This window comes from Nipponia nippon, unplaced genomic scaffold (assembly GCF_047370975.1).
Source record: "Nipponia nippon isolate SJK-2023a ecotype South Korea unplaced genomic scaffold, ASM4737097v1 scaffold_3, whole genome shotgun sequence".
Classification (NCBI taxonomy): domain Eukaryota; kingdom Metazoa; phylum Chordata; class Aves; order Pelecaniformes; family Threskiornithidae; genus Nipponia; species Nipponia nippon.
Genome location: NW_028262347.1, coordinates 83,866,684 through 83,935,972, shown reverse-complemented (window position 1 = coordinate 83,935,972; position 69,289 = coordinate 83,866,684). Strand labels below are relative to the sequence as shown.

At 43.2% G+C, this 69,289-nt stretch overlaps 7 protein-coding genes across 13 annotated transcripts in view; 4 read left to right on the top strand and 3 right to left on the bottom strand.

Annotated features, from left to right (window-relative positions):
* Positions 1 to 253, bottom strand: part of LOC104008532 (olfactory receptor 2A2) — a 4,165-nt gene extending 3,912 nt beyond the window's left edge. Inside the window, exon 1 of the mRNA XM_087765550.1 lies at positions 245 to 253. Within this exon, the coding sequence (XP_087621676.1) occupies positions 245 to 253 (9 nt within the window). The remainder of the gene's footprint in view (positions 1 to 244) is intronic.
* Positions 254 to 2,522: 2,269 nt separating this feature from the next.
* LOC104014953 (olfactory receptor 10T2-like) lies at positions 2,523 to 3,449 on the top strand. The gene has a single exon (XM_009467639.1). It carries the CDS (start codon positions 2,523 to 2,525, stop codon positions 3,447 to 3,449), a length of 927 nt encoding a protein of 308 aa, XP_009465914.1.
* Positions 3,450 to 8,807: 5,358 nt separating this feature from the next.
* LOC104008558 (histone H2A) lies at positions 8,808 to 9,314 on the bottom strand. The gene has a single exon (XM_009475139.1). It carries the CDS (start codon positions 9,312 to 9,314, stop codon positions 8,808 to 8,810), a length of 507 nt encoding a protein of 168 aa, XP_009473414.1.
* A 14,567-nt stretch (positions 9,315 to 23,881) lies between these two features.
* On the top strand, positions 23,882 to 32,312 carry LOC104013242 (C-type lectin domain family 12 member B-like). Of its 4 annotated transcripts, none has more exons than XM_009465724.2 (7): positions 23,882 to 24,132; positions 27,479 to 27,577; positions 27,834 to 27,977; positions 29,153 to 29,307; positions 30,784 to 30,899; positions 31,719 to 31,913; positions 32,010 to 32,312. In XM_009465724.2, exons 1-6 carry the CDS (start codon positions 24,042 to 24,044, stop codon positions 31,882 to 31,884), a joined length of 771 nt encoding a protein of 256 aa, XP_009463999.1. In that variant the 5' UTR covers positions 23,882 to 24,041; the 3' UTR covers positions 31,885 to 31,913; positions 32,010 to 32,312. The 4 variants fall into 4 exon arrangements, with proteins under 4 accessions (XP_009463999.1, XP_087622120.1, XP_087622119.1 ...); XM_087765994.1 differs by having other exon boundaries at positions 27,443 to 27,577; positions 29,153 to 29,238; XM_087765993.1 differs by having other exon boundaries at positions 27,443 to 27,577.
* Positions 32,313 to 36,386: 4,074 nt separating this feature from the next.
* On the top strand, positions 36,387 to 44,813 carry LOC104013243 (natural killer cells antigen CD94). The gene is made up of 6 exons (XM_009465725.2): positions 36,387 to 36,732; positions 39,242 to 39,340; positions 40,602 to 40,688; positions 40,961 to 41,115; positions 43,107 to 43,219; positions 43,579 to 44,813. Exons 1-6 carry the CDS (start codon positions 36,510 to 36,512, stop codon positions 43,697 to 43,699), a joined length of 798 nt encoding a protein of 265 aa, XP_009464000.2. The 5' UTR covers positions 36,387 to 36,509; the 3' UTR covers positions 43,700 to 44,813.
* A 122-nt stretch (positions 44,814 to 44,935) lies between these two features.
* On the top strand, positions 44,936 to 56,324 carry LOC104013236 (natural killer cells antigen CD94-like). 4 transcript variants are annotated; one of them, XM_009465718.2, is made up of 7 exons: positions 44,936 to 45,268; positions 48,634 to 48,779; positions 49,920 to 50,009; positions 51,024 to 51,122; positions 51,381 to 51,535; positions 52,079 to 52,191; positions 55,523 to 56,324. In XM_009465718.2, exons 2-7 carry the CDS (start codon positions 48,668 to 48,670, stop codon positions 55,644 to 55,646), a joined length of 693 nt encoding a protein of 230 aa, XP_009463993.1. In that variant the 5' UTR covers positions 44,936 to 45,268; positions 48,634 to 48,667; the 3' UTR covers positions 55,647 to 56,324. The 4 variants fall into 4 exon arrangements, with proteins under 4 accessions (XP_009463993.1, XP_087622123.1, XP_087622124.1 ...); XM_087765997.1 differs by lacking the exon at positions 44,936 to 45,268 and having other exon boundaries at positions 48,644 to 48,779; positions 49,413 to 50,009; XM_087765998.1 differs by lacking the exon at positions 44,936 to 45,268 and having other exon boundaries at positions 48,648 to 50,009; positions 51,450 to 51,535.
* A 5,987-nt stretch (positions 56,325 to 62,311) lies between these two features.
* LOC104013245 (oxidized low-density lipoprotein receptor 1) lies at positions 62,312 to 68,068 on the bottom strand. Its single transcript, XM_087767357.1, has 6 exons — positions 67,978 to 68,068; positions 66,119 to 66,217; positions 65,640 to 65,789; positions 63,820 to 63,971; positions 62,748 to 62,866; positions 62,312 to 62,474 (listed from the first exon to the last, which is right to left on the bottom strand). The coding sequence occupies exons 1-6, from the start codon at positions 68,066 to 68,068 to the stop codon at positions 62,312 to 62,314; spliced, it is 774 nt and encodes a 257-aa protein (XP_087623483.1).
* Between the last annotated feature and the right edge of the window lie 1,221 nt (positions 68,069 to 69,289).

Genomic DNA, 69,289 nt, shown 5'->3' with positions numbered 1-69,289 from the left:
GCCAATGCACATCAAACGATTATCTTCATATCAGGAAATCTCAGCTGGTGGCGGGGGGGGGGGGGGGGGGTGTGTTACCGAATCTCATCATCCTGTTCCGTATCAAATCGCATTTTTGACTGCAGCTTTGCGTGTTGCGAATGGCACGCTACTAAGTCCTAAACCTGTCACTCCTGGGCACACTACACGTGTGGAACTTTACATCTGGTCTGTCCATACTTTTTCTCATGGCAGTGATTTTAACCCCTTGCATACCTGGTTGCAGGGCTGGAGCCCAAGTCCTGTTTCCACTAAGTTCATAGGAAACATTTGTTTTCACTTCCAGCCTCTTAGAAATACTTCATCCACTTATTATTCTGCTTGGGGTACTATAGGAGATTTAGTTTGTCTGTCGTCTTTTGCCATTCCCCATTTGCCATATGATCACCTCGGTTCAGAACAAACTTCTCAGTTGTCTCTCTTGGTGCCTTCCCGCTTTGTGCCACTAAAGCCTGTGGAATACCCCCCCCAGTTGTAGGAGCGCTGAAGTAATGCATATCCTTATATTTCTTGCTATCGGGTTATACTAACCCAGCGAACAATGCTGGATATTTTATGCTGATTTTTTTTTTTTTTTCCATTTCAGTCCATTCAGTTTTGGAATCTGGAAAGTCAGCATCTGGAAAACAAGGAAAATGTAGTTTGCTAAAAAGTTAACCAAGAAGTTACAGATGAAGCCAGGTCTAAGCTTACAGGGAGGGTCGAGATTATGAACTATCAAACAAATCTAAATTACAAGGTCTGAGAGACGGCATTTCCTTGTATTCTGAACTCTCCAATGACACTGCTGACGGAGTTAACTCACGGGTTTCCATTTTATGTCATAACGGCATATTGCGTTTGGTTGACTCATTGATTTCCTGGCCCAGAAGTCTGCCTTGTGACTCGCAACTCCAATTGCGCTAACAAGAATTTACCGTGTTAAGGTACTTTGCTATTTACAAATAATTCCAAAGAATTGTTAATGTATTCTTGAAAAATATGCATTTATTTGAGTTTGTGCGTTAGACTGTGTGGAAGGAATCTTCCCTGGCCCCCACCTGAAAATGAAACAGTCTTCCAGCCATAATATTAAAAAAGACACTTTTGATAATTTTGAACAAAACCTCCCCTCTGTTAGGGAGAAGAGCTTTGATTTGTTTTCTTCAATTTATGAATTAAAACTGTGAAGTTCACAGTGTTTTATTATGTCCCATTGATGATACTGTTACCAATTAGTCCTAGGTTTTGATTTACCACAAAGACTATGTCCCAGAGGTCTCACAGGACGTATAAAGGCGTGACTTGTTTGAATTGCAGGTATTCAGAAAACTTGTTCTATACCCTGCATTTCTAACAGCTAGTTTTTCTCCTAGTAGGAATGGAGTTACGATGCCTATCCCCCTTTTTTTCCAGTCCTTGTCAGGGAGACAGGAAAGACTGCTACTGACATCTCAGGCAAGAAATTAATGGTGAGGCTGAGCAAAAGTTGCATCACTCTGTGACTTTAGAGTTGTCATCAAAGGTGTGTTTCTTTAGGTAAGAACTTCCAGCAGCTTCTGCAAGTCGGCATTCGGTTTCTGATGTTACACATGTAAGTAAGCTGAACTGTAGGGTCCTGAGAACTACCAAGTTCCCAGCGATTTCTAGAGCAGTGCGACTAGTGTCAGTGATGAAGGATTTAGCCCTGTTTCTCTCTTTCACAGCACTATTGGTGTGAAAGAAACAGTTCCCTGGTTTTGCCTTTCCTCATATTTCACTCTGCGTTGTGGTGAAGCTGTTCGTTATAGCTAGGTTTTACTTAAAACATTAGAATGTATTTAAATGGGTTAATATACGGCACTAATGGCACTAATGCTGAAACTGAATCAATCAGCAGTTTGTTTTATCTGACATTACGTGCTGTTGAATATTGAATTATAGAAAGAAATGGCTTGCTGGTTTTTAGTTTGCAGTGCTAGATGAACAGTGAAGACTTTGTCCAAGCATAAAACCGTCTTTTCCTTCCCCTGTATTTAAACTGTCTGGTTTTGAATACTGTTGCACTTCTAGACCCTCTAGTCCCAGAATACCAGATTTTATTATGCAGTGAGATAAAAACCCCTGGGATTTCAGCCTCAAAAAAGCCTGAAGTGATTTTTGCCCTGTTAGACTAAGCTGCTACTCTGACTTCGGAGTAAGACACCGAACTTGGTTTTCTTACCCTTTTACTTCCTACTGAAGGAACAGCAAAGAAATGTTTCGTAATACTACACTGAATAATATTCCTAAACTGAAAGGAGAGTGTGCAAAGAAGCAGTGAACTTAAAAGGAAACACAGTTCTCTGGCTTACTGTTGTTACTGCTTCGCTGTAGGAATACTGTCCACGTGTGTCAGAGGACTACTCCCCACTGTTATACCATGCTTTGGGAATTACAAAGGGAAAGTGGTTTTGTTACTTTTCTCACTATTCATGTCAGATTTCTTTTTGACAGTGACCTCTTTCTAGATCAGAAACTTTACAATGAATGAAACCAAAGTGACGGAGTTTGTCTTGATTGGATTTTCAGATCTTCCAGCTCTTCAGATTCCATTATTTGTGCTTTTTTTCCTGACTTACGTGGTCACCCTCACTGGAAGTGTCCTGCTAATGACAATTATCAGGCTTCACTGTCACCTTCACATCCCCATGTATTTCTTCCTTTCCACTCTCTCTTTTTCAGAAACTTGCTATATATTTGCTGTCATTCCCAAGATGCTGGTAAATCTACTAACAGAAGAAAAGTCCATTTCTTGCACTGGATGTGCTGTTCAGATGCTTTTCTTCAGTGGAGGCACTAACTGTATGCTTCTAACAGCAATGGGGTATGACCGATGTGTGGCTATATGTAAACCTTTACATTACAACGTCCTCATGAATGACAGAGTCTGTAGCCAGCTAGTGGCCTTTGCAACGGTCACAGGCTTTACCTTGTCCCTGATAGATACCTACTTTATATTCACATTGCCTTTCTGTGGAGAGAAGGAAATCAATCACTGCTTCTGTGACATGGCTCCTGTCATTCAGGCAGCTTGCACAGAAAATAATGGAATTGAGATAGTAATTTTTATTTTTTGCATCGTGGTTGTGTTTGGCTCGTTCTTGCTGATTCTCCTCTCGTACGTTTTGATCTTCAACGCCATCCTCAAGATCCCTTCTACTGAGGGGAAACAGAAAGCCTTTTCCACTTGTGCCTCCCATCTCACTGTGGTTGTTGTGCACTTTGGGTGCGCCTCCATCATCTATTTAAGGCCCAAATCCGCCTGTTCCCTAGAGGGGGACACTCTGATTTCTGTCACTTACTTACACCGTGGTGACTCCCTTGCTGTGGTTTATAGCCTGAGGAACAAGGATGTGCGCTTGGCCCTTCGGAAAGGCCTGGGAAGAAAATCGTGCACATGGATGAGGTGAAGGGAGCTCCTTGAAGTTCTGGTGTGAATGGGCTCTCCCCTTAGGCAGATGGCTTTTTTTGTACCTTGGCACTGAAAAAGCAGGGTACGATTCAATTTGGAATAACGCTGGATGTCAACCTGGATAATCCTATGATAATCCATAATAGGAGAAACTGCATTACTAAAAGCTGACCTGCAGCCACCACTCGCTGCCAGCTACGTTGCTTCTGGTTTTGAGCTGGTAAGGGAGATGAAAACACCATCGTGAGGTACTGAAGAGTAAAGGATTAGCATGGTACCTACACCATTTGGATAACCGGGTCGGTAAGAGAGCTTCGCTGCCTTTGTTATCCGTTCTCATGCCCACGTTGGCTTTCCGTTCAGAGCCAGAGGTAATTCCTGCACACACAGACTCATAGACGTTAGTTAGACTGGAAGGGACCTCTGGGGGGCACCTGGCCCAGCATCCCATTTCGGAAGCAGGGTACCTCCTGACAAATGCTCCTTTGCACGACTGTGTCATTCTTGCCAGGCCCTGAGATCATCAATGTGGTCCTGAAGAACATTTTTCTGTTCCTCATTTCATACCACCCTGTGGAGGGAAGAACGGTCTTGTCCTTATGACCCGGGTGGGTGTAGAGCCCTTCAGTGAAGCAGGAGTCTCCTTCAGCCCAGCTGATGATGGCCTCTCCTCAGGGAACAAAGCTCCCGGACTTTCACCAGACCTATGGCACAGCATGCCCCGGGGCCCTCGAGTTGGTGGCCGTTAGCTCCATGTCCATTTATGCTCCATTCAAACTGAGACTGTCGGAGAACATAGCTGGGCTTGTGACTCTTCTCCTCTTGGCCACTTGGTGGGAGACCGAGGAATGCCTGGTTCATCTGGAGTGTACCAGTTCTCTGAACACAGGGAAACAGACTGGCTCTCTTACACCCTTCCACTCTGTGTCTGTTAGTTGCAGTCAATAAACCTGAAGCACGGCCAGAGAAAAGGACAACAGCGACTGTGACTTGGTCTTGCTATAGTGACTTGCGCCCATTGTCTTGGTGGGAGAGAGAGAAAGCTGTTGTTAAGTCCAGCCGGGGAGCTGATCTGTCTCTGGTTCTCCTCTATCAGAAAGCATCTGCCCCAGTTAGGCCACACAGCAAAACACCGTCTGACCTCATGGTTGGGCTGCCTGCACACACCCATCTTAGAGTCTGAGGGAGCAGCATATAGCTCAAGGATGGGGATCCAGCATCTTGCTTGGGGGCTGGGGCTTTTTCTGCTCATGCCCAAGGCTTACTTCCACTTCCCTCCCTCAAGTCCCTCCTCCCCAGTCAGATTCAGCAAGATCAGAAGCAAACACCAAGTCACGCGGTGCCCGTGTGAGCACCTCTTTCCCATCTGAGAACAGTGCTGTTTGAACCTCACGTTCTCCCTTCCTGCACGCACGCAATCTAAGCCCTGCTAAAATCGCCTTCTTTCTAACCACCACATCGCAAACCACGTTAGAATAACTTGCTCACAGCACGCACTTTTGCTGACTGCTTCAAGGGTGCCTCAAGATTTTCCCCGTTCCTTTCTAAAGTCTGCTGCACAACCTAAACCTGACGCATTAGGACAGGGACAGGGGTCACTACGAGGAAGTTTATCTTTAACCACATTTTGCTTTGGAAACTATCTGTGAACTTAAGCCCTCCTGAGCTTAAGGCCTTGACGATATGGCTCCCTCTGGCCAAAAAATGTGAGCCTGCGCTCCACCCCACTGTTATGGTCCCCTGGACTCCCTATGGCTGACCCAAGCCAAGCGCACAAGGTGTGGGTGCCTTTTTTCCCAGACCTTCCTTCAAATCACAGGGTATGATTGCCCCCACAGGCCAGGACTGCAGGAGCTTCACCTTTCTCAGTTCCACAAAGGCCCGGTCCACAAGGGCATCTAAGCATCTAAATTGCAGCTAATTTTTGGTATGCTGTGCAATCAGGTGCTTTTTGCCCCTCTCCACTTCCCCACAGTCAATTGCAGTTTTCTCAGCAGCCATCTCAGTTTGTTTTGGTCCTTGGGGGCCAGCCTCTGGGGTTTGGGGTTTGAGGAGGGATTTCACAGCGAGTATGCGATAGGAGTCACTTCATCCCTAAGACGGCAAGGGAAGCACAGCCGAAGAGCAGCACAGGGAAGGGAGGAGCAGGTGAAAACGGCTCTTCCAGGGAGCAGCTGTAGATGGAGAGGTGGATGGAAGCACGCATGAGGAAACGGCTGAGAAGGGAACTGAACTTGAGCTAAGTAAAGGGTGAAATCCCAACTTTTATCTGACAGCGACTGGGCAACAAATGCTACAGCAGCGGCAGCAGTGGCTGTGCCTGACCTGCCATGCAGGCAATACGCTGCCAGAGCCTGAACCGAGCACGTGGGTCACGCAGCCCTGCTCAGCACTTTGGGTAACAGAGCCTGAGGGCCGAGGCTCTGCCTGTCCAAATGGCACAGGGGAGGGTCCCATGGTGCCGGGAGAGGAGCCACGCGAGGCGTCATTAAGGTGTCAGCGTTTCAACGATAACAAGTCTGACGGGGCATCTGCAAGTGGCACGGGTGATTCCCAGTGCCGTTGTTGTGCCGCGACACAGGCCACAGTGGGGGTTGTTAAAAGTTAAGATTTCTTGTTTTGCAAAGCATTTTCATGTCTGCTTGAACACAGGCACATCAGGCGTAGTGGGGGAAGAAGGTTCCAGGCCTTAGCGGTGATTCCCACCTGCCTGCCTACCCTGGGGCACTCATCAGTCTCGTACCGCGCACAGGGGGAACACACCTCATGACTTGCCTTGCCCGCTCTTGCGTCCATAATAAATATCACCCTTCCCATGTTCGCAGGCACGTGCACAAATCCACCCACACGTTTATTTTAACAGCAGCTTGTCGGGAATAAAAGCTCAGCTCGTGCTGGTGTTACGGTGAATCCAAAACTTTGTTACTGTGGTTGGGATTGCTGAACGGTGATCAGCATGAAGAAACAAGGGTCACCCTTTCAGAAAGACCAAAACTGCCCCATTTCATTTCTTTGTGCGTGAAAGGTGTAACACAGAGGGCTCTTCCTGGTCACTGCCTCTAGCTCTTCCTCTGTCTTGCCCCAGAAAATAAGGGACTTTGTCCTCTCACACTTTCCCATGTTGGCTGTGATAATTCTCTCTATAGCTCCAGGATCCCTTTTCATCCAAAACATTGACTCTGCAGCCCTGTGCTGACCCCTTTCCCTCTCTGCACTCATTTCCTTTCTTCCTTTGCATCCGTTTTCTCTCCATTCCTGTGCCTCGAAGGCTCTGACGCGCCCCCTCTGAGTCCCTCTGCTCTGCCAAAGCTTGACTGTGACCACATCCCCCGTTCGCTGGCCAGTCCCACTGATAAGGTTTCTCCCGCAGTGCCCTGCGCAGTGGAAGCAACCGCTCTCGTTTGGAGTCGCCTGCTTCCTCCCGTCACCCCTAAGATTGAGAAAGAGTGCTGTTCTTCTCACGTCACGCAGAATGGGGACAAATTGCGGAGAGGACGGGAAGCCGCTGAGCCAACAGGACCATTAGCAGAGAGGCTGTAAGCAGTGACAAGGCCTGGACTTTGAAAGTTTCAGAGGCAGCATCCGTTCTCCCCTCCTCCACTCCAGTCTTGCCCCACAGCTAGAAAATCCCTTGCGATTAAACAAACGCAGAACATGGCTATAAAGAAAAGGAGAAAGCAAATCCTTGTTGGAAATAAGTGGCTGGAGAGATCCTCACCCTTGAAGAGTCTGAAAATTCCTTTCATAAACAGGAAATCTAGTGCAGATATTTAACACACCTCAAACTTAAGGGTCAAACTTAAGGATATGCTCTCCCGTACGCCTTTCTCGTACCGGGTTATCTTGCACCACACACCTCAACACTAGGAAAGGAGAGAGCCACAACACGGGTTATCCGTGGCTTATTTTCAGATTTCCAGGTGTGGGGTGCCTTTTTTAACCTTTGATTGCCTCTATATACCGAAAAAAATTTAAATCTCCTAGTATTGCAGTAGTATCGACTTTGTATTTGACTCCTAGTATTGACTTTGTTGCATTTGGAGCACTGATTATTAGTCAGGAACACCTGTGGATTTTATAAATTCCCCATAGTATTGGTAGTTATATCAGTATCATTTACATCAGCAACAACAAGTGTGTGGTACCACTGAGATGATTTCCCAGGTATCTTAGAGGTGTGTTTATGTGCTACCTGTTGTCTCTGAGGCTTGAAGACAATGGGAGATGGATGTGTCTCCCCTTGTCTCCACTGGAAACCACTTCTGGAACGTGTCAGTAGAGCAAGACTGAAGGAGAGCGTGTTTCAATCGCTCCTTGAGCCAAAGCGCTTCATGCCCCGAGTTTCTATAAAGTCCCGCAACGAGCTGGGTCACCTGTTTGTAGCAGTTTGGAGTGGAATGCATTTGCCTATGGAAACCAGGCAACACACTTCCCTGCGGCACGTGCGCCCTTCCTTTCTCTTCCCTCTCCTCCCATGGAGTTCCAGAGAACGCCAGCTTCAGCCTAGGATACATACTTAACATCCAGAAGACCTTGCAGTGTGGAAATAAATAGGGAAAGTGGGGGAAAATGAATACCAGTCACTGTCAGAAAGTGGCTTTTCCTGACTTCCAAGGGTCCCGAGTGGGGATACGCCCGATGGGAAGATCCCACAGGAGGGCCTGTCCTTGCGTGCCTCACCTGCAAGAAAGGCGGGCAGTGTGCTCAGGCTGCATCCAGAACCTGAGGGCCCTGCGAGAGCCATGGAAAGAACGGTGTGGAAGACACCGCCCGCCCATCGGGCTCTGCATGGGCAGGCAGCTGTGGGAATTGGGGTGATGGCTGTGATGAGCCCAAGCGCTTTCCTGCCCTCCCCACCCAGGAAGGGCAAACGCGGCTGGACTGCGGGGCACTTGCTGTCTCTCCCATATTCCCCCTTGGGATGGTGCAAGAGGAACCTCCAGGGCCCTTTGCTCTTCCAGAAACGTTCACCCTCACCACCCCTCACAGCCTGCGCCCATCCTTTGCAGGCGGCAGATCCCTTCTTCCCCTCTCAGCTGCTTTCAGACCAAGTGCAAACCTGAGCTGGAGGCAGGTGCTGCCCATCAGGGCCAGTTGCCCTCCAGGCAGGTTCCTGCCCTCTTCCTCAGCAAGGGCTGCTCCACAGCCTCCCTTTGCAGAGCTTTCTGTCTGCGTCCAGCTGCGTGCCCTTGTCCAGCCAGGAGACGCTAGTCCAACACACAGCACAAAAGGCCCCGTGTCCCGCATGGCATTGCAAAAGCTTTTATTGTACCCTTAGAACATAGTGCCTTGCACGTGTAGCAGTCCTTGCCTTGCCTTGCCTTGCTGGTGTGGGGCAAGAGCTTCTACCTTCTTCTCACTTGGCAGCAGCAGTGGTACGGGCAGGTGCAGCCCTTGGCGTGGGGCCTCTCTTCTTACTCTTGCCCATCTTCTTTTTGGAGGGTGAGGCCACGCGCTGGCTTTGGGGGACAGCCCTCCCGCGGCGCCTGGGCACGCCGCCTCGCAGGAGCTGCTTGAGCACAGAGCTCTTTTGCACCGCCATCTGCAAGTGCGATGGAGAAATGCGCTTCTGCTTGCTCTTCTTGGAAATCTTGCCAGCCATGTCCATGGTCTTGTGCGTCACCCACTGCAGCACCGCAGCCAGGTAGACGGGGGCCCTGGCTCCAAAGCGCTCAGCGAAGCGGCCTCTGCGCAGCTGCCTGTCCACGCGGCTCACAGGGAAGAGCAGCCCGGCCCGGGAGGACCGGGAGGAGCGGCTCTTCTTGGCCCTTCCTTCGCTGCCTCCGGAGGGGCCCCCAGAACATGTCGCTTCAGGCTCTCTCTCCTGCTCAGGCATTGTGCAGACCTCCTCTGCTCCAGACATGCTGCTCGCAGCTTGCTCCCGCAGATATCTCCACGCTGCGCCTTCCCGTGCCCTGCCCGCCTTGCCCGCCTGTCCTTGCTTTCCTTGCTGGCCCTCGCTGGTGGTGCCTGTCTCTGGGCTTGGGCTGCCTGCGCTTGTCCTTGCCGGCCTGGCCAAGTCTTGTCTGTGGCAGGGCAGCCGGGACAGACCCCGCTTTGACCGAGCCCCTCGGAAGAAGGGCTCCGGCTCAGGCCCTCTCCTGCACAGGCTCGGGCCCTTGGGTGGCAGGGACCAATAGGGAAGGACTTCCTCTGTGACCTCACCTCCTTGCTTGTGACATCATCCCCGCTGGCTCCGCTCTTTGCAGGTGAGCTCAGGGAGCAGCTCTGCCCCCCAGCTCTGCTCCTGTTTTCCATGGCGGAGGATTTCCCAGCGCTTGGCATGGGGGAGCCACTACAAGGCTCTCCTCTCCTCTCCTCTGCGTTCTCCTCCCTGGCCCTGCCCTGCGACAGGTCTCCCTTCAGTGCTTGCCTCTCCTCTCCGACCCAAACTTACATTGCCACTCTTGGGGATAAGTTCTCCTTCCCTGTGTCCTGGGATCCCAGAGCCACAGGCTGCCCAGACATGGGTCCTGTTGTGTCCTGCCCATCAAGGCCTACCACCGCACCAGTGTCATTAATAGAGACATATTAAGCAGTGACAAAGACTGGAGATTGAATGTTCCAGTGCCAGCATACATTCTCCCCTCCTCCATTCCAGTCTTGCTCCTTAGCTGGAAAAAATACCCTATATTTGTGTCAGGTGTGTGAGAGAAAAATGCAGGGACTCGCCATGCAAGTTAATTTTCATCAAGTCATTGACTTTGTGTCTGAGAATTTGCATTTATATGAGACAAATTTTCAAAGACCTGTGATGAAGGATGTTTAAAACCAAACCTTTGGGTAAAGGAAACAATGCCTTATCTTCCCATAAGATATCAGCCTTGGTTTTGGTCTTATTTCCTTAGATTTTCATGTAAGCTTCCTCATTTTTATCTTTGTATGTAGGCCTTCATGTCACAAGGTTATTAGGTACATCACTTAAACTCCTCTGGAGTCTTAGTTGGGCAGCAAGTAAGTAAGAACCTACGATAATTTATTATTACTATTATTACTCTTACAGTTATTGTCATGTGAAGGACTGTTTGAAAGTGTGAAATGTTTTCAGTCCTTGTAACATTTCAAGGTATAATGGTGTATATGGGAAAAGATCAGCTTTTCTAATGGATTAAGCTGTGATACTATTATTTCATTCCTTTGTCTTATGATTGTTCTTTGCAGCAGAACATTTTTCCATAAATGAGAAAAGGAAATCAAACCCTCAAAACAGAATTAATCCTGCTCGAACTTTCCAGTTTTCTGGATGTGCAGCTTGTGCTTATCCTAGTGTTTTCCATCATATACCTACTTACAATTGACAAAAATATCACCATTATGGTGATTATAAGGATTGACTGTACTCTCCCATTTATTTCTTTCTCTCTGTTCCTTCATTTTCATAGATCTGTTATTAATGAGTCATTGTCCCTACTGTGTTGGCAAATTTCTTAAAAGAAATCAAGACCATTTCATTTATTGCTTGTCTTATGCAGACATTTTTCTTCATTGGTTCTTCATGGTCAGTTTGTTTCCTTCTAGTAGCAATGGGTTATGATTACTGCTTTGCAATATATAAGCCTTCAAACTCATCCTCATGAACCCCAAAGCCTATACTCACCTGGTGGCCTTTTCAGCACTAATTGGGTTTGCGCTGTCCCTAAGTGAGACATCTTCCGTATTTAACTTAAGTTTCCATGGCCATAAGATTAATCTCTTCTTTTGTGACATGGCACTTGTGATTATATGGCTTACATGGACAGCAAAGGAACTGAATTTTTCTTGTTTGGTCTTAGCATGTTGGTTATATTTGCCTCATTCCTATTGATGCTGCTTTCCTATGGCTTCATCATTGTTGTGGTTTAACCCTAGCCAGTAACTAAGCAACCACACAGCCGCTCGCTCACTCCATCCCACTGGTGGGATGGGGGAGAGTATCAGAAGAGTAAAAGTGAGAAAACTTGTGGGTTGAGATAAGAACAGTTTAATAATTGAAATAAAATAAAGTAAAGTAGTAGTGGTGGTGGTGGTAGTAGTAGTAGTAGTAGTAGTAGTAGCAGTAGTAATGGTAATGGTAATGGTAATAGTAATAGTAATAGTAATAGTAATAGTAATAGTAATAGTAATAGTAATAGCAACAGTAATAATATACAAAGCAAGTGATGCAGGAGGCAATTGCTCACCACCTGCCAACCGATGCCCAGCCAGTCCCCGAGCAGCGGTCCCCCCCTCCTGGCCAATTCCCCCCAGCTTGTATACTGAGCATGACGTCATATGGTATGGAGTAGCCCTTTGGCCAGTCTGGGTCAGCTGTCCTGGCTGTGCCCCCTCCCAGCTTCTTGTGCACCTGGCAGAGCATGGGAAGCTGAAAAGTCCTTGACTGGTGTAAGCACTACTTAGCAACAACTAAAACATCCATGTGTTATCAACATTATTCTCATACTAAAAGCAAAACACAGCACTATACCAGCTCCTAGGAAGAAAATTAATTCTATCCCAGATGAAACCAGGACAATCATAAAGAAAATGCCCTCTACTGAAGAGAAACAAAAAGCTTTTCCTAAGTGCTTTTCTCATCTTGTTGTGGTTGCTGCGCACTTTGAATGTGTTTCCATGATATATTTGAGGCCCAAATACAGATCTATCTTGGATGAAGACACTTTTCTTTCTGTTACTTATGCTGTAATGACTTCCTTGTTAAACTCTGTAGATTATAACCTGAACAAACAAGAACATGCAGCTGGCCCTTAGGAAGACCCTTGGTAGAAAATAGTTTACTGAGAGCACATTCAGGGCTCAGTTAGAAAGCTAGTTTAATCCCTTGAGAACTCCTCACCCAATCCAGCAGCTGACAGCTTCATGGAAAGAAAAGGCTGTGATATCAGCTGCATCATGGGGGAATCTTGCCTATTCAGTGTGTTCTGTGAATTAAGTGCTCCTCGGGAATCATTCTCATGCAAGAAAACCTTCAGTGAACAGAGGCTGGTAGAAACATGACTTCAGAAACCTATACAGGACAGCAGCATTTGCAACTCTCCTTCCTAGGCATCTGCTTGAACACACTCTTAGTTTTCTTTCCACTGGGCCATTTTTGTCCCATCTAGAATGTAGTCTTTCTAGGCTGTCCACCTCCTTATGGTTGTTTTTAGGAAGTGATTAGGAGAATGCTGATACCATCAGGCCTGCAACAGGCATCAGTATGGTGATACCAGTATGCTTTATCCGTCTGTCTCAGATGTTCCCCTGCTAACCACTGAAAGCATCCTGCTCTCCCCAAATCTTGACTGAAGAAGTTGTTTTCACATGTGTTCTATGGTCAGAACAACATGTTTGCTTTATGGTCCTGATTAGGTTGTGGTAATCAAAGGCAGGGATGCCCAGCAGGTACTCTTGGACAGCCCAAATCATTATCTGCATACTTTATTATCCCATTCCTTGTCCCTCGCATTCTCCACCCCAATCTTCTCCCCTACAAACAACCTGCCTGCTTTTGCTACTACATCTGTTACCTAATTTGAGATTTATGATACTGTTACCTAGGCAATTTTGGCCCTATATTGTATCACTCATATAACCTAACTATGGTTGGCCTTGAAAAATTCTTGCCACCAATACCTCCCTCCAATTATCTGCGAAGTGCAATGATTTCTCACATAAACTGCCCCTTAACCACCTGAGAAATCCAGCCATTCTTCACGGTGCTGTCTGTAACTTTTGTCAACCTCTCGCACTGTTACTTGCCATGTTGGACAATTTCTCATGCCATGGCCAGTAGTTTTCTATGCCTTAGTTGGTTAGTTTAACCTGAGGGCAGGGCATAGTCAGAAGCCTACATGTGCCTGCAGCCTTAGCAGTTGCCATGGGGGTATTTCAAACACAAATGCAGCCCCAAAGAACCACTCTTAGAAGAGGGAGCACAGCTCCTGGGCTGAGAGTTCACCACGTCTGCAACCTGAGGAGGCAGCAGAAGGAAGGGTTTCTTAGCCTCCTCCCAAACTAATGTCACAGACTTCTTCCTGATTTCTTCCTGAAAACTGGATTTCCCTGTTTCTCCATTGCACAAATTCTTCTGGCTTTGGTGTTCTCCTTCATGTGCTTGTCTGCTCTCGCTGGCAATATCTGTATAGTGGTGATAATAAGGGTTGATTGTTCTCTCCATTTCTCCATGTACTTCCTTTCTACTCTCTCCTTCTCAGAGACATAGTATACCTTTGTTGTTGTCCCCAGTATGGTAGTAAATTTGGTAAGAAAGCAAAAGGTCCTTTCCTTCATGGGACATGCTATCCAGATGTGGTTTTTTCCTTGGCTTTTGATGCATCAATTGCCTGCTCCTAGCAACAATGAAATATGATTGCTATGCCTCAGTCTGCAGACCCTTGCAATTACCATGTCATCATAAGCCGCATGTTCTGCCTGCTGCTGGCACCTTTTTCAGCGTGGACTGGATTTCTGTTCTCAGTAACAGAGACATGCATTATTTATCTTTCTGCAAGCAGAATAAAACTATCAGCTTCCTCTATGATCTGGCACCACTTCTTAAGCTTGTGTGTGCCAGGAATTGTCTAGATGAAATGGTCATTTTTATGCAGCTGTTTTGGCTGCATTTTGCTCCTTCTGCTTGATTCTGCTCTCTTCCCTTCTAATTCTCAACACCATCCTGAAGATACCTTCCACTAAGAGAAGGTGGAAAACCTTCTCCATTTGTACATCCCACTTTACTGTGGTTATTATGCACTTTGGATGTGCCTCCATCATCTACTTGCAGCTCAAATCCAGAGTACATCCTGAATGAGGATGTTCTGATTTCCATCACCTACACAGTGTAACTCCCCTGTTGAAACCATTGGTGTACATCCTGTGGAACAAAGATGTGGAAGTAGCTCTCAGAAAAAGCTTTCTTGTGAAAAACAAATCTTTGAGGTCCATGAAATTTATCAGGGATGGAGTTGAAAAACCTGTAGAGATGGAAAACAAGTATTTCAGCTACCTGAGAGGTGTGATAAAGTCTTTTTCCTGACCAAAAGGCTTGAGACAAACAAAGGAAGAAGTTGCATGGGGACAGTAGAGAAGCAGTGTAGTCGAAATGGGCAGCACAGACCCACTACTGCTGTGTCCCCTAGGTTGAAATATAAGGCATAGCCTCCTAGAAATAGTTAATTTGTGTGATTAAAGGCTCATCCCCACAAACCCAAAGGAACAGAATTAAGCAGAAGGAACAAGGGCAGGCAGGGAAACCCCAATAACCTGAGCAGAGCCACAGGAGCACCCTGACCCGGCTCCTCCCAGGGCTGCCACAGGGCAGGGACCAGCCCCATTGTGGGGAAGTGAGACCCACCAGGTGAGTCAATGGGAGGGACTCACTTACAGACTGCCTAGGGGTATGGGACTCATTACGGGATCATGGGAAGCACATTTTGAGATTGTGTGAGACATTTTATGGGATATTTAAGGGAAGAGCCAAAGGTGGAAAGGGAGGGATCAAGGTGCTTTAGGGAGGAAGAATGATGGGAAAAGAGAGGGAAAATGGGATAAAAGGGGCTGGTCCCGTGTAAACAGGTTGCTGGTCAGTATGCTTGTCTGGCCATGCCCTGCACCTGGTCAACACAGTCTCTCCTGTCTCCTTGTTAAACTCTTTTTCCTGACTGTTTTCATGGGTGAGGGGCTCTCTATTCTGTGTGCACCTGTGCGTATGGAGGTCTGCATGCCAGCCACTGGTGAGCGGCCCCTGGGTCAAAAGGGGCCATGATTCTGAGGTACCAGCAACTGGGGACACTGGAGAGTGCACCTGTTATGTGGGTGTGGGTGTGTGCATGTCAGTGTGTAGTCACTAGCAAATATCAAGTAGGGTAAGAGGTTTGACAGCCAGGTATTGGAGTGGCTGTAAGTCTGGATTGGATACTGGAGAGGCCAGAGTGTCTGAGAGTCAGATACTGGAGGGACCAAGAGGTCCAAGCCAGCTACTGGAGAGACTGGTCAGCTACTGGCAAAGCCAGTAGATCTGGACCAGCTAATGGAGAGACCTGTTGTTTGTGTGTGTGTATGTGTGAAACCAGGAGACAAGGCGATCCAGGAGCCAGTTACTGAACAGATTAAGCATCTAAGGCCAGAGGGATCCATAGGGTGTCTGTGCATGTATGTGTGTAGGTCTGAGTACCAGCAACTGAAGTGGGACTGCAGCTTATGGGCTTTTGTCTGTCTAGGTACCAGAAACTGGGCAGACCAGGGGATCCCAGGGGCAGCTACTAATTAGACTGGCTAAGATCAGCTACTGAAGGGATCCGTATTTTCATATATATATGAAAAGATGTAAATATTATAAATATTAATATTTTACACACACACACACATCCATATATATATATTTCGACTAACCTGTTTTCCTCCTGATCAGCTGGAGAGGGGAATAGGATGAGGCCATAGGTGCTGCTTATGTTTATGTGAGTGTTGTTTTCTGTTTGTGGTAATCTGTGGCCATCTGTGCATACAGATATGTATGTATCATGTGTATGTGTGCATGTGTTCCTACTGATAATCCATGCTCAGCTTCTCCACTGCCTGGACCTGGGGACATGGAGCTGCAGCAGCCTAGCCTTTATTGGGCTGCCAGAGTCAGCAACCCCAGTGTTGAAACCACACTTGATTCTGACTTCAGCTGGTGCAAGTTGTCAGGGAGCAGCAAGGGCCAGCTGCTCTGCAAGGGACAGGGTGCTGGGAGCCAAGAGCAGTAACAGGGCTGGCAGAGGCAATGACCGTGCCAGCGAGGGCTCAGTCTTGCAGTACCCAAGCAAGGTAAGCAGGGCAGGTCCAGAGGCAGTAACTAGGTTCAGACACTGTCCAGTGATCATCAGGCAAGTCCACAGTGATGAGGCAGGTCTGAGGTCAGGCTGGGAAGGCAGTTTGTGGGTCAGTATCCTGGCTTGGATCAATGGGCCTCATGGCCAGGCTGAGATGGTGCAAAAGGCTGCCATGTAAATGAGAAGCCATATCATCTCCTGTTATCCATGTGAAAGTGATGTGCTCAGCTGGCCAGACACCCTCACCAAACTGCAGAGTAGCAAAATGTGAGGTTTCTATCAAGAGTTTGGCAGAAAACAAGGGACTTTCAAAGGTATCTACCAGTGAGGCAGATGAAGTGGGGTTCTCCTCACGGCTCTGAAGTGGTGCCTCCCTTCTCCTTTCTGTGTTCCTCAGGTCCCCCACCACTGCTTCTTGCTACTTCTGGTTTGCTCAAGGAAAGCATAAAGTCTGAAAAGGTTCTTGAGACCCTGCTTTGAGCTAACTCCAAGGTGCTCCCACTTGTGTTCCCCTTATTGTAATACCCGTATGGTAATGGCTGCCAGGGCCTGCAGCATCAACATAACATTAGAAAATCTAATTTTCTTTCAGATATGGTCTCGTATTCCCCCTTGGGATGGTGCAAGAAGGACATGAAGGTCCCTTTGCTCTTCCAGAAACATTCATCCTCACCACCCCTCACAGCCTGCGCCCATCCTTTGCAGGCGGCAGATCCCTTCTTCCCCTCTCAGCTGCTTTCAGACCAAGTGCAAACCTGAGCTGGAGGCAGGTGCTGCCCATCAGGGCCAGTTGCCCTCCAGGCAGGTTCCTGCCCTCTTCCTCAGCAAGGGCTGCTCCACAGCCTCCCTTTGCAGAGCTTTCTGTCTGCGTCCAGCTGCGTGCCCTTGTCCAGCCAGGAGACACTAGTCTAACACACAGCACAAAAGGCCCCGTGTCCTGGCCACAGCAATAAGATGTCATTGACTCGTTATAGCACTCTCTAGCCACGGTCCAGGGAGGGCTGGCAAGCTTTACTGCCCGGAGAGGAGGACATCCATCTTTGGTCTGGCAGGATGTTTCCTGCCCACAAGTCCTGTCCTGCCTTCCCTCCTCCTGCCTATCCCCCAAAGTCCAGGGAAGCTGCTTGCTACAGGGTGCAGCTGGGCTGCAACTTGCAGGAGCCCAGAGAGGACCTTCCAGCTGGCAGAACAGGCTTCAGGAGTCCAAGAGCAAAAGAAGTTTGCTTCTGCTCTGGGACTCAAGTGTTCAAATGCCAAAACACAGCCAGGGACCCTGAAAAATCCCTCTACAGACGCTTCCCTGCCAGGGCAGTGCTGGGTGTCACTATTTAAACAAAATGCTCCACTGACACGGTGCTCTCTCCCACTACGCAAGAGGCAGTTGCTTTTCATGCTTTGCTGCTGAAAACCTGCAAAGTGTGCCCCAGGTACAGCTGGAATTGCAAGGGCTTTTATTGTACCCTTAGACCATAGCACTGGATTTGGCAAGAGCCTTGCAAACAGGACAGCCTTTGCCTTGCCTTGCCAGTGTGGGGCAAGAGTTTCTTCTTTCTTTGCACTTCAAGGTGACACTCCTATGTGCAATCCTTCTTATGGATGATTGTTTAATATTCCTCTTCTTGAGAGGTGAGGCAACTGACTTCTTTCTTTGGTGTGCCCCTGCCTTGCAGATGGTGATGCCTGCCAGGAGTTTCTTAAGTTCAGAGTATCTTTTGACAGTCTGGAGAACATGCCATGAAGAAATGTACTGTTTTGCTTTGCTCTGAAATTTCCTTGTCCATGTCTACAGTCTCGTATGGCAAGTACCGGAGTACAGAAGCCAGACACACAGGGGCTCCAGCCCCAGTACAAGCTTCCTGTTCCCCTTTGCGCAGCTGCCTGTCTGTGGCTCACAGAGCCGGCCAGCCCAGTCCTGGAGGAGCAGCTCATTTTGGTATTCACTTCTTTTTCTTCCAAATGGCCTGCAAAAGGTAGTTTCATGTCCTGTCTCCTTCTCAGGCATTTTGCAAGATAATGCTCTGTAATCATACTTTCTTTAGCTTGTATTGGTATTTCTTTCTGGTTTTTGTCTTTCATGACTTTCTTTTCTGGCGTGACTGATTTGCTTAAGCATTTTTCTTTTTAGAGAGTAGCTCAGTTCTCTCTACCTGGCATTCTTACCTACCTGTGAATTGCTTTCCTTGCTTACTTTCTGTCCCAGCCTTGTAAAATAGATGTAAGCAACTTGGGCACTGGAGACTTCTTTTGTGATTGAGTCTGTCTTTAAATCAGGGAATAAATGTCCCTTTTGACTGGGTGGATAGGAACCAATGGGAAGCTGTAGCCTTCATTACTCAAGCACAGAAGGCAGCTCATCCTTTTATAGCGTCACTTGCTCTGCTTATGGTGTCGCACCCTCTGCTGTGTACTGATTCACATGGTTCAGGGAAGTAAAATTCTCTTATAGGTTTACTAAGAATGTTACTAAGTAACCCACACTATTCTTGCATAATAAAATTTTTAATTTAAAGAGTGGTGAAGAATAAAGCAAGAGACACAAATTCAGTGCATGGCTGTAAGTGGCCTTTTGTGGGAGTTTTTATGAATGGATGCTATAGGTACTGGTTGTTGTTGATGGAGAAAAAGCTACCAGAAAACAAGACAAGGAGAAGCAAAGTATGTGCTGAGAGGTACTATGCAAAAACCTCCCAAGGTCTGATAAACTCTGGAGCGCAGGGGTTCTGCTGCAGCTGCAAGACCTGGTCAACCCAGAATGCCAAGAGCCTGCCAAATCTATACCACCAGCACACACCAGCACTTACAACACACACAGTAACTGAGACTGCTGCCGGGCAGTGGCTGCTGTTTGCAACAAAGGCTACAGTGTTGTGCACACATCTGATGAAACTTGGGGCCCCCGAGGGACTTTCCGAACACCTGCCTAGAAGCCACCAGTGTGTCGATATGCCCTTTTGCTGCTGAGTGTCATGCTGCACTTGGCCTCGCTGCTGCTGCTCCGACCTATGAACGAGTGTGTGAACTGCATGAGGGGAGCAAGAGAATGTGCTGTGTGAATAGCCATCTGCTTCTAGTAATAACTGCTTGGCTTTACCAATAATAACTGTTAATTAATAAAAGGTGTTCTAAATAATGTTGGCTGTGATCTTTGGCTCCCCCAAATCTTTTTTTTTTTTTTTTTTTTTGAGGGAAAAGGGAATTTACAACAGAAAAACTCAGTTCCCAAAGGAGAACTGTTAGGGGCTGCAGAAACTCATTGTTCCTCTGAAAAGTATAACATCCTGAGCCCATTTCTTGACTTAAATGAATCAGTGCTCAAACAACCAGAAATTTGTCCTATGCTGTTGCTCTGAAACATGCATCAAATACCACTTCTGTAGTTATTTTGTTCTTTGAACTGAATAACATAGAAGAGGTTTCTAAGAAAATACGACACATCATAAATACTTGTACACTAGGAGGTGTGGTAACATGTTTGGAGAAGAGAAGAGAAGATGTACAAGAGAAAATATCAACTTAACTGGTTAATTAACAGGTTGATCATCAGAGCTGGAAGCCCTCAGACTTTCCAACCATTAAGACCGAGCTTTGATCGTTAGTGTTGGTTTCTCAGGCTCAGGCCTCATTAGAGCTGTAGCTTCAAGCTTTTCGGCCCTTAGAAAGTCATAATGCTATTCAATAATTTGCAACAGCGTTACTTAGAACTGCACCATGGTCTGATGCCAGCTGAACTGTCTGCTTGAACTGAAGAGAAGCGGAAGCATTTCTTTCTATTCAGCTGTGTTCAGAAATACAGTGCCAGCCTTAGCAGAAAGGACTGAAACTCTCTCTTTCTACCATTGGTTCTCTTCCATGTGATAGAATAAGCCAGAAATAATGGTGGTTCTATTTAGTCTGATAAACTGCCCGTGTTGCATTGTGGTGCCCTTAAGGGGAAAGGGAAGCAGAAGAGCTGAGGGCATCGTCTCCTGCTCCTCCAGCTGCAGTCACTGCCTTTGTAGAAGATGTCAGATCACACAGATCTAAAGACTCATTCCCCACTGATGTTTAGCCCCTCTTTATCTGTAAGAGGCCAACCATTTCCCTTTCCAGACAGCATTCCGCCAAACTAAATGAGACAAGATTTTCAGTCTTTCTCCTGTAAGAGAGACCTCACATTCCTGTCATCAGCACAGCCTTTTTCTGCATGCTAGTTTTTGTTTGTCTTTTCTGACCAGAAATGCTTTAACCATAAGCGAATTCCAGATGAAGCAGAGCCTGAGCATGAGCTTGTCTCTGTTGCTGTTAGGAACATATTTCCCAAAGTTTATCATGCTCACAGGATGCAAATGGTCCATATACATCCTGTGACCAGCTTTCACAGTCATTTCCAGCAGATGCACTTACCGTTCCAAGCAGTCCTTTTATTTATTAGTCTTCCAAGCTCATGGCCTTCTATTTTGTGCTATCAAATTTTTCTGTTCTGTTGAGTTTTAGGAGAACTCCTTATGTACCAACAGCTAGTTGATCTTGCTTGCTGGCCTGAGTATATTCCAGCAGGTCTGACTGATACATTTATTTCACTTCCCAACTCTTCTGAAGGCACATGTTGCCTCAGTTGTGGTATATTACATGCCTAGATGAGCAGCTGTGAGATTTAGGGATGCAGCTAATTCTGGTATAGGTTTTTCAGGTTTGAGGATTCTTTTGATTCCCTTGTTTGCTTGTTTTTACTTTTGTAATATTGGGTTTGTGGTTTAGTTTAAAAAAAAAGTGCCTTATAATTGAACGGATCCTTCCCATGATACCTGACTTTGCATGGGTTTTTATGAGTACAATAGAAATTCGTGAACCTTATGTATGACTATCAACCTGTATTTTGGGAAAGGCCTATTTTTCCAAAAGGGAAAATGAAAGTGTAAGATCAGCTTACATGGAGGGCTGAATTATAATGGATGCTCCCATCTGAAAGCTATTACAGAATTTCACTTAACCTGTGTAAGAAATTTTTGTTCTAACTTACACCTTTGAAATATTCATAAACTGGGTTATAATCCTTTACTCCTGGGCAGACATTCTTCAGCACACTCCTACAATAATCTTACTTGTCTTTAACTGGCAAGGATAAACAATCCAAGATCCTTTAGTTTCCTGAAGTGTGACAGAAACTATATCCAACTGTTTTTACAGGTAGCCCTTCTCTACACCTATTCCAAACAGATCATATCCTTCTTAAAGTTTGGTGATCAGAACAATGAAGCAGAGTATTCTGTATGTGGTGTCACTACTGCTTTATGTATCAGCACTTAAATTTCACTACCTTTGCTCCAGACACTTCTTCTGATGTAACTGGTATGAGATCTTAATAGGCACAGTATATTCCTAATTCCTACTCAAACTCACAGGAAACATTATTATACCCAGGTCCTTCTCTTTTTGAGCCCTTTCTGATTTGGAAGGTTCTAGCTACCAATTCCCATATATGTGGCCTTGCCATTTGCGTTATTGAATTTCACCCTGCTTTGATTTTTCCCGTCCTTAAGACTTTCAGGAAAATGATCTGTAGCTGTATTTGCTTACAACAGATTAGAAACACTCTATGTTTTAGATTCAGTCAAGAAATCTTTCTCCAATTTACCTTCAGCACTGCTAACTGGCAAACGATCTTCAAAACGCATATTGAGATGCAGCACAACAAATTGTGTATTGACTAAATAAACAGCAAGGGCTTCTTCCTGTAACCTTAAATGTTTATAATTTTTTATTATCTGGAGCAATAGTCAAATATTAAATTATAACAGGCAATAAATAAATAAAAAGGATATTATTATACAAATGCTTATTTTTCTTAATGCCTACCTGAAAACGTTATAGCTTTCAGAGGTGCTGGGTGCTGGCTTGCCTCCTTTAAGTCAGTGAATAGCCTCTGAAACTTGAAATCCTTTAATCTGGTGCCTAAGAGAGGATGTAGGGTGGAACTTCCAAAAGCTCCAGAACTATCTTGGTGCACAAAGCTGATGGATCATTTTAGGTATTTACAAATAAACATCTTTTACCAATGACACTTCCCTAAACAAGCACACTTGTGGAAAACAAACAAACAAACAAAACCCCCCCCCAAAACAAGAATGCCCCCCCAAAACAAGAATGCCCCCCCAAAACAGGTCAAGTTGATTTTGAATAGAGTTCGGTTTCTGGAAACCTTGGATGTTTTTTTGATATTTTGTATTAAATGTATTTTTTTTATGTTCCATTTACATGGCTGATCCAGTATTTTAACAATATTTTAATATGATTTATTCATTTTTAGAACACTTTACACTCCTAATATGGGGTAGAATAGTGTCCGTAAGCCTCACACTAATCACTCAGGTGGTAATGTGCATGCATAATCTTTTTCTGTTCCATTCATCATGTTTGCTAAATTGCAAAAATTGTACCGGAAACTCCAGACATCCTGTTTTTGTCATGCACATTTAAGGTTTCACAACTGTGGAAGTGCTAAAAAACATTATGAAGAAGGGCTTAAAACTCCTCAGATGATCTATTCTCCTGCTCCTCTTTCCATTAAGGAGTATGTCTGCCTGCCTTTCTACTCCAGGTAGAATCACTGACATTTTGGCATCAACTGAATATTTTGCTCTTGCTCTAGAAGATCCTGCTTCATGGTCTCAGTAATGCCAGCTGTTACAAAATTTGCCCTAGTCAATTCTTTGGATAATAGCAATAGTCCAGCAAAGCACTGGCCTACCAGGATAACAAAGAATTGCCGTTATCCAGAGAAATGCAGTGACCAATAGACTTATGGGAGGCACACCGCAATAGAGCAGGTGGCCAATTTCTCGTGCAATGAAACATGTACTCCTTCCTTGGCTAACCAGGACTCCCTGTCATTTCTTTTCCTCTGTAGGATTGTTTGTTCACCTCAGGGAAAGGTAGTTTCTACAGCTGTGTCCATCTCTGTGAGGGAGATATATGAAATGTATTTTCTTGAAGACTCAATTTACTGTGCAGTCGCAAAATCTGCATGTGTGCTTTTCCACATGCCATAGATCTGGAGAAGAAACAAAGAATAAAGAAAGTTATTACAGAAATGGAAATAAAACATTAATGCCAGAAAACTGAGCAGAAGAAAATACCTTCTGAGATGTAGCCTTTGTCAAGAGGTCCTTCTAGTTTGGTGACTTAGAGCTCCCAGACCAAATGATCACTCTGGGATGTTGGCATGGAAGGTAAGAGCCAACACCCTGACATATCCTAGCTGACGTGCCAACCTCAAGCACAAGTGTTTACTTCTTTCAGATGAGAGAGCAATTTGCCAGCTTTAAGATGCAAGTCCACCTTCTGGTTTGCTTTCAGCACATTCCAGTAGGAAACAGAAGCTAAAGTGTGATCACATATCTGCTGCTGAAAACAGCTGTCCAAACTAAAGGATAACCTCAAAGCTGTAAAACATTTTATTCAGTTCTCTGTTTCAAGCCTGAACCTGATGTAATCAGGAATTAAATATTGTCTTTCCAAAAGAAGAGTTCTAATGAAAAGAGTTCTACAAAAGTCGCTGCGTTTTCTTCAATAATAGCAGAAAGAAATATATATCTGTCAGGGAGGGCAGAAGTGAGGTAAAGAGGAAGAAAGAGAATATAGCGGCGAGTGTGAGAGGAACATTTTCTTGGCAGTATTGTGATTGAGGAAGCTCAGATGTACCCGGATATCTTTGTTGCTTCATTTGTGCATGCCAATATAAGGAAACCCCGCAAAGGGGCAGATTTTCTTCCTAGCTTACTAGCTGCAAATGCTAGATCTTTTTCTACCTTTTTGTTCTGACACTTTTCTTTTTACCAACTATGACAGAAGAAGTAACATATGCCAATCTGAAATTTGAAAACAGCCACGAGCTGGATAATATCACAGAGCCTGAAGACACTAAGGAAAAAGGTGTGGTATCTATGAAGCTTTTATGATTTATTCTTGCTAAAGTAGATGGGATGGGAAATACTTTTAATTATATGCCCAAGGGACTTTTGTTAGCTTTGTTACTATCAGAAAAGTTATACTAGTTATAAATGTATCCTGGTTTTTGTTGCTGTCGTTTCTGCCTGAACTTTTTAGAGTTTGGAAGGTATACCTGAAATAGTGATCTTATTATTTCACAGAAAAGCATAGTACTGAGAATTATAGTAAACTCCACAAATAGTCCTAATTGTCTAAACCTCAAAAGAGTTAACTTGAACTGATTTTTAAAGTGAGTCAGTTCCATTTGATTTCTCCATGCATTTGCATTCAAACTTAGAACTGAATTAGCTTTAACTGACTCACTTTGTTTAACTTCTGAAGTTCTAGCCTGAATTAAGGCACTGGTCTTTGAAATGGCTGTATTTGTCAAAGATCTGAATACATTTTAAATACTATATTTTAAATACTAATTTTAAATTAATTTTGCTTAATTTGTGTTAAATTGCTTAAGAGTACCTGTGAAGATGAGCTCTAGATTTGAGTGGTGCAACTCATGGGAACAAAGAACATAGAAAGTGTGGGGTCAGCCTCTGGAGCAGAGGTTTACAAACAAGAGGACAATTTCCTTGTGATTCAGAAGGAATTCTCTGGGGAATTCTGTATCAAAGAGCAGTGGTTTTGAATGCTTTTATGTTTTTTGAACATATGTTATGTTTTTTGAGCATATGTTTTTTGAGCATATGTTTTTTGAACATTGTTACATTAAGCTATGGTTTTAAGCATTGCCAAAGTATAATTCAGGGGCTAAAAAAAAAAGTAAAAATCTGAACTGTCTTTGTGTTAAGCTCTGGTCTTCTTTTCCTTTAACGTCCAATGACATCAGTATCCTCATATGACTCCAGATGTCCTGCTTCTGTGTCCCAGGGTAGACAACACATATTTCATGATGAGAAAGCAACATTCTGAGAGGGCAAAGCACAGTCTGTGCATTATTTCACAAACTTCAAATTGAAACAACCACAATGAATAAATATATCCATTCTAGGACTATGGGAGTACTGTACAGGAAGGAGGACCCATCCCAAGGCCCCTTCAGCTATACTAGATGTAGAAGAAGCAGTGTGAGGTTACAAAGTACAGTACAGGAACCATTACCTAAAGAAACTCTTGAGGCAATACTTTAATTAAAATGGTCAAAGCTAAAACTACTGCTTGGTCTTGGTTCATATTACTGCCCAGAAAATATTTTGTATTTCTTTACGATATCCCACTTTCAAACTACAAAATCTTTCTCTCTTCTCATCTAAAAGCTCCAGGAAGCGTGGACTATAATGCTTTCAATCTTCAGCTTGGGGCTGTGACTTTGTAGAGGTAGGAGCAATTTTTTTTCGCCCTTTAGCTCCAATTCATATGAGTCTATTTAGCAGCCTGCCTTAGGGAGTCAAATTTCTATTACTGGCATCTAATATTCAGCTTCAGAGCATGTACAAAAGCACTTTGACCTTAAAAATATCTGTATGTCCTAGCAGTCAATGTGTCCTTAAGTCTTGTTAGGATCTGTAAGGTATGTGATTTTCCTATGCAGGCTTATACTCTGAGTGTATATCTATTGTATGCCTGTGAGATCAGACTTTGGAAAACAATGTAGAAGGGAGGTGTTCTTTCTCTTCATGAAGGGCCTGAGTATTTCTCTTTTATGCAATACCAAGCAGTTAGAGCACTTCCTTAGATTGGGGCTGCATTGTGTGATGAAATGCAGGTGCAGGGAGAGTGGCAGATGTGACATACATAGCAAGGCTTTTGTCAGTACCTCTTACAGTATTGTCATTCTAAAGCTGAGGAAGTATGGGCTGGATGGTGGACTGTTAGGTGGGTTGAAAACTGGCTGGACTACTAAGCTCAAAGGGGAGTAATTAATGGCTCAACATCTGTTTCATGGCGGAGTCCCTCAGGGGTCCCTCAGGGGTAAATACTGAGCCTATATTGTTTAATATCCTCATCAACGACCTGAACAATGACACAGAGTGTGTCTTCAGCAAATTTATAATGATACTAAACTAGGGGTGGTGGCTGACGCTACCAAGTGTTAGATCTTCACTACAGAGGAACCTTGAGAAACTTGAGGAGGGGGTGAGCAGAAACCCCATGAAGCTCCACAAGTTGTTGTGCACCAAGGCTGGACTAATCCCAGGTGGTGGTACAGACTGGAAGCAGGCTCACTGCAGAGGCCTCTGCTGGAAAGGACCTGGAGTTTATAGTGAATGGGAGGTTGAATATAAGCCAGCAGTGATCTGTGCCCCAGTTCAAGACAGCATCCATTGCTCAATCTTCTTTCACCTGTTATAATTCATCAACTTGAGTTTCTATACAGTGAGGCCTGGTACAACATTCTGCCCAGGATTGCTTCACCACAGAAGCTGACCACAGGTTATTTGTAGGAGAGGCACACTGCGTAGTTTCCATTCCTGTTCCTTCAGCTTGACTACCTAAATTTCAGTTCCTACTCCTTCAGCCCCAATTCAGTCCCCAATTTTAAATACCACTTTCCCTTTTCTAGACTAGCAATTTCCTCTCCACATTCCCATTCTACTGCCTTTATTGGATTAAGTCAAGCTCATTGCAGCTCTCCACACAGTCCATATAGTGGCAACTTTAATATCTGCCTTAGATTTAGTGCTTCCCTGACAAACTGAATGTTTTTTCTCCCTCCTTCAGTGCATCTTAACCCATGAAATCTTCCAGTTCCTATAAACAAGGTCTCTTTTGGATGGCCCACATGCTTAAAATTTCTTTTCCTCAGGAAAAGGTTTTTCCTTTTTCTCCTCACTGAATGCTTATTTCTGTATCTAGGCTGTAACCCTTGTTACAGAAAAATTCTCTGTGAATTCCTAGCTAGAAATCTCAAACTACCATAAAGTACCAGAGGAGTTTACTATAGTGCTCAAATTAACCAGATTACCCACAGATATATGCTGCATATCACAAATTACCACAACCATGCAGTACATATTTGTTTTCAGCTTTCAGCAATCAACTTGCTAGATTTTGCAATATCTTCCTTTCTCAGTATCTTTCTTGCCACAGTCTATGGCCTTTGAAAGGACCAAGGCTGTCCACATTCTCCACTGAGCTGTTGTGATCTCTCATTCTCTTACTTTGGGCATCTTTTGCTGTGTTCAGAGACTCTGCAGCAGGAATATACAACTGTAAAGTAAAAGCAGTTATTTATTGACCAAGGCACCATGAAGATGTCTGCGATTTAATGAGGCTAATGTGTTCACCATTCTTTTAGTATTGTGCCTCCATTTCATGACTGAATTCCTCCCAGGGCCTCCCACTTCATCCCGCTCTTGCTGGCCAGCAGTCCTCATTTTGTTCACACTGTGCCTGGCATTGCTGATGGCGCTGGTGACCATGGCAGTTTTACGTAAGTACTAGTGCATTTCTGTTTGCTGGGGGGCTCAAGCTACTGAATAACATCAGACTGACATCTCCTTCAGGTGCAATTTCTGGTTCAGCTGAGAACAGGCAACGAGGCAAACCAGATATTTTCACTTGCTGCAACATCTTTGTCCTCTTCTCGGTGTGATGAGGCTAGAAATGAGCAACATGGAAGGAAGCTGGAAAGGGGTGGAGTAGGATGTTCACTGCTTGCTGTGAAAATGTCTTATCGTGAATTTCAGTTTTCCAGATTCCCAAGGACTACAGGACACAACTTAGAGACCTCAACATGACAAAGAATGAGCTGCATGCAAATTTCTCAAATACGCTGCAAGCAATAGGAAATCAGTTGTGCTTGGAAGGCGAAAAAAACCTTAAAAATAATGGTAAATCAACAAGTTTTGATGAGGGTTTATCTTTCAGTGTGGCAGGGAAGGAAATGAGATGTGTCTTCTGTGTCTACTCAGGTCTGTCTCCACAGGTGAGCCTGGGTCTTCTCAGATGTGACCACCTAGAAAGTAGGCAATGATCATGTCTGCCTCATGCAGTGCCTGGAGAGAGGCGCCCAGCGTGGCCATATACGTGCATTGGTGTGGCACCTGGCAGTGGTACCAGGGCTTCAGGATTTAGTTTCCGTAAGAAAAGGGTCCTGTGGGATACCTACTGGACATGCCAGTTGCCATCAGCTCGAGTTCAGGGATCTCAACAACATGCTCATCTGCATCTAATAGACAATTTTACAGTGGTGCCTGAGAATTAAACAACTTACTGCACTCTATGTGAACAGTAGTCCACACACAAGACAGTGTGCTAGTACTGACCCCAGGTAAGACAGGAATATCCTAAAGTCAGAAGTGATGTGCGGTGAAGGATAGCTAAACCAACCTGGGAGTTCACTGCCTGTCTCCTGACTGTGTCCAGTGTAGGGCTGTTTCTGAATTCAGTTTGCAACAGCTTGGTTATTTAAGTAGCATCTGACAATGAGCCAGCCAGGGAATTAATTCTCTTCAGAAAGAGAATTCTCTTTATACTCTGAGGAGTAGGGGCATCAGGCAAAGGGATCCTATTGTGACTGTCGGGAAAGGGGATTTCATTTGTCCAGATATCGTTTCACAGACAAGCTAACTGTCTAGGTCTCCCTTTTAGTCAATGAAGAGAAATTGGAGAAATTGGTAGTGCAATGATACAGTCTGTTTCCTCCCAAGAAAGACACCTGAAATGAAAGAAAAAGCATGCGTGAGACACACCTACTTCTGTCCATTGACTAAAATCCAGATGACTCATGTCACCTTTGTAGACTCCTAAAATTAGGCAAAATAAATCCCATTTGCAACACCTGCACCTCCTCCCAGTGTTAAAGGAATGGAACAGATAGCAGGGTGATTCAGTTTTCATCTCTTTCATTACCTGAACCTTCTGGGATCACAGTGGGATTTTGACTGAATGAGGACTGTCTCAAACATCCTTAGTCCCTAATGGATCTTGTCATCACAGGCCAACAGCGATGTTCTGTGAGGGACAGCCTGGGAACAGAAACAGGGTGATGTTTTTCCTTTTCCAGGCCAGAACTGTGTACTCTGCCCTGCAAACTGGAAGTGGGAAGGTGGCGATACGTGTTACTATCACTCCAACGAAGAGAAGTCATGGGTACAGAGTTATACGTTTTGTTCCTCACAAAACTCTACTATTCTTCTGATAAAAGAGGCAGCGAAGATGGTATGGACTGCTTTTGCTCTCTGTTTGTCATGGAGGAAGTTCATGCACCCTATCAGCTACTCAATTCACATGTAATTTTCTTAAACGGCACTGTGAGCACGAGTTTTTCAACAGTGATCAGGTTGTCCTGGGCAGTGCTAAGGCATAGGACTGGTTATCACCACACAAAGTGCTGCCCTTAGAGCAGCTGGTGTTTGGAGACAACCCATCTTGCCAGGGCTTGCTGTGGCTGGCTACTTACTGGTATGACTGGTGAAAGCAGGTTCATGGCTGTTTTGTCACCGGCAGTGATTTCACTGATTTAACAAGTATTACAGATCCATACAAGGATTTGGTAAGATATTAGTGTGAAAGCCTCTTTTAACCTGGTCTCCCCACAGGCAAACCATAGTACTCCCCATTTTGTGGAAATTCTTTCCACAAAAGATGATCTCATCTTTTAAATCAAAATTAAAATACTTGGCAGTGAGTTGCTGAAATCTGTCTTAATCTTTTAGTAAATGAAAACAAACTGAGGTGGGAAGCAAAAATGTCAAGTGTAGAGTGAAATAGAGCTTTTGCCTCTGGATGCCAGCAGACATATTGGAAGACTGAAGGCAGAAAAGATGTCCCAAGAGCTAGCAGTCAGGGCTGCCTGTCTGCTCTCCAGCACTTGACAAATGCTAGTTCCCCTCTCACTGAGCTGCAGGCCATAAGGTTTGTCCCAGAAGGAAAGGGAAGCAGTTTTTTTCTCACTCTCCCAAATTGGTGACAGCAAAGATTGTGAGGTGCGTCTATTCTAGCTGTCTTAATCACATCATTGAGAGGTATGAGGAAAAAGAGAAAATGGAGAAGCGCACTGTGAGTGACAATAAGTGAAGGAAGGATGAAAACAACAGAAAAAAAATAATTCAAATCTTTAGAGAATTCCCTCAAGCAGCAGTGAGAAAGGCAGCATTACTTAAGTTTACATTCTTACCTGTTCTGCTCAGAGCATTTTTTAAGAACAGAATATCGCTAAATGCTTAACTTTAAGACCTCCTCTACTCGTCATGGTCCAGCTTTTGGGAATAGGTAAATGATAGTAGAGCCAAGTGTGAAGGTTCAACAAAACAAACTCAACAGCTCCCTGCAGAGGCTTCCTTTTTGCTGTTGACAAATGCTAAGGACAGAGTAAAGGGGGAGGAATGATTCATGACTAAAGGGGGCAGAACGATCCAGTGTTTCACCCAGAGGGTTTAAATCAGGTTGATGAGGGTGACATTGCTCTTCAGAACTACAAATGTATCTTCTCTCCGATTATAAACAGCTCTACTATCATTTCTCCTTTAATACTAGGCTTTTCCTCTAAGAGCAGAACTTGTCCTGACAGGTTAACAATTTGTGGTATTTATGTTCTTTAAGCAATTTCCATCAATGCTTTCAGCTTCTGAGCCTAAATATTTATTTTTCATATCTTCCTGAATATCTGTTTTGAATTGTGCTCACTCTGCATAGGAACTGGTAAAAAAATTTCCTAGAAAAACATACTGGCTTGGATTAAGATATAGAACTCAACTGAGAAGCTGGTATTGGACAGACAACACAGTTCTTAATGAAGAACACAAGTCTTGGTAAGTGGGCAGCTTTCCCACAGTACATGAAGTTGGTCCTCACGCATATGCAACTCCCAGTTTCTCTGACACAAAGGGAACATTGAAAACCCAATTTTTATGCAGCTTTTTCTGTATTCTGGGTCTCACTTTTCCGTTTCAGATTTTTCTTGGCCTCACCCAGGACTGCTTGGAGGGTAATCTAGGCACTATTACTGGGCAAAAAAAGTACCTTGAAAGTTTATTTCCACAATTTTGTTTCAGATTGACCATCAATGTCATATGTTTCTCTTGTATTTGACATCTTATTTCAGTGAGGACACACAGAAAAAACTACAGTGGAAAGGTGTTTAATTTCATGCTTTTGGTTTTATACTTTTTTATTTTTATATAAGACACTAATCATTCTCTAGAATCATTTCACTGCACTTTAACCTGCTATTTCAGAAATACAATATATTTTTCTTCTTGCTTTCAAACCTGTTTTGCCAATTTTCCTTTTCATTATGGGAGAGTCTCCTCTTAACATTTCTGTTGAAACAGCCACTGGCACCCTCCAGCTGGTACCCAGGAGTTATTGTTTCTTACTGTCAGGTACAAGAAATGGTTTAGGATCCACCCTTAGAGTCTGCTGGGTGTGCTTGTTGGCATGTTCAGGACAGGGTCAGCCTCCTAGGAGCTAGTGCATGATATCACTAAACGCTTTATTTCTTTGTTGGGCGTATATGTTCTTTGTGAAAGCCACATAAGTAATTCTTGCAAAGACGTCTCTTTTTGGAAGGGCAAGGATGCACCATTTGAATGAGGTGAGATGTAACAATAAAGATTTCTCTTTCCTAGGACAAAGTATCTAAACCCCCTCCAAAGCTGCGGATATGTTTATTATGGTACCATATATAGCAAACCATGTACGGAAGAGTTTTACTATATCTGTGAAAAGCCTGCCATCCGATTACAGCGAGGTAAAAACCATTGGCAGGAGGACTGGTTCGTCAGACCAAAATGATTATGAGAAGCTAGCAGACATTCTGCAAGGTTGGAATTTATTATTGTGTTTTTCAGAACTATCACATGAGAATTTAAATATGTTGAACAGACCTATTACCTTTCCCTGTTTTCATTCTCTTTTAGACATATGTAATAATATCTTCATACTAAGGAAACAGGCATAGTGACCGGCTCCAGGAGCGACCCACGTCTGTCATTCCAGATCCAAAATTGTCATATGATTACTCAGTTTTAACCAACACAAGTCATGGACAAAATGGCCAAAAGTGATGGCCAGGAAGAAAAGCACAGTGACAAGGCAAGCACATAAAGATATTGCTCCTCTCCCAGCATCCACTGATACAGTCCTAAATACCACTTGTCAGTTCATAACTGTACAGCTGTAACATAACACAAGTGATGAGGATTAAACATTTCCATTCAGGAGACGCTTCTGATGTCTTGTTGATCTGACTGCTTTAATACACTAGTAGGCTGGAGTATATGGCACAAACAGTGTTATCCTCAGAAGGTGGGCCAACGTGTTCCCAAACTGTATTTATAATTGTATTTACTCTGGAGCACAGGGATTCATAGTCCTCACAAGGACTTGTGCATGTGTAACAGGGTAAGATAACCTTCAGCTATGAATGTCTAGCTCTCTTCCATGCTCTATAATTCTTTGTCGTGGTTTAACGCCAGTTGGCAACTAAGCACCACACAGCTGCTCGCTCACCCTCCCCCCCACAGTGGGATGGGGGAGAGAATCAGAAAAAAAAAAGTAAAACCCATGGGTTGAGATAAAGACAGTTTAATAGGACAGCAGAGGAAGAAAATGATGATGATGATGATGATGATGATGATGATGATGATGATGATGATGATGATGATGATGATGATGATGATAAGAATAAAAATAAGAATAAGAATACACAAAACAAGTGATGCACAATGCAATTGATCACCACCCACTGCCTGATGCCCAGCCCATCCCGGAGCAGCGATCACTGCCCCCCGGCCAGCTCCCTGCAATTTCTATACTGAGCATGACGCCATATGGTATGGCATAGCCCTTTGGCCAGTCTGGGTCAGCTGTCCTGGCTGTGCCCCCTCCCAGCTTCTTGTGCACCTGGCAGAGCATGGGAAGCTGAAAAGTCCTTGACCAGTGTAAGCACTACTTAGCAACAACTAAAACATCCGTGTGTTATCAACATTATTCTCATATTAAATCCAAAACACAGCACTAGCCAGCTTCTAGGAAGAAAATTAACTCTATCCCAGCCAAAACCAGGACATTCTTCCTGGCACTGTTCTCTTTTTTCTTGATTTTTTTCTTTTTTTTTTCCTAATAATAATTCTGCTCTTCTTTTCTACTTTTCTACTTTTTTAATCTATTGCAAGAGTTACAGTAGGGTTCAGTCAGAGGCATGAACAGAACCTCCTTTTATGTATTTTTAGGATATTTCCTGGAATGCCATACTACTGACTTAATGTGCTGAGCAAGAGTCTACAAACCCAACCATAATGAAAATACCCCAAGCTAACACTGCTGAATGAACAAAATGTCTCCCTCCACATCTCTGTAGAACAATGACAGTCAGGCTGAAATACGAAATCTCAGTCCCATAACAGTGTTTTCATTTGAGCGAAAAGTCCACAAATTCCTAGCTTGGTACCTCTGGAGACTTGTGTATTCCTTGTGGATTGCATCCTAGATTATTTATAGTGGATCATTTACCACCGGTGTAGCAGCTGGGCTGCTAAAGCATTAGTCATTCCCTTCAAGGGGCTGTTCCAGTGTCTCACTGATCTCAGCACTACACAGCAGTTTCTGATCACCAACATGAACATTTTGGGTGTTATTTTCAAATACCAATTTCACACTCCAGAAACCTTAGTGGATTTTTCTTCCTCACTGCTGTTTACACTCATCACTCGCATCTCTAATGTAACCTCTCCTAGCTGCTCCTCTCAGTTTCTCTCCTAGCTGTTCCTATCTATCTTTGGGGGTGAAAATGGAGAGTGCTTCTGTCCTGCAGTGCAGACACAGCCCTGGTGACTTCTCAGAGTGTCTCTCAGTGTTCATACCAGCTACACTGAAATAAGAAATCTCATGTGGAAGGTATTCTGAACTGTATTCATGGCACATCCTTTCTTGATAATGAAGGGCTTCGCTGTAGTTTACCAGAAAAATTAAAGAAGAAAAAAAAACAACTCTGATCTTGTTTTTTCTTACATTAGAGTGACTGTGAGGAAATAGGAAAGATATTTCCAGGATGTTTTGTCATTAATGAGGCATGCCTAAGAGCAGAGGGGCGAATCCTAGGTGTTTCTGCAGTTTGTTGAAGACAAATGTGAGCTGAGATTGACAGCTCCCCATGCTGACATGCAGACACAAGGCTACACCATATCTTGCTGTGGCCTTGATCTTTTGGGTCAATTTACTGTCAGTCCAAAAGCAGTCTCTGGTGCAGCAACTGTATTTGTAACTGTAAAGGCAGGTGGGGTTAAAGTACGGTTTCACAGTGTGCCATGCTACTGAAACAGAAGGAGCTAGCTGCTTCTCCTCAAAAAACAATGACTGAAACATAAAAAAAAAATAAAAGAAAGAAAAAAATCACTGCAGAGAAGAAAGAGAGGAGGCAGGCAGTGTCCTACCATTCACTGCAGGCATTCAGAGTGCTGCAACAGCCTTGTCCAGCAAGGTTGAAACTGGCAAAGGACATACCCTGGTGGTGGCGTAAGCAGGTAGGGCTTCAGGATGCGCTGTCTGACTGTATCCCCTTTTCCATTGAAAGGAGCTCTTCCTTATAGGGGAAGAAACATAGAAATGTACTGTTTGTGTATTGGCGGAGATGGCATTTTTGAATCACAGTTCCATACAACAGTGTGTTTCCCATGTCTAAAATCCTCTCTTCCTCCCCATCATAAACTCTAGCTAATGCAATTTTCAAGGTCACACTCTAGTTAATAAACAGAGCTGTTTTGTCCAGCCTGCTGACAACATTTATACATGGGCTGTGTTCAAATGCAGACCCAAACTTCCTGCCTTAGCTTACCTTTCTTTTCATTTTGGTCTGAAAAAACAAGAAATTTTGCCTGCCCTGGATACTTCGAAGAACAGAGAGTGTGATGGTGAAGCTCCATCTAAACACTTCTGTTACTTCCGTTCTTGCAGCAGGATCTGTTTTAAAAGGTGACTAAAAAACCCAAAAGTTATATAATTAAGATAGATTGCTTATTAGATTGCTTGAATTACTAGATTGCTTGAATTATTAGATTGCTTGAATTCAGAGCTAGAAAAATAACACAAGAAAATTATTTTACCTCTTGTTTTCTCTCCAGAAGTAAAATCAGGTTGGAGAAAAGTTTCCCCAAAGGAGACTCATTACATGCTCGCGAAGTTATTGCTAAGACTGAAGAGGTTACTGTCATGAAAACCTGCAATCAAATTCAGTAGCACAGACACACTTGACTCCCAGTTCTCTACTGAAAAGCCCTTTTTACACTAAGGTGTCAACATACAGTTTTCAGGCCTGATAAACAAGGATTTTTGCACCATATTTAGCATGAGATTTTTATGAGGATATTACGGATACACTATGAATACACAGTGAATGCTACTCCTTGTGTGCCTGTCTGTGTAACAAAACTGACCGTAAACACCCTTTACTCCCAACTTTTTCCTCACGCCTTCTCTTTGCATATGGGTAAAATATAATGCAAGAAATACACGCACCCAGAGGTATTTCTGCTCTAGAAAAATCTATCAATCATCTGCACAGCAAGGCAGGAAGAATAGCACAGTCATGGCAGTGTATTTCCAGTCTGTTGGTATTATTTTGCAAATGGGAGACTGAACTTTACACACAAGAGCAGGAACAGCTACCACAGAAATTCCTGTCTTGCAATTTCCTTCTGACTCACCCTATCACCATGATGTGACTCATCATGTCTGGGCAAGTGCTCTGTTAAGGAGAGTTGGTGAATGAAGATGTTTAAGAACTACAGTTCAGCACTGGAGCAAGGCACTGCAAAGAGCTACAGATGGAGGGTAAGGATGGAGAAGCCACTTCTGCACAGTGACTTCTGCATACAGTGCAACAGCAGAGAGGTCCTCACTGTAGTCTGGTCTTTCTCTGACACAGGCTGAGCAGTAACGTGAATGCTGACAGGCTCCTGGCCTCGCCACCCTTTCAGCTCAGCTTTTGCCCTTCTAGCATTTATTTCAGTGATTTTTTTGGTAAATAATTTCATTTTTCATTTATTTCATAACAGTGTATGGAAATCCAGCCTATTGCTCTCAGTGCAGCTGATGTGTTGTATTTGTGCCCTGATACATGATATCTTTCATACCTTAACTCAAAATAGCAACTATTTCTAGAGCATCTTATTTTAAGGAGATAGAATATCCTGATGTTTGCTGTATTTACAGGGTCACATCAGGTGGATAGTTAAATGAAACAGTCTTAGCTTCCAGCCAGCAACCAAGACTCTCCATCTTCACATTCAGGAAGAAAACACCCATCCTTGACAGTACCGCTTTAACTCCTTAACATGCTTTCAACATCCTACACTTTTACTATGACACAGTAATCAGAACAGAGCCAGCTTCCTCCGTGGTTTCACTGGAAATGCTGAAACATGAACCATTCCCATCACTTTAGCATTGGTCTTGCTGCACTGTGCCCCTACTCCCAAAGTACTGCTATTGCAGGAAAGAAGTGTGACGAGCTGGAGATGGAGGATGAGGAAGGCTACACTGCTTTAAATTTACGACCCTCAGCTTCAGTTATTGCTCCTGGATATTCGAGCAGCAACAAATATTCCGCATTTAAGGCTCCAGCCAGTTGTGTTATAGTAGACAGTAAGTACAGATGGAAATTACCTTTTTTATCTAAATCAGGGCATAATTTAAATTTGCATGTTCATGTTGATTGCTTTAGAATCTTTCTAAACTTTGCAGTATATTCTTAGATAAATGTTCATAGAAACAGCAGAAAGAATAATCATAATGGAGTCTTGTGTGCTATTGTTTATGATCACAGATGATATTTTTTCTGAAGCCTATCTTTATTCCAATTATATTTTCCATTTACTTCAACACAGAAGACAAATTCCACCTTTCTATGGATTTTTTTTTTCCATTTTCATAGGACTCATTTATTAGAGCAGGGCACTACAGGAGAGGAAGGCACTATAGTTTTATCAGATAATGCAGGCCTTGGAAATGGAAGCAATTTCCTCAGCTATGAGGAGTAGAAAGATGCCCTGTTTATCAGTGAATGTAAGCTCTGATAGGAGTATATATTTTTATTTGTTTATACTCAAAGTTTTTCTATAAACAAGCTGAGTGTTAACTAAGGTAGTGAATTGTGCCTGTGGAATGCCTGAGACCATAAAATGATGACTCGAGTACTGTTGCTGCTGCTCATAAATTCACCACGTTGCTTATGTGTGAAATAAATATCATTGTTGCTATTTGCAGGTTGGGTAGAGTAGGTAAACACTAAATTAACGTCACTCTGGTGCTGTCTGGAAAAGATCTCGGGCTATCCATTGAAAATGACCACTTGACAAGGAGGATGGAGGAGAAGCTGTTGAGAAGCAGCAGTCAGAAAACCAAGGACAAAATATTAGGGAGTGTGATCTAGGGACAGAGCTTTCCAGAATGAAACACGTTGGCAAGCTCAGAAAGCTTTGGCCTTTGGATACACACAACAAACATGTAAAGTAGATTGACTTATGACCAAATTAGGTTGGGAGAGACTGCTATAGTTCATCTTTTCCGATCTTTTACTCAAAAGGACTAGCTCTAAAGTCTGATCAAGTTGCTGAGGGCCTTGCCCTCTTGAGTTTTGGAAACCTCCAGGGATGGAGATCTCACAGCCTCTCTGGGCACTTGCTCCAGTGCTGAAGGGGTAGAATTCATTTTCCTCACATCTAATTGGAAGTTTCCCTGATGCAGCTTGTGACTGTTGTATTGTGTCCATTCACTGTGCGTCTCTGAGAAGAGTCTGGCTCCCTTTTAGGTAGTGGAGGACCGAAATTAGGTCCTCCCTTAGTCTCCTCTTCTCCAGGCTAAACAAGCCTAGGTTCTTCAGTCTCTCTGTAGGTCCCTCACCAACTCAGTGTTCCTCTGCTGGACTCTCTGCAGTTAGCTTGACTATCTTGAACTGGGAAGGTCAGCACTGGACACAGTACCGCGACATGGCTTCATGACTGTCAAGTAGAGTGGAATAATCACTTCTCTTGACCTGCTGGTTGCAGTCTTGGCAATGCCACCCAGTGATGGCCAGCTTTCACTGTCACAAGGGCACACTTGAGGACACATGTTCAATTTGTCCACCAGAACCCTGAAGCATGGCTGCTTTCTAGCCAGTCAGTCCCCTACCTGTACTGGTGCATAGAATTGTACTATTACAGGTGCCAGACTTCACACTTGCCTTTGTTGAGCTGTTGCACTTACAGCTCATTCCTAGGATTTTTAGGTCCTTTAAAAGGAAGCCTTACCCTCCGGCATATCAGTCACCACCCCAATGTGGTGTCATCTGCAGTCTCTTCAAATTACCTTAACTGGTGAGGGTTAGGGTCATCTCCCTTAACTTTGACTATGTAAGTTTTAGTTGCCAAGTCTATCTGGACTTCTGGGCACCTCTGGAGGGTGACTCTTCTCACCTAAAAAAGGTTAGTTCCCTGGAGATGCTTGCTCTGATGCACTGGACTCAAGTGAAATACTTGATATGTGTAATAATTTTCAATTAACCTGAACATTCTAAATAAATATGAAAGAGTATTACAGAAAATTGCAGAGCACTGCTTCCCAAAAGGGAAAAATGCATATATATATATATATATATATATATATATATACAAATATTTTAATCAGGGGATAGTCGGCTATAAAATTCTGGAGAACTATATTCCTGATTAGACATTGAACCACAAAGAAAGATGCAGTTTAATGTTCAAATATTGCAATAATTTAGAAATCCCAATCACAGGTTCCAGAATTAATTATTCAAAACTAGATAGTAATTCCCTTTCAAGGTGGAGAAGTCTTAGAGATTTTTTTATTATTTCTGGGACTGTGGGAACTGCAAAATCTAATCTGTTTACCTGTTTCATGAGACGTAAATGAGGCATAAAACACTAGAGCCTAAGTTAATAAACATTCTCAGTGGATAAATAGATATTTCCCAAAATGACTGCAGGAAATTCAGAACAGTGATAAAAAAAAACTGCAGTAAGAAAAAAAGAGGCTCTGCAGATGGGATAAAGGTGACCTTGTGATGTCAGAGAGGAGGTAATACCACTGCGTGGTGAGGAGAGCTGCTATTTTTGTTGCTTAATGGTTTGGGTTTTTTTTGTCCCAGGAGCCTCCGCCTCATCTTCCGTATGGCGGCCAGTGGCCTTTGTTTTCCTCGCTTTGTGCCTGGTGCTGCTGACGGGGCTGCTAGCCATGCTGGCCCTGTGTAAGTATTGCGGTGTCCCGCAGGGGAGTGAATTCCAGCTGTACGAGACTGCTTCTTCTCCCCCTGCAGACTGTCCCTGATGTCCCAAAGGATATAATACAAGAAGAAGGGCAACAGTACATCTATCCTGCAGAAGCCCTCCCGCAACTGAATGTCAGCACTGGTCACTCAGGAACACTAATATCTGCACTTATACTTGCCTTAAAACTAAGGGTTACACTTAGCCTAATGCAAGACCTAATCCTAAATAACACTAACTCAAAAATTAACCCCGAAGTTTAACCCTAACCCTAAACCCCTAACATAATGGCCCTAATCCTAACACCAAAGCTAATCCCTAACCCTATCCCTAACCCTAAGCATAAATCTAACCCCTAAACCTAACCCCAACCCTAATCCTAAACCATAACCTTAACCCTAACACCTAATGCCTAACCCTAACCCATTATGAACCTAACCCTAATCCTAACCCCAACCTTAACCCTAACCCCAACCCTAACCTATACCCCCTAAGCCTAACCCTAACCCTTACCCTAAAACCCAACCGTAACCACTGACTAGCCCTAACTCTGAACCCTGACCCTAACCCATTTCTGAAATGCTTAGTTTTCACAGCTAGAAGCTCAACTCGTTATCCGCACTATCTGGATAATGGTGCCCCCCTGTGACTGTTACCGGAATATTTCACAGTTACAGTTCCCTCTTTTTCTTGGATTGCAATCCCGGCATCAACGCGTTGAGACTGGTGTATTTGCCCAACGATTACAGCAGATTTGCCATAGAAACATTTCAATTAACCACAAAAGATGATGCTGCGTTACATTTAGAAGCAGGGACAGAGAGTCCCCGGCTTCTTTTTGGCAGGAGGGAAGCGGTTGCAACTGCCCAGAACAAACACTCTGGGTGGTCTATGGCATCAGAGAAATGTTAGCTCAGAGGCAATTCTTCAGGTTTCTAGTCTAGACATCCACCCTTTCCTCCCCAGTATTTGAAGCTGGAGTATCATGAACCCAGATAAACTCATCTGTAGCTTTGTCCAGATGACTTTGAGGGCGGAGATGCCCCCACCTTCCCAGGTGACCTTTTCCAGTGCTGCACAACCCTCCTGGTAAAGAAAATGCGGATGTTGTACACACAACGATGGACATAAAAATGAAGTAGATAAAAAAAAAAAAGAATGCCAAAAGCTACAAATTAAAGCTAAAATTAAAGCTACACATTTTTGAAAACAATCTTTGATAAGCACTTTCATACCCTTCAGTTTTTCAGATTTCCAAGGATCCTGAGGAAGGAAAGAAGCTGCAGGAAATGAGGGAAGCATTGTGTTTTGAAGGGAAGGAGAAAAATGGTAAATGTGGTTGTTATGTAAATAAACACAAATCACCCGCTTTTTGGAGCCCATTGACTGAGAGACTATAAAATCACAGGGAAAAGATCTCATCAGTTAGTGTCTGTCTTTAACTGTGGTAGTATTTGAGATGTGGATACGTGTACACTAACATGCAAAACAACTTGTCCCTCGCTGCTCAAGAGCTCAGCTGATTCATGGCTACCCTTAAGCTTTTCTCAGTCAAGTCAGTAGCTAAAGCCCTCCTGCATAATACTCTCTCTGATTTCTAGAAACAAAATGTGCTCTCTGTCCAGCAAGCTGGCAAAACAGTGGAGCTGACAACTGCTTCTACATTTCAAAGGAGAAGAAAACATGGAAGCAAAGCCAGGACTTCTGTTCCTCAAGAAACTCCACTCTTGTTGTGCTAAAGGACAAAGCAAAGATGGTACAGTCTCAACCTCATGCATTCCTTTATGTCACATGTTTTAACTTCCAGCAATCTTGCAGGCAGAAAATACTTTGGTCATTTACAGTGCAGGTGTTTAATTTTCTCTGGGTCAAGTAGCCTTCCTGCAAGCCACAAGAGTGTCACAACTTGCAACACTTTCTAAATTGTGTGCTGTGAGAAATAGTGAAATTATGTATTTTGAGAAATAGAATAAGCCATTGTATAAAATACCTTAATTAGCTAATACTTAGGTTTTCAGAGAGAAAACAAGTTACTAGCATGGAGGACAGACCCAGCACACAGAATGCATGTTTTCATTATCGCTTTCCACAAGTTTTATTACTGAGGGCTCCCGGTATCAAACCCACATCTACGTGAAAACTAGAGAGCGGTTGATGCTCCATGGTACTGTCATTTGCATGCTGCAGTGCAAAATGGCTATAAAAGGTTGTTTTCTGACCTTGTGTTATACCCTCATGGAGTGGTGTTAATGATGGCACAAAGGCTAGGCAGCAGAGGATTATATTATGATGACTGAAAAAGGTTTAGGGAATTAATAATTTTAAGTAGTCTTACTAATCTGGGGGTGCTTTGCTGACTAATGAAAAATCTGTAACTTGCTGTCAAGACCTTATTTTCCCTTTTTGTACACACATATCTGGGAACCTCTTTTTCAACAGCTGTTAATCTTACACAAAGCCCAAATATCCTTATTTTCTTTTTGTTACATAAAACTTTTAAAAGGAAACCAACTTCCCTGGAAAACACTCTCCTTTTTCCAGATGGAGTTATTTTCAGATGGGGGTTCTCAACTCTTATTTTAAGGCATAAAGGCTGGCTTTTGGGATTTTTTTTGTTAAGTGAAAATCAGATGGGTAGAGACAAAATAGAAAGTGGAGAAATGGTTTATTATTGAGTTTAGTGGAATCCTGAGATCAGAAGTGTGGTTCACACTGTTGGGAGACACCTGAACACCACACCTTCAATGCTGAATTCAAGAGACAATTCTGGTATGCTATATAAATCCCTGGATTTATGGGATTTATGGATTCCCTGGATAGCTTGATTCCAGATGTTCTGGTGCTTGCTTTTTCTTCCATGTTTGGTATATGCAGCTGCAGCCAGACTGAGGCCAGACCAGTTTAAGCCAGCTGTGGATTTTAGATTTTGGATGAGTCCCTAAACGTGCTACTAAGCAGCAGTAGAGTATCTGGAGGACCTGAACAGGCTAAGATGCTGAGGAACCTCTTAGGTAGCACTTAGACACTGAGAGAACGATTCAGGTGCCTAAGCACAGGTTGCTAGGGCAATCTGAGATGCCTGGGGGTATTCTCTTTGACCTCCAAATAATGCTTCAGCAAGGCACAGTTCTTCCATAGGTTTTGGGTCTTGTCCGTCAGCCATATGTGAAGACCTCGGACAGGTTGGAGAATCTCAAAATGTGCTAGAGGCTTGTATTTAGGCAACAGGCTCTGCCCTCTAGGCTGGGATTCATCTCACCTAACTTCAGGCATCTACAGTGTAAGCGGTCTGCAACTTCAGAGCTATGTCCTCAGGCAGTCAGTGGGAGATTTGGCCAATACCTCACTATTCAGTAGCACTCCCACTGGGTGAGAAGGATCACTTCTCAGGATCCATTGTATCTCTTGGCCAGATCCCTGCTGACTCTAATTGGGGCTTAAATATCTAAAGACAGTGTAGATACTTAAAGGCAGACCAGATAAAGCTGCATTTTTTGTTTGTTTTTTTCTTTAAGAAAGCAGTGTTTTTACAGATCCAGGGTACATTTGTCTTGTGGCAATTCAATAAGCAACAGTATTTGAATGATCCTATAATCAGAGCAGTCAGCACTGTCTCATGGACAACAGGTGACTCTCCTATTGAGTCAGAGTTACCTCCTTTGGTTGCAGAACCTTCACAGCTGGATGATACAGGAACTTAGGTCTTATTTTTTAAATACTCTTGTGATGATTTTCTCATACCTACAGGTTTCTCTGCCACAGGATTCACAGTTTTACTGGGTTGGATTATCATACATACCTGAAAGGAGCGGCTGGTACTGGGAGGATGGAACAGCTTTTTCAAAAGAAGCAACAAATTGGTAAGCCTTCATAACTTAGGACCAGTGTGGTTCTATCTGACGGGCCTCAGTAAATTATGAGACTTGTGCTTCCTCTTACTTTCCCATGTTTGTCACATGTGCGACGACGAAGCAACATGGAGACCATAGTATCTGCTATGGAGCTCCAAATACATGTCATGTATAAGGAACAATAGGTGGCAAAGTACAGCTCAATCACGTGCACCAGACCCCAAAAGACCACCTAGCACAAATAAAATAGCTCCAACAAGGAAATAACTCTACATTCCAATGGCAAATCAGTATGATTACAAATGGTCCAAATATAGATCACATGATGTCACTGGGACATCATTAAGCCATAACTTTTAATTTCCTAGGGTTATGTTATATGACCACATCTTCTGTGCCTCCTTATATGGACGGATGATTTATGCCACCCACTCCTGTTCGACAAAGCAATTCTGGATCTGTGAGAAAGTGTCTGTTTATTTCACCTGAAGAAGCATTGCAAGAAAGGATGTGGGATCTGCCACTGCGAGATGTCAACTTAGGGAACTGAAAGTTTTAAATATATTTGTTTGTTTGTTTGTTTGTTTGTTTATCAAGCAGTTTTCTCAGGATGGTGAATCAAATGAACAGGTCATTAGAGACTAAATCTTCCTCTTAGTCTACATTTTGTCTCTCAGGCTCACAAGTGAGAAAGAGAAAAAAAGACCTACAAAGTTAAAAACTACAAGCCTAGGAAGCAACTTGGAAGAATTAGCTATAGTTAAGCAAAGATTCTTCCATGACTCTCTAGGCTGACAACCACACAGTCTCACAGATCTATATTCCTTGAGCTTCAGTCAGCATTTTACACTAACACCTGCCAGTCATAAACCAGTCCAACTACATCCTTGATGATTTTACTCACTGAAGTACTTACTGTACACACTAACTACCATCCACCTACAATCCTTTTCTAGAGAAGTTTGCCTAAGCATGCCTTCTTTCCTAAATCTGTTCTTCCAACTGTTCCCCTGTTTGAAGTACAGGGATACAGAAAGAGCACAAGGCTCTATTTATCCTCAAAATTCTTTTCATATATGCATTAACATTTATAGAAACAAAAGGACATTTGTGAGAAGACTACAGGGAACACCTGGAAGCAATTTCTGTGAAAAATAGAGTCAAATGTCATGGTTGGATTAAAACATTACCTGAATAATTTCAGTGTTATCATAACATTAATTGCTATGCAAATAGCAGTGAGGATAATAATTATGTGCTCCATTCAGAGCTACACACAAGCAGTACTCAAACTGATGCAGAATCCATTGCCACAGATCTTACTTGAGCTCTTGTATTACATCCACACTGTTTGGGATCTCTGGAGCCCAAGGTACACACTATGCATCATGTGTTATTAAAGCACTTGTCATAGTTATTGAAGGAAAATGATGCCTTCACTTTTCTGGGTGGAGTTTCATTGCATGAGTTCTTTGAAGTTTTGCATGTCATCATCTGTTTTGTATTACATATGCATATATTCCTTGTATATACATATCTTATATCTATGTGTACATGCCTTAGTATTTGGAGACTTTTCTTAAAATAAATGAAAAAATAATGATATGTCTTCAATAGTCAATATTTCCTTGGAAAATATTCTCAAAGACTGAAGCAGTTCCTTGGTAAAAAAATGAACCCATCTTCCTAATGTGCTGAAAGATGTTTGTGAACTGAATAAATTCACTATACTCAGTACAGCCAAGTCGTAATTCATGGGCACAACCAGTTGAACTATCTAGAATTCCTTACCGTTGCAGTCAGAAGTGCAAAGTACAATGCAAGTAAGGTATGATATTTCACCTGTTTCAACCCATTCCACTTGAAAAAATAATCCACAGCAGTCATCCAAGCTGCCACATTTTACCCGTTTTACTTCCCATAAACTAACACTTGATTTTTTTCCTAGCAATCTGCTATATGCCTTTGATGGCTGCATTGTGAAGACAAATGTTAGCCTCTGCTGACTGCTTGCTGTGACTTTTTAGGGAGCGTTCACTATTACTGCAGGAAGGTCAGGTCAGTGGTGATAACTTGCAGGGTACATTTCTTTCGTTTCTATGGCTGGATGATCTTTATAAACTATTTCCATATCTTCATATCAAAAACTCCATTTGGTCTCAGCCCAAGTCTTGGCCCCAGCAGCATGAGAAAGGCTTTTCCCCTGTTAACAGTGGCATATTTCAGAGGGAAGAATTTATAGTATCTAGTATTTTAAATTCAAGCAAATTTATTATTTCATCCCGTCTGCCTTCTATCTCAGAGGCTGTCAAAGTTCTCCTGACTATACATGTATGGAGCCCAAGACACAAGCTGCTTAGGGAGGTCCACAATCCTTCCATGGCACTGGGAAGTTCAGAGAAGCTGTTCATTTGAAGCACATTTTGTATGGAAAATAAAACCTAGTATTGTACACTAAGTGTGAGACATCATAAATCTTGAAAGGTTTGGGAACTAAATAGAAGTTGTTGGCTTCAACATCCCTTCAAACAGGACATGGACAGTGAAGAAGATAGGGGTTAAGTGAATAAAGGGGTGCATTGGAGGAATGAGCCCTGCAGTGCCGTTCTGAAGTGGAAGGAGCATGACAGCTTCACATTTGCCCATCTACAATGAGATAACCAAGACAGTGAAATGGGAGGAGCCTAAATGTAAGCTGCTAGATAGGAAAAAACAAAGTTCATGGATGTCAGGAAGACAGGTTCACAAATAAAAGAGTTGAACCAAACACCCCAGCTGCACAGTGCCTCTTCACAGCCTCCACTACACTCTCTGCTCCAGGCCCTGCACCGAGTGCATGCTCTCTCATTCCCAATGGCCTCCATCATCCTTGTTATGAGCACATTCACTGTGCTGGAGGGGGTTCAGACTTGCCAGTAGATGCCAGTGCTCACATGCTGAAATGCTCTGTCAGCAAGATGCTAAATGATATGGTGCCAATCTATGTTCAGAGACTCTGTCTGTAGGAAGCAACAAAGAAAAATACCCCTTTCCCGTGAAGGTCAGTCAATTTACTAAAGAATTTGATGCTCATCTGTCCCTAGATCTTCCTTCTCTGTTTGTTCTATCTATTTCAAATCAGAATCTTAAAATATTTAACCATTATAACATCTTTCACTGATATGCTTTTAAATCAGTAAAAGGTGACTAAAAGACTACAAGAAGGTGCCCAGCAGCACAGATACAATGAGAGACATGGGACCATCTCTTTATCAGCAAGTGCTCCTTTGGAGCCCTCTATCTTGTCTCCATATTCATACTTACGCTCTGCCAGGGCTGATTAGAGCATTACCAGAGGCAACTACCAGAAACTGTAGTAAGGGAAATCCCATTTAGACACAAGGAGAACATTCTTCACAGTGGGGGTGGCCAAAAACAGGAACAGGTATCCAGAGAGGCTGGGATATCTCCGTCCTTGGAGACTGCATGAACTTGACTGGAGAAGTCCTTGAGCAACTTCATCAGAGTTCAAAGCTTCCCCAGCTTTGAAGAGGAGGTTGAACCACATGACTTCCAGAGGTTCCTTTCAAACAATGGCACTTAAGACATAAGTCTTAAGGCACCATGGTTCTGCCACGCATCTTTTCTTGGGGGTGCCTGGACTCCTTGACACAGGTCTCAGCTTTGGCTCATGCATCTCTAATGACAGGTTTCCACTTACACAATCTCACTATCACCTTACAGATTTTCATCGCCCTAAGCCTGCCTGGTCTTTCCCACAGTATCTTCTGTTCTTAACAGGATCTTTCAACTGGTATCATTTTGTCCATGGAGCATGGTCTTTCACTCTGTCCCTGCTTTCACTCGGTCAGTTTTTGTATTTGTTTTGTGTTAAATTAAATAAATGTCTACTCATCTGAAACATCTGAGGCAGCAGGTGAGGTGCCAACCTTTCAGAACCTTCTCTCTTGGAATCATTACTTTAATACATCCTATGTTCTCCTGGTAGGGGAACTTCCAGAGGAAAAAGGGAAGAGTGCACAGCACTGTGCAGAAGGGACAGCAAGCTGTGAGCCAAGCTTTGCAAAAAGAAAAATAGGCTCCTACTGTACTTGGGTGGTGCAGAGAATTTGAGTTACTAAAGAAAGTAGTATCCAGTCTGTTTCCCACTTTCTAAATTTTTCTCTCCAGGTTACAAGAAAGGGGAAGATATGCTATTTCAGGTGGTCTACTGTTGTTCCCTTGGGCATTCTCATAGTGAGTCTTGCCTTCATACTCATAGATCACAGAGTCATGGAAAGATTTAATTTGGAAGGGACGTCTGAAGTCCTGCTGGTCCAAATTCCTGCTCAGCAGGTCTAATTTCAAAGCTAGATCAGATAAGCCCAGTCCCTGTCAAGTCAAGCTCAGAAAATCTCCAAGGATGGAGATGACGCACCCTCTCTGGGCATCTCTTTCAATATATGACCACCTTACCTGTAACTTATGACCATTGCCTCTTGTCCTTTCACTGTATACCTCTGAGAGTCTGCCTCCGTCTTCTCCATAGCCCCTTTATGCAGTGAGAGACTGCAACTGGATTTTCCTTAGCTTTCTCTTCTCCAGGCTGAACAAATACAGTTGTCAGTCTGTTCCTGTAAATCAAGTGCTTCAGCTCCCAAGCATCTTTGTGTCTCTCCCTTTGACCAGTTTTAGTATTTATGTGGTTTATGGGATTTTTTTTTTTTTTTACTGGGGAGCCCAAAGCTGGACATAGTACTCCAGTTGCATACTCACAAGTGATGGAACGAAGAGAATCATCACCTCTGCCCTATTAGCTACACTCTTGCTAGGTCGGTCCAGTATGTGGTTAGCCTTTGCCACAAGGTCTCACTTCTCTTATTTGTTAAATCCTGCCTGTGTCTTTTTCCCACACTCTGATTTCCCTTTTCTCCCTCTGAGAAGATGACACTAGACTCTGGACAGCACTTCCTACCTCTTCTGTGTGCTCAAACAGCTTCAGCAGCTATTTGCAGCTGCAAACTTTGCTCTCAACTGAATACAGACACCTAGATTTTTAGTCCTTAACACTGAATAATGACAAGGGCACAGAGCTGAAGTTAGTCTGCCTCTGAGATGAATCAAAGATGTTTGTTCTGTTTTAAAATGTGGAAAACGAGATGAAAGTCATGGGGAGGCTAAATGGAAAAGAGGGGAACTACCAGGCCATACATTTACTGGGACTCATGTCAACCCTATGTGTCTCCTGACCTGAGGATGCAGACCCAGGCTGAGATGTGATGGGTGGGAAGAGAGGGGATCGTCCCCTGAGGGAGGAAAAGGAGGAGTCACACATAACACTTGAATACAAATATCTTGCCGTAGGGCATTTGAAGTGTGACTCATTTCTCTATCCCCTCCCTCTTTCTGCTTTTCTTTTTGCTTCTCCTTCACAAATCATTCAGGTTGTCTTTTAAGAGGATCGTTATTGAACCACGAATGAGTTCTGAGATAATGCAGACGAATACAGCAGAAGAGGATGGATACTCTAATTTAAATCACCTGCCACAGCATCCAGCCAGACACTACATGTCCCTGAACATCAACAAAGGTATGACTGACACTTGCTCTTTGAACTTTCTGCGCTATGGTAGACAATGACAATAGGAACAGTATCTTTTGTCCAGATCAGTAAATAAGAAAAATATGTACTTGTAGGTTTAATGTTATAGGTTTAATGCACTATTTGTATTGTTTTGTCTGATAAAAATGAGCATGCATGAATATCAAAATGCATAGAGTGGAACTACTGCCATTACTTGCTCTACATTTCTGTAGGAAAAGACAGTGGCTTCAGGATCAAACTATGGAATGTAGGAATCAGCTTAAATGTTGTTAGTTTTATTTATTGTTTATGTATTATTATCAGAAATTACTATAGAGACAGGACAATCTGACTTTAATAGGAAAAAAATTTTCACATTTTGCCTTCTGGACCTCAGTTTTTCAGAAGATGCTTAAGATTCGTAGCCTTCAAGGCCAGACGGGATGAGGCAGCACTGGGCCTGAATGCATAGGTCATGTCATTTCCCTTCTTCAAGTCCCATAGCTCTAGCTGGGCTAAACCATGTACTTCAAGAGGGTATCCAGTCTTGAGTTAAATATTTCTTCATCTGAAAGGTCCATCGTATTGCATTGCCATGACTGTTTGGTGATGGTAACTCTCAGGAACTTTTGAATCCAGGGAAACCTCAGTGGATCTTTTGGACTTCAGAATTTTCCTGAACTGGGCTTCAGCCTGGAGCTGGCAAGTAGCCTGAGCACTGTGTGCCCTGAGAGCAGGAAGGATTTGTGCAAAGTGTAAGATGGTATGCAAACACTTCCTTACTCTGTTCTGACAGAGCGGAGTACTACAGTACTGCCAAAGGAAAACAGGAGCATCACCTACTTCTAAATCAAAGGATCACTACAATGTTTCATAGCTTCATCATTTCTCAAAGGCATGGAATCCCCCACCTGTTCAGTTTAAACCTTGTCCAGTGTCTCCTTTCAAACAGACCTCTTTAAGAGGCACCACAGCTTTTTCTCAACTTGCATTTGAGTTGATCCTTAAAATATAATACAATCTGGATGGGGAACTCTTCACCAGATGTCACCAGAGTCACCAGATGGCTCTTCATGGAGGGGTGGAGGGTTGGGAGTGCTGCTGAACTGGGTGCTTGCCCTCAGATAAATTGTTGGTTTCTCCCAGGACGCTCTCTTCCCTTTGCTGTATGGTGGCCAGCTATCTTCACTTTGTTTGCACTGTGCCTGGCCCTCACCATGGGAATGATAGTCCTAGGTAAGTTCTGAAATATACTGTGTTCCTTTATTCATATTAGCACCTTAGGAATAACTGCATTGAAGAAAGGTGGCGGACTGACTGCAACAAGGGCAGTCATAGCTCATCCTCCCCACATATACTGCCCTTTCCTCTCCTCCTAATTGCCTGCGATGAATACTCTGCAGCTTGGTGTACATAAGGCTGTGACAGAAGCAATTTTTTTAAGTCTGGACCTGTGCCCAGAGCAAGGATACAGAAGTCAAGATGATATATTTTGGAAAGAGCGGGAGGAATGGATTCTGTACTCATCCATCTATTACTCATTTATTTGCTAATTCAAATTCAATTATAAAATTCTAATGTTGACTTTCATAAATCAGTTTGTTGTTTCCCTTTTCCTCTTCTCCTGTTGTTCAAGTCTCTCTGTTCTACTGAAATAGCAGTTCTTGTCTCATTCGTTTGATAAACCTTTCATGTTTGTAGACTACTGTCTTAACTTAGTTCATACGAGTATGCTAAAAATGGACATACTTCTAGTACTGATATTCATGAGGAAATCTCACTTTTTCTGTCTGTTTCACTCAGTCATCCCTGTTTACCTGAGATGTGCAAGAGAACTGAAGACTCTCATATTTATATTAGCTTTTATCATTGTGTGACATGACTGTACCTATACTTTCTATCACAGAGCCTGGACATAGTCATTCTGAGCTGTTGCTACCAAAAGCCAGTATCTAAATACTGTTGAGGAAGATATATAAAAAACCCCTCCCCACTTTCTTCAGAGAAGTTTTACCAGCCTTTAAGAATAAAACGGTTTTGTGATTAAACTGCATTTAAAATTTGGAAATCTCCTTATCCATCATTTTCTCATCTTCTAATCTCCTCACAGTATGTGACACTGTAGCATCAGAGTTGCATGTGAGCACGATATTGCAAAAAGTGAATTTGCAATATATGATGAAGCATGTATCATGCAGTAGCATCATCACAGGTTTTTTGTCTCATGAAGAATATCTTTATAAACTCCAGGTCTCAGAGGTTCTAAGGCACCCGCGGAACATAATGAAAACTTGCAAGGACTAAAGGAGAGATTGTGCTTGATGGGTGATGCAAACAGTAAGAATGATAGTAAGTAGAACTACTGTTCACACAGCCTGAAATCTGTGTGTTAGGCCTTATACCAAATTAAACAAAGGTGTTACATGCTATATCACATTAAATAATGAGTTTAAAAAAAAAAAAAAAAGAATGAATGTAGATGTGACCCATAAAGTGCCATATACATTTCAGCTCTGCATAACTTTGACTTTCCAGGCCTATGGGTATAGACTCCTCTACTCTTCCTTTGGCTGTTTGCAAGGGACTGATGGTTTCTTTCTGTTCTAGGATCCATATGTTCACTCTGCCCTGTAAACTGGAAATGGGTTGGAGGTGATACCTGTTTCTACTTTTCAGAAAAGGAGGCCACATGGCAGGAAAGTGAAGACTTCTGCTTCTCCCAGAATGCCACCCTTCTTACGCTGAAAAGGAAAAGCAAGTTGGTATGGTTCCAATCATACTGGTATTTCTTTGCATTGGTATCAACTATTCAAAACTCCTCACCAGTCAGCAAGTACCTCTTGATGTTACATAGTAATAGAGGTACTGTCCCCAAGGTCTGAGGCAATGCAGATTGCAGAGCGTTTAACCACAAATGTGTAATGATGAGGTAGCTAGCAACACAGGATATTATTCATCCAAACAGTGGACATGAGTGTCATAGATCCTGTGAAGGTTACAAGCAGTGAGTCTTTCATTCAGGAAATCTCTTTGAATACTCTGAGAGATAGGGCTCTAAAAAGAATTGTTACCCCAGTCTTACATTTAGTAGAGATGCCAGACACAAAATATTCCTGTTTGCATGCCAAATAGAGATGCTGTCTCTTGGAAAATTATGAGGGCCTGATGAGGAGTTCAGAGAGTCATTGTCAAATTACCTCCTTTGGTTCTTTCTTGATCATCTCCTCTCTCAACAGCAGTTGTTCAGGTACAGCAAAAAAAATACCCACAAGCTCCTTGGTGACAAAAGTTTTGCATTTTTATAGATTAGCATATCTCAAATATCACAAAAACGATCCTATTGGATTGGATTATCATATGGAGTTGATGGCTGGTCTTGGATAGATGATACGAAACTTTCTACAAAGAGAATGGACTGGTAAGTTTTCTGAACTTAAACAGTTGGTGGTTTTTAATCTTTTCTTGCACAATACCCTCCCTGTGTGCTGAAGGAGGAGGGAACCAAAATCCTATTAATGGCAAAGCTTCAAGGTAGAATAGAGCCGCAGATATATTTGGAGTCAAAATACCCTTTTAGGTGTGGAGTCCCTGAAATAGAGAAAGGGTCTCAGAAACCTGGAAGCATGAGCAGAATGAGTCAACAAACCAGTGCAACCAGTGACTGCTCTCACTATTTAAACCCATTCACTTTGTGAAACATGCCATGACTCTATAGGAAACAATGCACACTTCCTTCAAGACAGCTTACCTTCTGCAAAGCATTACTGCACCTGCCTCTTCTACTCAGCCACAATTATCCCAAATTCAATTCTCTCTTCCATCAACATTTTGAAACCTTTATTACACAAAAATAGTCAACATTAGGTGGAGAGAACCTGTTTACTTTTTCTGTAAAATCTCATCAGCTTACTCAGTGTGTTTCTCCTTTACTAACTGTGGGGAAAAAATCAAATTCCCATTCTGTTTTGTGTGAAGTGATCACTGTATGCAGTAATATGAGAGTCCTCTTCAGGGTCTGGAGAACCTTCTTCGAGTGAAGATTCTCCAGTGCCTCCTTGGTAACACATGCTCATTTTGTCTTGCAAACTCTTAGACTTCCTGTTGCTAGTAGACATGAGGCAGAATGATCTGGCTTCTTGATCAGTAGGACCACTGCCTTTCAGTTTCCAGACCCAAACTACCACTACATAAAGCAATGGTTGGAGTGACATAACCACTGGTGAGGAACTAGTGGTATTTTCTGCTTTGATGATGCTCCATATGCAGGCTTTCTTTTTTACATCTTCGAGCTGAAAGCAGGTGGCAGAATAATTATAGAATTATAGAATCATAGAATAGTTTGGGTTGGAAGGCACCTGTAAAGGTCGTCTAGTCCAACCCCACTGCCATGAGCAGGGTCATCTTCAACTCAATCAGGTTGCTCAGAGCCCCACCCAACCTGACCTTGAATGTTTCCAGGGATGGGGCATCTGCCACCTCCCTGGGCAAACTGTTCCAGTGTTTCACCACCCTCAGCGTAAAAAATTTCTTCCTTATATCTAGTCTAAATCTACCCTCTTTTAGTTTAAAACAATTAGCACTTGTCCTATCACCACAATAAGGTCTCCCTGGGGCCTTCTCTTCTCCAGGCTGAACAACCCCAGCTCTCTCAGCATTTCCTCATAGCAGAGGTGTTCCATCCCTCTGATCAGTTTTGTGGCCCTCCTCTGGACCCGCTTCAACAGGTCCATGTGTTTCCTGTACTGAGGACCCCAGAGCTGGATGCAGTACCCCAGATGGGGTCTCACCAGAGCAGAGCAGAGGGGCAGAATCACCTCCCTCGACCTGCTGACCACGCTGCTTTTGATGCAGCCCAGGATATGGTTGGCCTTCCAGGCTGCAAGCTCACATTGTTGGCTCATGTCCAGCTTTTCATCCACCAGTACACCCCCAAGTCCTTCTCCTCAGGCCTGCACTCAATCCCTTCATCCTCCAGCCTGTATTGATACTGGGGGTTGCCCTGAGCCAGGTGCGGGACCCTGCCCTGGGCCTTGTTGAATCTCATCAGGTTCACACGGGCCCACTTCTTGAGCTTGTCCAGGTCCCTCTGGATGGCATCCTGTCCCTTGGGCGTGTCAACCGCACTACTCAGCTTGGTGTTGTCTGCAAACTTGAGGAGGATGCACTCGATCCCTCTATGTCATTGATGAAGACATTAAACTGTACTGGTCCCAATACAGACGCCTGAAGGACACCACTTGTCACTGATCTCCATCTGGACATTGAGCTGTTGACCACCACCCTCTGGATGCCACCATCCAGCCAATTACTTATCCACCGAAGAGTCCACCCATCAAACCCGTATCTCTCCAATTTAGAGGGAAGGATGCTGTGGGGGACTGTATCAAAGGTCTTACAGAAGTCCAGATAGACAACATCCGTAGCTCTTCCCTCGTCCACTGATGCAGTCACTCCATCATAGAAGGCCACTAGGTTGGTCAGGCAGGACTTGCCCTTGGTGAAGCCATGCTGGCTGTCTCAAATCACCTCCCTGTCCTCCATGTGCCTTACCAGAGCTTCTAGGAGGATCTGCTCCATGATCTTCCCAGGCACAGAGGTGAGGCTGACAGGAAGGTAGTTTCCAGGGTCCTCCTTTCTACCTTTCTTAAAAATGGGTGCAATGTTTCCCTTTTTCCAGTCCCCAGGGACTTCACCTGACTGCCATGACTTTTAAAATATCATGGCAAGTGGATTGGCAACTCTCCCAATGCCCGTTTCCCAATTCCCTCAGGACTCTGGGACGCATCTCGTCAGGGCCTATAGACTTATGTACGTTCAGGTTCCTCAGGTGGTCATGAACCTGATCTTCTCTTACAGTGGGAGGGACTTTGCTCCCCCAGTCCCTATACTGTGGTCAATCCACTTGAGAGGTGTAGAAAGGGAGGTTGCCAGTGAAGACTGAGGCAAAAAAGTTGTTGAGTACCTCAGCCTTCTCCTTGTCCATTGTTACCAGCTTGCCAGTCTTGCTCATCGCAGGGGGTATGCTTTCTTTGACCTTCCTTTTCTGGCTGACATACCTGTAGAAGCCCTTCTTATTAGTATTTGCATCCCTTGCCAAGTTCAGCTCCAGCTGCGCCTTGGCCTCCTGACCCCATCCCTACACAACCACACAGTGTCCATATATTCTTCCCAGGATACCTGTCCCTGTTTTCACTGCCTGTGCATTTCTTTCTTGCCCTTTAGTTTGACCAGCAGGTCTTGACTCATCCATGCTGGTCCCCTGCCTTCCTTTCCTGATTTCTTACACCTGGGGACAGAGACCCCTTGCGCTCTATGGAAAGCATCCTTAAAGATCTGACAGCTCTGTTCTGCTCCCTTGTCCCTGAGGGTAGTTTCCCAGGGGGTCCTATTGACTAATTCCTTGAAGAGCTGGAATTTTGCTTTCCTAAAATTCAGGGTCCTGACTTTACTCTTCACCTGACCCATATCCCTCAGGACTGCACACTCCAGCAGTGCACAACCACTGCAGCCCAGGCTGCCTCCAATCTTGACATCACCGATTAGCTCATTTGCGTTGTTGAGCAACATGATCCTTCGGACTTGAATTATATGAGCTGTTATGTTCTTCAATATTTTGTATAAATCTTTATAAACCTTAAAATGACTAAGCAACTTTTGCAATAAAGTATGATTGTCCAAAAGGGCCTTATGGGGTTTTTTTAAATTTGTACATGAGAATTTTTAACAAGATGGTGTGGTTTTTTTTCTAGGATTGATTTGTCCTCTAAGCAAAACTGTGCATACCTGTTTTATCGTAAGCCAAGAGTTTACAGTGAGAATTGTTATGAGAAATACCCCTGGATCTGTGAGAAGGCAGCAGTCCAGCTGATCTAAAAAGATCATCAGCAGAAAAAGAACTGGAAGAGCATGAAGAAGATTTTGATGTTCAGATTTTTCAAAGAAGGGGTGTAAAACAATGGTTAATACAAATTCAGAGCAGAGTCTGTCCTTTCTTCCTAGTGTATTCACACAAACACAAAAAGAAAAAGAGACGGAAAGCCTTTGCAGATAAAAAGAACCAGCAGTAACAAATATCTACATATCAGAGATGAGATATTAATCTCATTGTTCTAGTTCAGAAACTACTACCTTAGCGATGCTGACAATCTTAAGCATTACTTACAGCCAAAGAAATTAGAAGTGTAAAGGCCTGTCGGACCACTTCTTGTCACTCTGATTGAATTTCATGTGTATCCATTTCTACCAAGGCACTCTCTTTAGTCCATTTGACCTTACCCAGATGATGAGTCTTCTCTCTTCTGTTTGTAAAGGTATTAATTCTTAACTATTTCCAGCCCTCTCTTCAGCACACTCACTTTCAGTTATTCTGTATTCCTCTAAAACTCCAAGGCAAGCTCTCCTCTCCTTTACTACTCAGAGACATGTGGCTCCCTTGTTCACTGCTTGGCAGTGAAGCATCATTTGCCATCCTCATCCTCTTCTTCACTGGGTATAGTATATGAATTTTAGATATGTTCAAATTTTACTTCCAGATAACGATGCTTTTCCTTTACAGGCAATATGATTTTTAAAGAATGCCCAGAAGTCAGTGTTAAATGAGTTTTAATAAACAGTATGCTATTACCATAATCACCTTTGCAGTTATGCAGGGAGAATGGGAATAATGATTGAATTTTTCCAAGAATGCCATCTGAGGGCCATTAGTCTTCAGCTAACATAGAATATGCCCATCCCTTTACCTAATGCATCTCATCATATGAAATGATGGATATATGGCATGAATGGCTGAACATTGAATGAATGTGGCATGAATGACTGCACTGATAGCTGGAATGCTGTGACAATATTCAGAAAAGTATTAATTGCTGAATGGGGAACTGAATTTTACAATGTATTGGAAACCACATATTTTTGGTATTATATATTAATTGTCTTTTGGAATGGATGATTTTCTAAATCTAAGTAACTGTATCTGGTCAGGATCCTGATGGAAGGGAGGTGGGTAAAAAGCAAGCTCACAGCCCTGGACTTCAGGAGAGTAGACTTTGGCCTCTTCAAAGATCTGTTCAGAAGAGTCCCATGGGATAAGGCCCTGGAGGGAAGAGGGGCCTTAAGAAAGTTGGTTAATATTCAAGGATTACCTACTCCAAGCTCAAGAGCGGTCTGTCCCAATGAGTAGGAAATCACACAGGAATGCCAGGAGGCCTATGTGGATGAACAAACTGATCTTGGCAAAACTTAAACACAAATAGGAAGCATACAGAGGGTGGAAGCAGGGACAGATAACCTGGAAGGAACACAGAGACACTGTCTGCGCATGCAGGTATGAAAGCAAAGCCCAAAAGGAATTGAATCTGGTGAGAGGTGTCAAAGGCAACAAGGAGGGCTTCTACTAGTACATAGGTGACAAAAGGAAGACTACGGAAAATGTGGGCCCACTGCTGAATGAGACCAGAGACCTGGTGACATAGGACCTGGAAAAGGCTGAGGTACTGAATGCCTTCTTTGCCTCAGTCTTTACTAGCAAGACCGGCCTTCAGGTATCCCAGGTCCTAAAGACCAGGGAAAAGTCTGGAGCAAGGAAGTTGTATCCATGGTGGAAGAGGACCAGGTCAGGGAATACTTAAGCAAGCTGGACATGCAAAAGTCCATGGGCCCTGATGGGATGCACCCACGAGTGCTGAGGGAGCTGGCAGATGTCACTGCAAGGCCACTCTCGATAGTCTTTGATTAATCATGGCAACTGGGAGAAGTGCCTGAGGACTTGGAGGAAAGCAAATGTCACTCCTAGCTTCAATAAGGGCAGGAAGGAGGACCCAGGAAACTACAGGCTGGTCAGCCTCACCTCAATACCTAAGAAGCTGATGGAGCAACTAATCTTGGAAACCATTTCCAGACACAAGAAGCACAAGAAGGTGATTTGGAATAGCCAGCGTGGATTCACCAAGGGGAAGAGATGATTGGCTTGGTAGACAGGGAGAGAACAGTAAATATTGTCTACCTAGACTTCAGTAAGGCTTTCAACACTTTCTCCCATAAGATCCTTATAGAGAAGCTATTGATGTAGAGGCTGGATAAGCAGATGGTGAGGTGGATTGAAAACTGGCTAAATGGATGGACCCAGAGCGTGGTAATCAGTGGCATGAAGTCTACAGCTGGAGGCCAGTCACTAGTGGTGTACCCCAGAGGTCAACATTGGATCTTCTATGCTAAGAGTGAGCATTTCTCACTCTAAGAGTGAGCATTTCTTCTTGCTCCGTTTCCTGGTGGGCATCCAGAATGGTGAGGAGCAGGGAGGGTAGGTAAGTTTTCAGGGTAGCAGGCATATGTGTGACTGCAAACCACTGACTCTGAATTTCTGAAACAGAAATAGAAATAGACTTCTCTGGAAGCATTTAGACAAGCTCTGCATTTTAGTTTTCAAATGTAAAATCACAAGTTTCTTTTTTCTAAATTTACAGGATAGGAATCTTAATTTAGCAAAAGGAGAAATCCCCATGTGACTCTAACCAGAGAACTGGAGGATGAGTAACATTTCCTTTTTTACTTCTTTTTTTAAGCATTAAAAATAGTGCTTTTATCCAAGAGGGTTAGGGATGAGATGGTGGTGGAAAGAGAATCAAAGACTAGAGAGAGGGCAAAGATTAGACTAAACAAGCTTGAATGTATAGGTTTAAATGCAGGTTCCCAAAATCCTGACTCTGTCTGCAGAATTCCAAGTGCACAGGAAAAAACTCTCTTGACTATCATCTCTCATGGCTTTGATTTTGATTTTAGGTCTAGGACATGAACACTCATTTTAAACAAAACTGAAAACCTCAGAAAACTTAAATATTTCACTCAGAGCACCCAATATGCAGCTGCATTTACTGTGATATATTCAGTAAATCACTGTGCTTCTTTCCTTGCTTCCTTGTTCTCTCAGCAGTCCTTAGCAGAGGTGATTTAGCAGCATTTTCCATATATCATGTGGCTGTGCAACTTGAAAAATGACAGTATATTTTTCAAGGCCTGCTGTTTAAAGACAGCAGCTTCTGTCTCCACATGAAATCATAGATGCATCTATTTTCTCTGCTATTTATGAGTATTGGGATCTTGCTGCAAGAACATTCTTCCCCATTTGGATTTGTTTGTTTTTATGACACAGGTGGTTTACTGACTGTTTGCCAACAAGGGTAAAGAGCATGACAATGCAGAGAAGAAAACTCATTAAAAAGTAAAGCTGTGACACTCCATTCAAGGTTGCATCTCTGAGCTTTGCCAAGAAATGAGCTACCTGTGCAGCTATATGTCAATATGAAGCAACTGAAAGCAATATAAGAAAACTAACTGAGCAGAACAATTTGTCTTTAAAACACATAGGTGTTATGAAGAAAAACATTCATGAGTTTGGTAGTTCTATTGAGACGAATACTCATTCTTGGAACAGTAGGGAAATTATTTGCCAAGAAGCACTGAGAGTGGTTTGTGAGCTGAAAGCTTGTTTTGTAACAATGTGGCATGGGTACAATGCTTATACTCTGATTTTAATGGACGTTGTATTGAACTGAAAAGGGTAATTATAGACTCAAGATTTTTTTTTATCACTGTGAACAACATAACATCAAGAATACAGAACTGGCTGTGCTAATAAAACCTTATGGCAACAACAGACAGAAACTAATTACTAATCTAGTAGTGGCTATCAAAAAAAAAATTTCACTCTTTGCCTTTTTCGGTGTGCAACAAAACCTAAAGGTTTGCCTCTGAGCATTATATGACTTGAAATGACTCAGTTCATTCAATTAAAGGTATGATTGCATGCTGCCTTTTGAACTTTGTCAGTTTTAAATGCTTTCTGCAGCCAAATGACAGCAGAGATGGCATCGCTCTTAAGACAAATTAACATTGAAGTTGTGGTAATTTTGAAGGACCAGACTTCAAGGGTAGCTGTGCAGAATGCAATGGTTAGCATGACTTGGAAAGCTAAGCGGAAAGACTGTTTCTCTAACTCATTGCTTACCGAGAATATTCCCTTTACTCAGCAGCACAGAACAGACTCCCGTGAGCCAACTAATTAACTCCTGTGACCCTGGGCAATCTGAGAAAGATTTCTAAAGAGGACATTTCACAGAGAGTTAAGAAGAATTGCATGAAGAACGCATAGAGTGATTTAGAAGATGGCCTGATGTGTGTAGGTGGCTATGGGAAAGGGTAAAGTGCAGAAGATATGTGCATGAAATTGCTTAGTTCTGAATTGCTTTAAAGTTCTGAACATTTTAACCTCATATAGGAAAAGATATGACAGTTGTTAAAATGATTATTGTATTGTGACTTCAGTGATTATCTTACATATAAGGCTAAATTTTTCCCTCCTGGTTTAAGCTGAAATACAAGAACTGGTTTACTACATATCAAGGAAATTCAGGGTTAAGTATTACTCAAACACACACAGTAACAGGTTGTACACTACACATCTCAGGGCAATTACTGGATGCCATGTGCTCTTCTATTCTGTGCAACTTGGCTTGTCATGTAGCGGTTATAATTATGAGTCATTGAGGCAGGAAGATGTGGTATAAAATGAAAAAATCCAGACAACAATGAGGACCAGGAACTTACCCCTTGTTTTATAAGTTCCTGAGCTTATGAATATTCAGCAGCCAGGCATGGGGACCAATGCTTCATGCCCTGGACAGGGGGACAAGACAGGCTAGTGGATTCTCCTCCCAAAGGCAGTACAGAACAGCAGACTTTCATTCAACATTTCCTTCCTTCATTTTCTGCAGCATTTCACTCCCAGCAACAGTCCATAATGCCAGTGCTTTTCACATGCAACACTTTTCCCTCAGCCAGGCCCTTACAATCAACCATTGCTCCCCTCACTGGTCCACTGACCCCATGCCCATCACACCAGTTCCCTCGCATCAGTTTCACTCACTGCTTCACCTCTTCAGCAGCTCCTCCTCATACCAGCCCCCTCAGTGAGGGCTCTCCTTGTGGTGTGATCTTTAAAACCTTCTTGTATTACCAAGGGTTACAAGATAGGGCCTCCCATCTGCCCTGCATGTGTTAGAACAACAGCCCTGTATGGGTTACCCCTCCTGTCATTCACATGGTACCTGCATCCCCTGTAGACCAGTCAGTGCTGGGATCCCAGGTAGTATATCTGCAGCTGCTGAGGCCTCATGGTTAGACTTAGAAAATGCAGCATTTCCGGACTATGAGATAGCTGTGTGGCAAGACACCCTCTGTTGTCTCTGCTCTTCTAAATTGCTTCTTCATATCCATAATTAAGATAATTGCCATATTGCTAAACACTCATTTAGGAGGGATACAGCACACTTGTTGGCTGTTGCTACTGCAGACTTCTGATGCACAGCTTTATGTCTGAAATAATAAACATAATTAGAGGCTTTCCTGAATACCTCCACCTTCCCTGACTTACAGTTCAATTTTCATTGAATGACTCAAATTAGTGCACAATACACACAGGAACAAAAGTCCTAAAGATAAACCTGACTGTTCCTGAGAGATTTCAAAGATCTCTATTGTTTGATAGTGTTGTAGAAGAGAGACACTCTCTCTGATGCAGTCTTCTCTTTGAACAGCCTCCTAAACAGCAGCGAAGCAGCAGGAGGCTTTGCATCATTAAAGGCCCTGTATTTGATGGTTGTTGAGCCTACTGTGCACTGTGACTTACTAAAAAGACACACTACAGGAAAGGTCAGTAGCAGCAATATTTATTCCAGTTGTGAAATTCTGCAACAGAATGGAAAATGGATTTGAGAAATCAAAGAACTGGATCAGATGTGACATGGATAATTATCAAGACAGATGTCTTAGAGGAATGCACCTTCCCCCCAACACCCAAAGCAGCAGAACAATCCACTAGCAGCTGGACTCGCATTCCTGGGCATTAAATATTGCTGACTTTCCTCAATAAAGATGTGTTCTGTATTTGCCTTCTGTTTTTTGAGCCCATAGGGCATACAATCCCATTTGACAGTTTTTCTCTCTAACCAGGAGAACTATAAATACTTTCATTTATCTTTTAATGCAGACTCTGATTCTGTTGCACTTTCTAGTTATCAGTAGTTGGGGGGTGAAATTAAATAAAATATTTGGGAATTTATTGTAAATTGGGAGCTCACATCTGTGAATACCCAATGGATGGATTTTGAAAACATGATGTGTTGTTCTTACAAACCGCCATTGATTCCTGTTTCTGGGAGATAGGTATGAATCTTTAAAACAGAGTTCTGGGAATCACATACTTAATTTTGTTTCAATTAGAAAGGAATTTATGAGAAGTGGATAGAAGTGGTTACACAAGAGTGCAAGGGCTGAAAGAAGAAAGAGGGAATTAAGTTGTTGTTAAAGAAAAAGCCCAAGGAGTCTGGCTGATGTGCAACACCAGACAGCAAGTTAAGCTTAGATTATCACTGATGTTACATTAACCTGAGCTCAGACTCATTTTCCCTATTGCAAACCCTGGGGCAGAACTCGCCCCCATGACGGTGTATCCCAGGACAGGGCTCTCTGCAGAGCTCTGCACACTAGTGCCTGTCCGAGTAGCTCAGTTGCTCAACCACTGCAGGATTCACCACTTTCTCACAAATGTAAAATTTGTACTCGCCACACCGTGCAGTGTCTATGTTTGCACCTTGAAGCCACACACAATCTAGGAAAGGACTTGAGCTGGCTCGTTGGATCTGAAACCTGTGAAAAAATAGCAGAGATATTCATCATCCCATGGAAAAAGTCACAGGCTGATACAATAATTCCCAGCTGGTGCTACCCATTTGACCCACAAAAGCATACAAGCACTCTGATGGGGGCTTGCCTAGGTTGATAAGCGAGTGATGGGTAACCTGTCTGCTGGCAAGCAGGTGGGGGCACAGGCAATTACTGAGTGGTGGTTAAAGGTTGCTGCTTCTGGCTCATAACAAATACACCTGGACGTGGTCTGTTCCTATCTGTGCAGTGACTTACAGATCAGGGGAGAAAGCTGATCCATCCTCCCACAGCCAGGGCCCCTCAGCTCCATCGCGAGATAGCCCAATCCAGAAAGAGTAAGAACTGTAAGACTGTGCTGATCGCATTGCGAAGTCCTGTACGGAAAAAAATGTAAAGCCTGTGAATCACATCCCTGCTTCAGTCATAACGGCCTATGATTTGGAAAACGAGAGAGGCAAATGAAAGCAAGCTGCTCACAACTGTGCGTAACAGACTTTGTTTTGCAAGTGAATCTGGGCAGTGACTCCTACTCCTGGCCGTCAGTACTGTTTTGGAGATAAGGAAAATGAACCTGCTGAGAGCTTTCAGTAGCTCTCAGCTAAAAGGACAATCTTCAGTTGAGATAACCAAAGCCTGCACATTAGCTGGGTAATGGGTATAGGATAATGACTTCCTTCCAACACCCTGGTTGCATAAGTCAGGCAGGAAAAGGCCTTTGCATCATTTGCTATCATTGTACGCAGGAAATTCAAAACACAGACGATAAAACCACAGAGTTCAAGACAATCCCATTGCCATTAAGGGTCTGGGTAGAAGTTCCTTCACAGTGAAGAGCTCTTCTGGCTGTGCTTTATCTGCTGCTTCATCTACAACTTAGACATCGGAAAAAGATATGGATCCTCTTCTGCTCATGTGGGAAAAGAGGCCAGGGATCAGGCCAGGCTGGTGAGCTTTCTAGTTGTGGACAGCAACAAGCTGAAGGCCAGGCTTCTGATGTTTGCTAAATAGTTTGCTCCAGCAAGACAACAAAAGAGTTGCCAACCAGTACTAGCTAAGTTATATTTGCCCTGAGGTGGGATGAGGATCTAGATGTAGAATCAAGCTGGTGTGTCTCAGTTAACTCCCTTGAAGTCAGCAGAGATGCACCAGGGAGGGTGCAGCCACAGTACAGCTAGAGGGGCTCCGAAGAAGCATGGACAGTTTTTGCCACTAGGTCCAGCACACACAAGCCATAGCATACTGCACCAGTGGAAGGATGGCATGGCTGTTCAGGCCACAGTAAAATGTAGAGTGTATAATTAGAGAGAGAGAAAAAAATAATCTTTACCAGCTCTTCCTTACTCTCTATCTTAAGAAGTCTGGAATCCAGAGCAGAGCATTGAGCCTTGCTTTCTTGCCAAGTTTTCCATTCCTTTGAAAAGTGGTAGCAGTTCTCCCCATACTGTAGCCAGTTCTCAGGACAAGGAATACATTTATGTCCTTGAAAACAAAAGAGCACCTGATCAAGTTTGTCAGTGACAACAGTCTCTTGTGGTCTAGTGGATCCCTGCAGGATCACTAGAGCAGTGCACAGCCTCTCTATCACAGAGGAGCAACAATTCCTCCTCCATTCTGCAGCTAAATTCATGTCTTCATTGGAGACTTAATAAACCCAGTTGCCAAAAGACCAGGAAAAACATTTCTAAATGAAACTCAGAAAAACAAATAATAAAGATTTTTTCAATCTGACCAGCAAACCTGGAGAGTGCTAGTAAAACGCAAATAGAAGAAATTTTGGAAGGTTGAGCCATGTTCACAAAGACATGGGTCTAGGTGGACGTAAAGGGAAACATAGACTTTCAGTCATATGGGTACATCTCTATTCATGTGAACTTACTTTTAGCTCCTTGTTAACAACATCAGGGCTAGCTCTTCCCTGCTATATGCTTTACCAGGTAATTTATACTTAAACTTCTCTGGTAGCATTTCATACTTGCTGTGGATGCAGTGTGCAGGAGTCAGATAGTGATGGCCAGCCAAAGTGAAAGATAACGAGCCCATTGCTCTTAAAGAAATACCTTTCTGGCAGCTGCAGTTTGACTCTTTCTGCCACATTATTCTGTTAGATACCTCTTGGGACCCTGAGTAATACTGAAGCAAGAAAGAACTCAAAATGTTGGATTTTTCTTTCATTTTTACACCTTTTGGGAAACTCCATTTCTAGGTGGAAACTGAAATAATCGCAAGCACCAAAAAGACCTGCCAGACAAAATATTTTGGAGATCTCTGGGAACCGGGTCCCAACTATAGAGTGAATCATGTTTGTTGCTCTACAGTTCACAGCACCATTTTATATTATAACAAGCCAGTGCCAGCTGGGAATGACAGCACTTGATGCTGGATGGCAATAGATAGCACAGCACGGTGCCCTTGACTCTTACGAGGAGCTTCTGGTTTGTGCTAAATTCAAATGCAGACATTTACATAGATAACAACCTTGCCACTCTCTCATAAGATTTTAGTTTATTATGATTCTCTTCCCTCTGCCATATGATAATCTAGCATATTCAACTCACCCATCATTAAAGTTTCACACCATTATTTTGCACAAGGAGAAAAAATACTCTCAGCATATTGTCTGTAAACTGTTAAAGCCAGTGATTACAGTCCCATTTGGTAGAGAGCAGCAGTATTTACACTTCTGCATTCACTCCTGCATAACAGAATGAAGCCATCTTGAGGAGTCAAAGCATTCCAGACAATTAAAGCCAGTAGGAATTTTCCATCAAAATTTTTTTATTATAATTCACTGAAACTGACTATAAAAGAAGGAATGGTAGCATCAATGAATTTACCTATTAGAAACATTTTTTTTTTAAGTGTCATCATCATGGTATTTTCTGAATTAAAATGTTTGTTATAGGGTATAAACCAGCTCCATCACAAAAATTCAATAAAGATACTTCAGAAAGACTGATACTTAAAAAATGATCAAAATGGAAATGTAGCCTTTTGATTGACTCAGTCAAAATTCATTTTTAAATTAAATAATTGAGGGTAATTTTAGAGATCTTGATTTTTTTACTTCCAATACAGATAACAGAAAAAAAAAATCCATCTGTGGCTACCACAATGCGATGGAACCACAATCTTCCCATCACTATGTACCTCTGGAGGTGGCAAGTTGCTTTACAGTCTCTGTCAAGTTCAAATTCTGAGCCTGGAGGAGCTCCAGCTGCTGGTTGAGGCTTTCCATAATTGCCTTTTGCAGGGTGAAGTTTTCATCCCTTTCATGTACAAGGTGGCAGACCAGGATGACTTGAATCACAGTGAAACAAGAATGAAATTGTTCCATTAATATTAAAGCTAAACTGCTCAATGCAACCTGAATAAACTTACCAAAGACACACGTACCTCCCCATGACTGAATATACTTGACCTACATACAGTTTGTGCACATCTATGAGCAAGACGTAATACATCCCAGTTTCAAAGATTGGGAGATCTCTTGAGCAGGTAAACTCTTCCAGCAAGGGACACTTTTTTGTATCATTAATCCCCTAGGCTAATCCTTTTCCTTAACTAATGTCCCAGACTTTTAGTTGTTCATACTGAACTCTGAGCACCCCTTCTGTGACCATACTTACACCTGGCAGCCAAGACTCCTGCAGCTGCCACTGAACTTAGGCAGAAGACCCCAAGTGCCACTGTAGCCAGTCGCCAATAGGAAGATGGACTGAGGGAATCTGCAATAGACAAAAAGAAGGAAAGCAGCAAGAACAGGAACTGCTCATCTTTATATCTGCAGCTCCTACATTGCACAAGACAAGGTGACCAGTAGTCTGCCCAGTGAATTGCTGAGTTTCAGACCAGCATATGGTATTACATTATGAAAATTGTTCCATCGTTTGGCCATGGCCAGTCCTTCTTAGGAGTTGGGGGCTGGGGAATGAGCAAGCCATGGAGACTAGCTTAGCCAGGAGCTTTTAAGAGAAAATGAATTGGACAAATAAAACTGAATAGCACAGAATTTCACATGTGGGAAAAGAACAGCAAGGAAGTATTTGTGCTTACAACATGGCTGAAATTTTCATATGCAGCCAGATACTGGGGTGTTTTTACTTTTCAGTGCCTAACCTACCAAATTGGGAATGAATTCACCTTGTCAGAAAATAACCTCAGAAACAGTCACCAATGAAAGCCAGGCACCTGCAAAATAATCTGAAACTAGGGCATACAGATGTGAACAAGACCACATACCTGCAGTTGCACAAAAACAGTCTCACACTTGGAAATGCACACACCCATTCTTGCAATGTGGGCAAATGCAAACACCCATGTGAATTTACACAGTCCCAAAAGACAGAGGAAAGGATTGCTTCCAATTTATGACTTTTGTGTTTTTTTACTAGACTCCAGTACAAAATTTCAGTGGGAATACTAATATTATGTTTAAGTTGCCAACAGAAATAACTGGCATACCAACCTGTGGTAGGTCTGCCTTTTATTCCCTGTGTTCCCTAACCCTTTAACCAAACAGTTACGAAGAACCCTAGATCACCGGGAGTTCACCTTCAGCCTCCAAGTATAAAACTCAACGACCCCTCAAAAAGTGAGAATGAGATAATCGCTGGCTAGCCAATAAGGGGAAATTTCCTTCAGAAAGAGCTCTTTAATCTACTAGATTATTATCAAATTCATCTCCAGACATTTAGCCAGGCTGGAACATAACATCTCTTTGCTTTGCTACTACCTTGCATACAGAGCAATTCCAAAGCACTAATGCATAGCATAAAGACTATAGATTTGGGATCAGTCACATTCCTCTCTTCCTCTGTGAAGCAAATGTAGCATAATTTTTATGATTTTTAAGTACAAAAAGGTACTTGTCTGTAGCGTTCATTACATATCAAGGTTATCCCCCCCCCGGATCTCCAGCTGACCCGGGCTTTATACCCCCAGCAGCAGGCGTGTCATGTTATAAGGGGCGGAGACAAGGGAGGGTCGACCCTTCACTCTTTCCGTACAGCGCGTGATCTTCCAGTTGCCAGCCCTTATCTTTACTACACTTGTCCATCTATTCCTTCTCTTGAGAGAAAATGTATCTTTTCTCTAGCATTTACTTCATTCAATTAGTCAGATTTAAATGAGTAAAGCTGAAAGACTTTTGCAAGGTCCCTTAGCCAGATTACTTCACTAACTTCCAGGAGCTGACACTTAATGTCTAACTGGAACGTGTTTATTTTTACTTAACTGCATCCCACAAACTTAATTATATCTCTCCTCTCAAATCTAAACAGTTTTTCCACATTCTCCAACCTTCCATTTTTCTTAATCTCCTGCTCTTTTTCTGTCCCTCCAATTTCCTAGAAGATTTGAGTCCAAAGGGCTCACAGAAGCGAAGACGCAATATGCAGGTGGCATCCTCCTCTGAGTGTCACATAAAAAATGTTCTCCAAGGTAAGAGTTTTCCTTGGAGAGAACTGCCCCCCAACACCACCACTACCTTTCACTCTGGCAGTCCGGAGCTCCTGGTCCTGGGATTTTTCTGGTGTCATGAACCTCAGGTCTGCGTATGTCACTTCTTCACTTGTCATTTCTGGCAAGGTTATAGGAGAATTCAAAAGTTGGGTTGCTCCCACAGGAGAAACAGGCATAAGGTTCTGGCTGGGATCAAAGGAATGGTCAGTGTCACTGGGAGCTGACGGAGTGATTCATCCAAAAGTCAGAAGGGTTTTTTTGGCTCATACTAAAGGATTTCATGACACAGTGGTGGTGGGGGTTGTTTACATGCAGCAGAGTCCCAGAATAGTATTTAACTCTTCTGTGTGTGCAAAAATGCAATGGGGCACGGAAATCTCGCAGTTCTTAGTTCCTAGAACGGATGCATAGAGTCATTCATTTTGGGCGTACATCCTTTCTTTAGAAAGAAAAAGAAGGAAGGGGAGAGGTGAAGAGGAAATTACATTAATTTTGGATTAAATCTAAACAATTCCTTGAAGTTTTTCAGCATCAGGGGGGTTTGTTTTCTGGCTTTATTATACAGTGATTAATATTCAGTAAATTCAGCCAGACGGGCTCCTCAATCTCTCAAGTGGCACAGGAGGACTGGAGGTAAAACAAAGTGAGAAACATACTGATTGCCTTTGCTTATTGCTTGTAAGCACATCGTGCTTGTCCTGATGGAGTAGCACATAGATTTGTCACAGCCATTGCCCATTCCTAGGACACAAAGAAATGAATCCAGGTTTGCCACCTGCCATTCCAAGTATGTCCGCAATGTAAAAGGGAATGAGCCAAAGAAATCTGCTGAACTAATGGGGAGTCTGGGTAGAAAATTCATGTACCAGAGTATGATGCTGTGCTCCTGGACTAGCTCTGGCCTGGAAGCAGTCCAGACAAAGTCACATGTGATAATCCCTTCCTTTTAGCAGGGATTAACAGAGCACAGCAGCATGCCATTGCTCTAGGGCTGCCCACTGCATCCAATGAGGGGTCACCTGTCAGCTTGAGTGCCTGCACCATGCTCTCTTGAACTTTGAGCACCAGGAATAAGATGGAGAAACTTAACTGGTCCTACATTGCCTGGTATTTCTAGGTCTGCTGGTGAAATGTCAGGAATGAGATCTGAACTTTCAGTTTTATTACATCTGGCTCTACTGCACGCAGCCCAAGAACTGCTGGTGTCACCAGCTCTTAACTCGGGAACAAGGATGAGCACCAGGTAGCACAGAATACTACCCTCCCTCACCAAGGGCTTTCCCAGCTTCTGCCAACCCAGGCTGCTGGAGATCAAAGCTCCCTGAGTACAGGGAAGA

Coding starts and splice junctions, on each gene's coding strand:
- LOC104013243 (XM_009465725.2), top strand. CDS start 36,510: ATGAACCATTCCCATCACTTTAGCATTGGTCTTGCTGCACTGTGCCCC. Junction 39,341..40,601: donor GCTAGCCATGCTGGCCCTGT/GTAAGTATTGCG, acceptor CATACCCTTCAG/TTTTTCAGATTTCCAAGGAT. Junction 43,220..43,578: donor TCAAAAGAAGCAACAAATTG/GTAAGCCTTCAT, acceptor TTAATTTCCTAG/GGTTATGTTATATGACCACA.
- LOC104013245 (XM_087767357.1), bottom strand. CDS start 68,068: ATGACAAGTGAAGAAGTGACATACGCAGACCTGAGGTTCATGACACCA. Junction 66,218..67,977: donor CCGGACTGCCAGAGTGAAAG/GTAGTGGTGGTG, acceptor TGTCTATTGCAG/ATTCCCTCAGTCCATCTTCC. Junction 65,790..66,118: donor AGGAGTCTTGGCTGCCAGGT/GTAAGTATGGTC, acceptor CTGTGATTCAAG/TCATCCTGGTCTGCCACCTT.
- LOC104014953 (XM_009467639.1), top strand. CDS start 2,523: ATGAATGAAACCAAAGTGACGGAGTTTGTCTTGATTGGATTTTCAGAT.
- LOC104013236 (XM_087765997.1), top strand. CDS start 49,799: ATGGGGAACTCTTCACCAGATGTCACCAGAGTCACCAGATGGCTCTTC. Junction 50,010..51,023: donor CATGGGAATGATAGTCCTAG/GTAAGTTCTGAA, acceptor TATAAACTCCAG/GTCTCAGAGGTTCTAAGGCA. Junction 52,192..55,522: donor TCTACAAAGAGAATGGACTG/GTAAGTTTTCTG, acceptor TTTTTTTTCTAG/GATTGATTTGTCCTCTAAGC.
- LOC104008558 (XM_009475139.1), bottom strand. CDS start 9,314: ATGTCTGGAGCAGAGGAGGTCTGCACAATGCCTGAGCAGGAGAGAGAG.
- LOC104013242 (XM_087765993.1), top strand. CDS start 24,042: ATGACAGAAGAAGTAACATATGCCAATCTGAAATTTGAAAACAGCCAC. Junction 24,133..27,442: donor TGAAGACACTAAGGAAAAAG/GTGTGGTATCTA, acceptor CCATTCTTTTAG/TATTGTGCCTCCATTTCATG. Junction 27,978..29,152: donor AAAAAACCTTAAAAATAATG/GTAAATCAACAA, acceptor TTCCTTTTCCAG/GCCAGAACTGTGTACTCTGC.